Consider the following 70,371-nt stretch of genomic DNA (forward strand, 5'->3'; position numbering starts at 1 on the left):
TTCTAAACTAAAAATATATACTTAAACACTTTATATTTACTACAAACGCTAAATCTGAAATAAATGTAGAGGCAAAACTCAGCCAAACAAAATCTAAATTGCTGCATGATCTCATATCTTCGGTCCTTTCTGTCCCCGGCTTTTATTAACCGTGGACTAAGGCCGTGTTTATTTGAGCTTCTGTTTTTGAGCTTTTCTGAAAAGCTGTGCTTTTGGTTTTTCTGAAAAGCTACTTTTGGAAATAGGTTGTTGGTTTCTACAATAAATTTTTGGCTTCTCAGTACATAGCTTCTCAGAGAAGCACATCTCAGCGAGCTTCTCAGCTTTAGTTCATTTTCCTCAGAAACAGGCTTCTGGCTTCTCCAGAAACCACTTCTCCAGAACCTCGTTTGTTCTGACTTCTAGTTTCTGACTTCTGCCAGTAGCAGAAGCAATTTTAGAAGCAGCAAACAAACTAAAACTCTTCCGATCTCCCTGTCTCAATCTGCGCTCCATGGCAGCAAGAATGGGTCACCTGATTGCAGACTTCGAAATTCGAATGGCACTCCATCCAAGTTGATCGCGTTCCTAGTGGCTGGACAAGGACAACCAGTGGTGTGGGATCATGCACGAGTAATCAGAGATTTTCTGGCTGCAAGTGCACGCACGTACGCAGCTAGTTCGGGTGATTTTTTATTTATATATATGCGAGCGGATTAGCACGTCTCCTGGTTGCCTCTCCTGCATGCAAAAAACAACAGCAACAGATTTACTAACCAAGAACCTGCAGAAAATGTTCAGGACTGCTGACCTGACCAAGACTGAGCTCCGAAGAGATGTAAAAGTTCATTAAGGTGTGTTTGGTTCGTTCAACCTTTTTCATCCTGATCTAGTGGATGTGTAGAATATTTAAAACAATTTTTTTTTTACTATATCCACTAGGCAGGCTAGTCTAACATGTGTAAATATACAACTTTATTCTGACTCGAGATTTATTCTGCAGTCTAGCCCAGTAGATACAAGTTCTACATTCACTTATGTAGACGAGCTCATTATCAATGTTACAAAATTATTTTTATACGAATAACAAATCACAAACTCAACAATTATATTCGTTCATATGACTTCAAATTCAATCAACTAAATATAAACTCAGCATAACCTATCTAAGCAGATATAGCTCCGCTCAAACTGCTCATACAATACTACTTTTTTAGTTAACCTAAGGTTACCCACTGACTTTTTTAACCTAAGGTTACTCACCTAACTTTTTTAAGTTCAACCAATAACACTAGTTTTTTAAAAAAATGTTCAATTTAATAAAAATAGTGTTATTGATTGAACTAAAAAGTGAATTTCATCAATTTGCACCCCCTATATACATGCTTTCAGCTCGTTCAATTAAATGACAGCAGAATTTAACCAGACTGACGTTTGCCAACAACATATAGCTCAGGTTAGTGTCCTGGTCGGGTTGTTGCACCGTTTGAACTGAAGAACAGGGGACGGTGAGGTTGCAGCACCGTGAGAAGTCTGATGTCTGAACAGATGACCTAGATGATTGCCTGACTGCAACTGATGCTGCAGGGGCTTCATCTGGATGACTGGTTTTATCTTCATGCTGCAAAGCCTTCATCTAGTACAGGGGACGGCGAGTGCTGCAGCAACACAGAGCTCATGCTATTTTGGTGGTTGGGTGATTTAATTACAGAATTCAAACTGAAGGACATAGACAGAAGATGAGTCCTGCCTGTATTCAGATAAGTCTGAATAGATGGCCCAGCTGATCTGCAACTATTGATTCTGCAGGATCTTCACCTAATTGACTCGTTCGATCAGAGCCTTGGGTTGGAAAAATGTGCAATTTCAGATTTAATTTAATTTCTAAATATAATATAAACAGTAATAAATCCACTATTATCATCCTACTACGAGAGTATGTGCTCTACATATATCTATTTAATATATTCTAAGATGAAAGCAGTAGAAAAATAGATATAATGAACACGACGGATCACAATTAACATATCTGACGGCAGTGTAAGATGCAGAATTTCCCGTGATGGCAATGCAACAGACAACGATGAAGAGGACATAGAGGAAGCATGCCGCGATGATGTAGAGAAAGCAGATCGTGAGCAGTCATAACGAGAGCTTCCTAAAAACCTTATTTGCCCCCTCTCGATGCAGGATCCCAAGAGCGATGGATTCTGGAGACCTGCTCTCCCATTCGTTATTGCACGCCGGCGTAGCGGGATGGAGCAGACTATGTATGACAGTGCAGTAGAGAGAGAGAGGCAAAACCTTAATTGAGTATATACTTTGTGGCGGCGGTTGACAAATATAGAGAGAGAATTGTATAGTTGAGGCGTGCCATGATCAGACTCGATAACGTGTCACAATCGGATTCTTAACTGACATGATTTCTATACACACATAGGAAAACTATTATGTCTACAGTAGTACATATTCCCTACTATGGTACCATATAAATAAACTGGATATATTCTTTTATCACTATGAGTATATTTATATACTCATTCTAATATACTCCAATGTGAACTACATGAAAAAAAAATTGAAAAGAAGTTAATCAATTTTAATAAATTTTGATAATACCTTTATATTTATACATAAAATGTAATATACTTAAAAAAATATGTGCAAACCACTAAAAATATACATACTTCTTAGATAATCTTATACACTTATATGTCCCATGTACATATATACTCCTTTTAATGCGGAAGGAATCGTTGGCCTCCCTACGATTCGACGTCGACAAGAAATCGACGCTCGTCGGATCGCGATCGACTGTTAATCATCGAAGGAATTGGAGCCCTCCCACGACCGCACTGTCGCCAAGCACGAAATCGACAGCAGGGTTCCCACAAGCTCCATCGTTGTGCCCTCCACGCTTACTCTATCTCCTCGTAATTCGCATTGTTGTCATTGCGCCCTTTGCTCCCCGCAGATCTGACCGCTTGCTGGGGTGGGACTCACTGGAGCCACGGTTGGAGCAACCTCCCTCCTCGACCCCCATGTGTTCCCGGGCCCGGATCTAGCGGGCGCCACCATGGAGGAGGGGGCGAACGACGTGGGCGACGGTGCCGAGCGGCACGGCACCACGACTAATGTGATCTCCATGCTGCAGCACACTTCATGCCCAGAGTCCATCCACTTCCACTTCATCACCTCCTCCCTCATGGGGTCCACATTGAAGGCGGAGCTGATGGAACTATACGCGTGTCATTCCTGTCGCTGGCATTCCGGGTGTACCCGTTCGCCGATGAGGAGTGCATGACGGGGCTCATCACCACCTCCATCTGTGGCGCGCTCGACCAGCTGCTCAACTATGTGCAGTCCTACCTTGCCTCCACGCTGCCATCGTGCATGCGCCGCGTCATGTACCTCGACTCTGACGTTATCCTCATCGATGACATTGTGGCATTCACGGCGACCCTGCTCCCAGGGGACACGATCGTGGCGACGCCCGAGTACTGCAGTGCCAGCTTCACCGCCTACTTTACGTGGGGTTTTGAGCGTCTCCCGTGTTGTAGTCGACATTCGTGGGCTGACTCGTGTGCTACTTTACCACGGACGCGATGGTGCTCGACCTGGCGCAATGGGCCCGATGGGCACGACGTAGCGCGCTGTGAAACCCTGAACCCTAGATCTCCTATGCCTCTCGTATCAGTCCCTGGATTAAATAGTTGATATGCATAGTATAATAATCATGGCATCACAATCAAACTTTGTACATAAGTATTAAAGTTTAGAGTACAAAAGGTTTACAAACTATATTGTATATTATTACAGACTTGGCAGAACGGCCAACCAAAAAGCATAGCGGAAACGACGACCCAAAGCCACAAGCAGCAATGGTGCGAACACAACATCTAAGTCTATTCTTCATCCTCGTCTTCGCCTCCGGCGAAGTCAACATCAACTTTCTCATCTGAATGGTAGCAAAAGTGGGTACGAAAGGTACTTATCAAGCCCTATATTACTTCAAAGTATCGATAGATGCATATAGGATAGCTTCAAGGATAAGGCTTTACGTTTCAGTTTTAAGCACAAAGCAATTTGTGCGAGTATTCAATTGTATCCTCCACTGTTGACTTTAAAAAAATTTGAAAAACAATGCCAAGTACAAGGTATATCTAGCAGTTTTATGGTCTTAGGAGGGAATATACCTCGCTCCGTAGTCCCTTTCATCATCTTTGTTGTACCTTTAGTTCCATACAACTCCTGAAGAATTGACCCAACAACCTTATTACACAGACATCTAGTTCACACACTCACTCATCAGGACGCACACACCAAGAGTTTAATCGAGTGGGGTCTTGCTTTGCATGTCCATGACCACAATACGGCTCTTCGAATAGATTTATACTCTGTAGAGGTTATACACTGTACACACGCGATACGCTCAACCTCCAACCGTTGCAAGCGGAGGAACGAATCATACCGAGACCCTTTCAACACTTTTCCTGATTGGCTTTTCTGTGAGATTTACCCCCAAGTACCATAGACCTTGTACTGAATGCCAAACCTCTTTTTAAGCCATTGGTCGGTTCTAGAAACATTCCAACTGAGGGACAAATTGTCACTTGACTACTCGCTGCTCTCAACCTCCTATTATGATGTCCAACGTGGTCGGGAGAATAAAAAGTCAAGTCCCGTCTATTCAGGACACATGGTTGCACTGAGGTGGCTTAGCATGTCAAGGCAATTGATTTGATGCTTAAATGTTCAAGGCAGGTGTTTCGCGGATTTGAAACGTCTCGCGTTCGAATTGTATTTGAAACCGTGTATGTAATATTGTGGGCGTGCCAGTATACAGAGTATACAAGAGACAGGAGACAATGTAATGAAATTGTAAACTTTATTCATTCATATCGAATTCATAAAGTACATATTTCGATTACAAAGTTTTACTACACGACGCACACGCTATCTGACTATCTCATATGCTGCGATTGCTTTGTCTTGGTTTCCGGGGCTTCGTGAAGCTCTCTGGTTAATTATGCCCGTCTTCGGGCTACCTCCGATTAAGTGCGTTGGCAGTCGTCGTATTGAGATCGTCTCCGAGTCTGCAAGGCTGTAGTCACACGCAACAAAGACCAAGCAACGTAAGCGTTAGAAATCAAAAAGTGGTAGAGAGCGGGATAACAGTCTAGCATAAGTTTTTGGGACTGTTTATGTATCCCGGGTCATCATTGGCCACGTAGGCCTCAGAATCGTGTATGTTCTACGAAGAGTTGAGCTAGGAGCGTGACACGACGCGTAGCTTCTACCGGAGGTAGTAGCATGGCCACAACCAGGAGCTCCGTCGTCGTGCTTGACTCACTACCTCCCTCTTTGGGCCTCGGACTTGTCCTCATCGGCCATCCCCAAAGGCAACTGGCAACGAGCCACACAAGCAAAAGCCACAAAGGCGGGGTGATCACTTGTGGGCCACGCAGGCTCCAGCCACAAAGGCGCATATTCTGGTAAGCCACAAAGGCGATAACCACACAGGCAGGGTAACAATGTTAGCTGGCAACCGGAAGCCACAAAGGCAATGTAACAGTATTAATCTGACATAGAAAGGCAATGTAACAGTGTTGGCGAACACTAGAGCAGCACGGCCAACAAAAGGAACAGCCACCACTAATCAATTATCACCAACAGAGATGAAACAAGCATCACTGAATAGCTAAACATCCACATGAGTACATAACCATCAATAGGGCCATGTTAACTCCAAAGACAGTGAGTCGCAACTACCATGAACAACTCCTTTACCATAGGAACATATTGGAGACTATGGGGCCGCAAAGAGCAGCCCTCACTATTCTTTGATCAACCACAGCAGTAGGGGATTAACAACAGCAAGTAACGGGTCATAGCACCGAACATCTTATAAAAGGACTAAGTATCTGGCAATAGCATAACTCAGTATCGGGGCAACCAAAAGAAACCCATCCTCTGAATTTTCTGCAACACATGATCACCGACATGCAGCAGCCATATCACCGAACATCCTATAAAAGGATTAGGTCTCTGGCAATAGCATAAATCAGTACTTGGGCAACCAAAAGAAACCCATCCTCTGAATTTTCTGCAACACATGATCATCGACATGCAGCAGCCATATCACCGAACATCCTATAAAAGGATTAGGTCTCTGGCAATAGCATAACTCAGTATTGGGGCAACCAAAAAAATGCCCACGCTTTGAATTTTCTGCAACACACGATCACCGACATGTAGCAGCCATATGAACGCAAGCCTCACGGCACGACGGCCAGACATCAATGCATAGCATCACCATCAAAGAGAAGGGCGGCATCAGGCCACCACCACTCGGCTAAGAACATGAGGAGCAAAGGAGAGCCTCAGTTTTAGCATCATCGGCGGTCTCCGAGCATGACAGCACGAAGGCTGGGCTATCACAGAGCATCAGCATGAAGCATAGCGACCGGGCCTCAGTTTTCTTTTCATCACTGGCCACGGGCACGACATCATCACAGCAAGCACAAGGCGACACGATGGCACGCACACAGGATGGACGGAGTAACCGGGGCCTCAGTTTTGTAATCACCGGCCCGCGGCGAGCACGACGGCACGAAGGCCTAGCTATCACCGAGCGCAAGGGAGAATCACTGCCGGGCCTCATTTTCCATCACTGGCCAACGGCGAGGAAGTTAGCAGCACAACGGCAAGGCACCACAGACCGACGACAACATCATACCAGCGAAGAGCACCGCAGCACGAAGGCCAGGGACAAGCGCAGCACAACAACCACACGCGCGCACATCGCACTGGACTGCCACTCCCGATTTGCACGCAGGGATCGGACTCGGGCCAGCAGCGACGCGACGCACCCACGGCATGATGGTTGGGCTATCACAGAGTAGAGGAGAGGGGGAAAAGCACAACGGCGTGGCCGGAGCACCGGCTACAACGGCACGACCGTGCATGAGCACAAAGAGGGGAGGCAGGATCAATCATTTCGGCGCTCACCTCGTGGTACGAAGGCAGCAAGGAAGCTTCAGCCAGAGCTCGTCATCGAGAGTGACGGAGTGGTGGTCGGCAACAGTGACACCGGTGTGGTCCGGCGGCGGTGACTTCGTGCAGCAGAGGCTATGGCGCGGGCGGCGAAGAGTCACAATCGCAGCAGGGCTTCACCGAGGCCTCCTCCCAAAAATTTTTTGATCCCTCTCCACCGAGAGCCCCTCCATGCCTTTATAGAGGCGACCCGAGCTCTCGGGAAGAGATAAAGCCCAGAGAAGGTTAGGATTTGGGGGAAGAGGAGTCCTGATCGGATCTGGTTGGAAGCGAGAGATAGAGATGACGCCGGCTCAAGGACGGCGCAGAGGTGGCCTGGGCCCACACTGCAGAGAGAAGGGGGCGCAGCTCGGTGCGGTGCGGCGCGAAGCAGGGAGAGCAGGTGGCGGCGTGCTCAGGCACGTGGAAGAGGGCAAGAGGCAGTGGCGGAGAGAAGAAGAACAGCACTCGGGCCGAGCGCTAGGGCAGCGGGTGCACGTGATAAGGCAGGGGGCAGTGGGCCGGACCGACTGAGAGAGGAGGAGGGGAAGAGGCTGGCTCGAGCTGGCTAGGCCGCGCGGCAGGGAGAGGTGAAGGGAAGGAGGGTGGGTCGGCTCGAGCCGGCCTAAAGAAAAGGGCCCGCCTTTTTTCCTTTTTTTTCTTTTTTTATGTATATGAACACGTATACGGGTGCAAATATACGCCAAAATAGCATCGTACAGCAGGTATCTTCTGGCAATAAATACCACATAAGTAACTCAAGCCTACAGGAGTATCCTCATCCTGAGTATTGCTCCATATGCCCCCGCCAGAACAGTTTTGACCCATTTTAACACATCTCCCACCATATCCCACACGACTTCAAGGATTTCACAATCATCATGCAATTCATAACAATCGAAGATTCATGGCATATGAGTTAACATTGATAACAGTAAATTGTTATCTCCAAAGATATGTATTTTAAAAGCGGCATCTCTGAGGAGACGTATTCAATCATAAGCATGCTAGATATAAAGGCGTCGTCCAACTTTAATATAAATAACGACAGGTAAATCATATGATGATGTGTATTCTGGATGATGACATTTAAGGCATGGCAATTATTTGATATGACTTAACTATTGCAACTACTTTAGAAATAGCACAATACATAGTACATGTGATAATAAATCCAATTTCAAGTTGATCATGTAGATTATTTGAAAATATAGGTTCAATATGGTCAAGGATATAAAACTTTCCTTCTCCGATGTTTTCCTCTAAGCCTTGGTTGAAATCACAGGATCCTCCTCGCTCCTGATGCTTCCCACCCAGCACTCGTAAAACTCAGATGGTTCTGCAACGCGACTATGATTAATAATGAGCTATACTAGAGAAGAATTAATAGCACTAAATGAAAAACAAAATAAACCCTAATGGATATCACACTATAGGTAGGTAGATCTTGATTTTAGATGTATTTCGGCGGAAAATTTGCCAAAATCGGAGTCAGAACGAAGAAGTTATGACTCCATTAAGATTTAATCTAAAATTAAATAGAAAAAATATTAAATTGTACTATTCATAGGTGGGAACCACGGGTGGGCTCACTGAATAGTAGCCAGGCCCATTGAACAGTAATTGATAGGACCCACTGTACAGTACCTCGGGTTGGGGAAAATGAGCTTGGACTGGGTTGTGCCTAGGCCGCATAGTGCGGGGTTGCATAGTGGTCGGTCCACTCGGGTTGTGCCGACTGGTTTGTGGGCTATGGAACTGGGCTAGCCCACTGGGGCATGACCCGAGGTGGCTACTCGGCCACCTCGGTCAGGCCAGCCCACCTACGGTTGAGCCTTGGCCTACTCGGCCAGGCTACACGACGCTGTCGGGCCCGACCACGTGCGCGCGGATGCATGAGCGCGCGATGGAGTGGAATGGCGAAGGGGCTCAACGGCAAGCGATTGCGGTGGCACGACGTCAGAGAGCTCGCCAGAGCAGGGTTTCCACCGGAGTTCGACGACCATGAATACATGCTGGTGTAGTATCTAGGCCCCTAGATAAGTGGTAAGTGTTTCAGTGATTAATGATAATTATATTATTGTGACTAACAATTTATTTTGAAGGGAATAAAAAATTCAATTCACAATGATAATTGGGTATTTTTGGTCCCTAAGGCGATTATGTAGGCGATCAAAGGACTTGTGCACCAATATTAAGTATCACAAAGGAGATGAAGGATACTTAGACTAGTATAGGTTGTTTTTTTAGTCTTTTGATCGTACTATAAAGAGAAGCTGAGAGTAGTAGTTTGAACTAGTGAGTCTAGACTTGGTTTGATGCGCACTTGTGAAATTCTAGCAATAGGTAGCTCATAGAATTCGATGGTTGACATGTCGAAAAGCTAGAGCTTAAAAAAGTTTGAATTAGACGAGCTCAAAGAAAATTTACTTCACTGGATAATCCGGTCAATATGAATTGATCTCACCAGAGCATATTGTTATCTCAAGACAGAAAACACTCTATATGCAACTGATGCTCCAATGAACAAAGTGATGTAATCACCGTATGATTTTCTGGGTGACACGTGGGCAAAATTGTTAGAAGTGTTACACTGGATATTCTGGTGATGTGGTGAGAGCACCAATCTATTTTCAACAGAAGGGGGGTTGCTAGGAAAAATTGAAGTTCAACTCATCAGATTATCAGGTGATGCAATGATGACTGCACCAGACTATTTATTCTAAAGGTGATTCCAAGGCAAGGATTCTGAAGCTCGGTTCACTGAATGATCGGGTGAAGGTGGTGTTTACACCAGACCAATTCTTGCAGATAATAGTTTCTTGTACCTAAATAAACTTCATTCATCGAATGGTCCGGTGAAGACAATAATGGAAGAGGGTGGAGGAAGTGGTGGGGTCTTATGGCCACCGGGCTTGGGGAAGAAGGTGACGATAGTGGCGAAGTCTCATGGTCATCAAGCTTAAGGAAGAAAGGGGTGACGGTGGAGATATGAGAGTCGGGACAAGGAGGATCAGTGAACGGTGGCGGCTCGGAGGTCGGTGGCGATGCTGACGTTGAAGAAGAAGAGGATGTTGATGAGGGCGGAGGAGGAGGAAGTCGCCATAAACGAGTGGGGTTGCAGGTGAGGTCGCCAACGAGGTCGAGGGGGGTCACTGGCGTGGGAAGTCCAATGAGGCTGTCAAACTTGGGGAAGACAGGATGGCACCGACAAATCTTGACGTCGTCGCTAGACTTACATCGACAGACTTGGGGAAGAAGGCGACGGAGTCCGACGATGGTCAGCTGTGGAGTCCAATGGTGGTAGTCAATGACGGAGGAAGGCAATGGTCGTCGGTGGGTAGAGGGGGTGCCGTGAAAACACGTTTGTGGAGAAGAGGCATGGATAATTAAGAGGTTAAGAGTTATGATTTGGTGAAATACTTCTCTAGTTATATTGTAATTTCAGATGAATTATGTTTTAATTTCATTTCTAATTCTTGTAACCAAACAACTGAATTGATGGATCCCGATTCCAATTCTCCAATTCTAAGGCCATCTCCAACGGAGTCCCTAAATCTGCAAATTCTAATGCTACAGTACTTTGCGGTCTACTGTAGCACTAGAAATCCATCTCCAACAGATCCTCTATCTAGTGATACAGTACTGCTACAGTGTTAGGGATAAGAGATGCTGTAATAGTGATAGAGGATGCTATAATAGTATTTTGAGGATGAAAATTTAAGATAGCTGTTAAAGATGATCTATACCCAAATCTCAGAACCAAGCGAGCCTAAGAGATTTCTTACCCTGATCGGAGCAGTTGGAGACTGCCACTGCTGCTGATCCTACTGATCCACACTGTCACCTCAGCTGGTAGTCTGGTGTCGCCATGGAGGATGGGTTCGTAGCTGTTACTGTAGTTTTTTTTATAGTCGCAATGGAGGATTGGTCTGACTCTTCAGAAGCCGATGCGCTGCGGACTGGCTGTGGCGGGCAGTGAGATCGATGGCCTCCTCCCCCCTGACAGCTTTCGTCTCCCTCCTGCTCCCCTGCCTCCTCTCGTTGCTCCTCCTCCGCCTCGCCACCGTGCTGGACCCGGATCCCGACGCCGCCGTCCCCCGCGTCAAGGCGGCCCCGCCCCTCCCCCTCCGATTCCGCCATGACGGTGCCTTCAAAATCATCCAGGTGAGTAACTCGGTCACTCATCCGACCACTCGGGCCCGGCTGAGCCTTCTCTCCACTTCCGTCCTGGTTGCTGATCCCGCTCTGTGGGGTTGCTGCTAGGTGGCGGACATGCACTTCGGGAACGGCGCCGCCACGCGCTGCCGGGACGTGGGCCCGGACGGCGGCGGGGCACGCTGCTCCGACCTCAACACCACGCGGTTCCTGCGCCGTGTCATCGAGGCGGAGAGGCCCGATCTCATAGCCTTCACCGGTGCGGATTTCCCCCTCTCTCTCTCTGTCTCTGACCAGCTGCTATATGTGGTTTGCTCCAAAGATATCAACTTCAGCTCGCACGATATGTTTTCTTTTGCCCGACGCCCCTACCTCATGCGGCCATTGATGCCATCCCTTGCTAGTAATGTGCAGACCTCGTGCTAACTGTAGTAGTTTTGAGATAGATTGCAAGTGCGTAGCTAGTTAATTTAGCTGTAACGTACTGGTAATTTACATAACGCTCCTTGCAGTAGTTTGGTGCAATTTGTGAGTTGGATTAATGATTAGCTTCTAATTGCATTCAGAGGGGATGGCTAAAAGTAAGTTATGCAAAGCATTCCTATTTTAAGAGTGCATGGCAGATTTACCTGTAGTTCATCAATGTCGTCTGTTACGGAGTAATAAATCATGCAATCTGTTAGCTGATTCTGCATAACACAACCGAGATTTACTTAGCAAACAATTTAGAGCGGTGCTTTATTTTGTGTTCATGGGATTTGAGCATCATTCCCTCATTTTTATGATGGGAATCACAAGTCATTACATCAAATTTGCATTTATCGGAATATGTTCTTTGGGTAGTGTTCGCCACGACAATGATAGGTGCAAAGAGGCCAAACTCTGCGATCACCCAATAGTCAGTCAATTTTACGATTTGGAATTTCGGATCAGAGCAATATTCAACAAGAACTCGTCTAATACCATTTCCCTAGCTGTAATGTGGATCAGCCTATGTGAAGAACCAACAGCTATTGCTTTGTTCTAGCCTTTAGTGAAGTTTAGACTAAAATCACAGTCTACAGACTTTCCATACGTATACATACTAAAGAAAGTTGTGAGTATAACTCCATTAACCACGACTACTAGTTCCTGTCCCAATCTGGGCAGTCTGATCACATCTTATTTTGGTAATGCTACTAGTAAAGGCATACCTTTTTAAGTTTCTGCATTATGTATCTGTTTCTAGTTTCCTTCTTTATCAGCAAAAGGGAGGTCATTCTAGTTTACATTAATGCTTCCATTGTTTTAACTTGGATCAGGGGACAACATATTTGGGTCCAGTGCAACAGATGCCGCAGAATCGCTACTCAAAGCAATCAGTCCTGCTATGGAGTACAAGGTACCATGGGCTGCCATTTTAGGTAATCATGACCAAGAATCCACAATGACCCGAGAGGAGCTGATGACGTTCATGTCTCTCATGGATTACTCGGTATCTCAAGTAAACCCACCTGGTTTTTTGGTACATGGGTTTGGCAATTATCATATTGGCATCCATGGGCCATTTGGATCCGAGTTGGTCAATACTAGTCTTCTTAACCTTTACTTCCTGGATAGTGGGGATCGTGAAGTGGTGAATGGAGTTAAAACATATGGATGGATCAAAGAATCTCAACTCGACTGGCTTCATGCTACTTCACTGGAGCTTCAGGTACTTATGATCATGATTAATAACCTAATCACGGTATCCAAAATTATTTGTCATTGTTTGGCCACATTTACTGTATCTGCTTGGCTTCTTTGTTTATTGGCATTATAACAAACACTAATTCTTTTCAGAAACCATGCTAGTGGTACTGAGAATTTACTTTTTTTGACAGAAAAAAATACATGCTCCTGCATTAGCGTTCTTCCACATCCCAATTCCAGAAGTACGAGAATTGTGGTATTCAGGCTTCAAGGGTCAGTATCAGGAGGGAGTGGCTTGCTCATCTGTAAATTCAGGTGTTCTTGGCACCCTTGGCTCAATGGGAGATGTGAAAGCTGTCTTTCTAGGTCATGATCACCTTAATGATTTCTGTGGAAACCTTAACAGGATATGGTTCTGTTATGGTGGTGGCTTTGGTTATCATGCCTATGGAAGACCCCATTGGCCAAGGAGGGCTCGGGTAATTTATAGTGAACTCAAGAAAGGGCAGAGATCGTGGATGGAAGTCAAGTCGATCCAGACCTGGAAGCTGCTAGATGATGAAAAGCTTTCCAAGATTGATGAGCAGGTTCTCTGGCGACGCAGTACAGATGATTCCCACCACAACGTCTTCTTGTCAAGATCAGTTGTCTGAGAACACTTCCTGTATGTGTCATCTGTACTTAGATGCCATGTTGTATAATATTTGTAACCAATTACAGTCCTCCGATTTGTAGGCTAGTTGATTAATCCTTGGCAATATGGTCTGCCGCAGACCAAATTAAATATTGATTTTGCTAATTTTCTGTTGACAGATTTTTTATATGGAAAAACTGTCACATTTTGAGCCATCCGATCTGCTTTCATAATTGTGTGCTGGCACTGATGGATACTTTTCTATTATCAGGCTCAAACTTGTCCACAACTCTCTACCCGTGGAGGAATCTGAAGAGACGGGCACTGTTTTGAATTTCAATCCTCGTTTTGCTTTCTCTCTCCACTCTTTGTCACTGTTGGTCGTTAATTACCATGAGGCGCTTTGCTTGCAGTAGTTAATCAGTGGAAGGACAATCCATCTTAACTGCTAGCTCTTGCTGTTTGTAACGTCTAAAAATCATCCATCCGTCCAAATATACTAATTGAACACGTGCAAGCATTGCTGCTAGTATTCATCGGTTCATTCATTCTGTATGCTGATGCTCGCTTGAACAACTAGTCTTGTGTGTCCACCCCCCCCCCCCCCACCCTCATCCTCCTCTCTCTATATATATATACACACACACACTCTGTTTCTCACTCTTTGTGTGCCTCTCCATCTCTATATGTTTCTTTGTTGTTCTGTATATATCTATTTATTTTCTCTATATCTCTTTGTATTTCTCTTGCTAGATCTTTGTTTAATTATCTCTATCTCTATGTCTTTGTTTATCTCTCCATCTCTCCACCTGTATCTCTTTATGTCCTTCCTTTTCTCTCTTTCTATCTCTCGATTTTTCTAGCTCTTTCTTTCTCTTTATGTTCATCTCTCAGTCTATCTCTTTGTTCCTCTTTCTATAGATGTTTCTCTGTATCTCTCCCTTTCTATATCTCTGGTTTTCTCACTATATTATATCTCTGTTTATATCAAGTATATAGTTGAAGACAAAGTTTGATTTCTTCTATGTGTATATGCCTTTCCTTTTCCCTCTCTTTAATAGTTCTGGAACAATGTTAGTCACAATTTTCTCTATACATACAATTTTCTCTATGTCTTTGCCTCTCTCATGTGAATAAGATTGTCTAATACATACAATCTTTTTGTTATTGCAGGTGCTGTGTTTTAGATGTTTGTCATGTCATGGGTACCCGATCTCATAATTAACATCGGTTATAGCTAACTTCAATTAAGTTTAGTGTATGTTTATTTATGTAATTTTATGTACTATAGTACTGCCTATTTAACATTTGTTACAATTTTTAGTGCAACTTTTAGTGCCTATGTTCTTTTTTCATGTGAAATTCACTAATTAGGCTTGTTTGTGATGTATGTGTATGATTTTCTGCGATTTATTATGAATTTAGTTAATTATTTTGATGCAAGTTGATTGCTATTTTGGTTGCGGAAACGATTGCTATTGGATTTTATTTCGGTTTTGTAGTTCTGGGCTTATTGTTTGTGTGTTATAGGCTAACTGTTGTTTTAGGGCTTTGATTTGTGTTCGTTATTGGGTTTTAGGCTCACGATTTCTATTTATTGGGTCAATTATGAGTTATGGGCTTTCTTCGGACCCGTTATGTGCTTTTGACAGGCTAGTGATTGTTTCTGGTGGGCTTGTTGTTAAAGTTATATTTTTTACAACGTGGCAGGATGCTAGTGCTTTAAAATTTGACAATTTTGTGCCATAAAATCTGTCAACGGGCAGCTTGAGGGGTCCATTAGATATAACATTTGGTGACAATATCCATATGCTAATACACTGTTTCGGGTTGTTGAACCGGTTTTTTGGGTTGACAATTTATTCTCTTGTCTTGGCTAGGCCTGGGCATATGTTTTTTTTATATCAGTTTGATTTTTTTAGTGTATGAATATTTCGTTTTTTTTTAGATTGCAAACCGAAGTTCTTAAAAAAAAATTAGAAAATCGCCAATTTTCAGTTTCGGTTTTCACCGTTCGATTTTCGGTTTTAATAAAAAACGCAAGCGATGCGGTCCTTGCCGGTCACTCCGTGCCGCGCTCCAGCCTCTCCACATATTCCCTGCACACTTCCCCGCCCAAGCCTCGTGTCTCTCCTCACCACATCGCCATCGCCACTGCTTCCACTCTCTCCTTCCCCGTGTCCTCCTTCCCCGCAGCGAAACCCAGGCGCTCCCAGAGCAAGTGCGACAGTGGAGGAGGCTCAACAAGAAAGGGGAGACAAGGGGAGCCTAGGCAAATAGCTCATAGCTGAGTGAAGATCGAGGCGGGGGGGAGGGGGTAGTTGAGCTTTCGTCGTAATCTGACTGATTTTTCCCGTGCCTGAAATGGCTTTGTCCGCGTCGGCGTCGACAAGGCGGGGGTTACAGGCGAAGAAGGTGCAGGATCTTCGAGCACTTCGACGTCAATGAGGATAGGGCTGGACCGTGACGAGATGGTCGCACTCACCATTGTCGTGATCTGTTGGTCAAGTTTAGTAAGGACCAGATCTCCACCATCCTTGATGAGGTGTTCCGCACCTACACTGAGTTCATACTCCTAGGACTACTCTGTACCTACGACAATGGTGCCAGGGGCATCGACTACGACTTTCTTGCGCTCTCTCTGCTCATCGTCAACTCCGACACGTCCTCACCGGAGATCGCCTAGGGGATGCCCCAACGCTCCGCTCCGCCCTCTCCTCCCTTCCATCCTATTCATGACCGGTCCCACCTGGCTTTCCTAAACTCCCCCATCAAATCCCCCGTCCGCGTCATGCCTATGTTGTGTGATCGCCCCTCGAGCCCCATTGCCTATGGCAGGGGGGAGGGTAGCTGAGCGGGGCTGGGGCCGAGTTAGCTGAGCGGTCTTCGATGTATCGGTTTTTGACACCAAACTATCGAACCTAACACCGACCATCGAATAGCACAAAAATAAGAACCCAACACCAAAAAACCTGATAGGTGGTTCAGTTTCGGTTTTGTTTGGTTTATGGGTTCCAATGTTTTTTTCCTAGGCCTAGTCTTGGTAACCATATTATGTTAAGGCCTTTTCTGTTTGCAAGACTCCGATCCTTTCTTGTGGTATTTATTGTGAAACAAGATACTTTAAAGTGTGCCTTACTTTCTCATTTCTTGTGTTTATTGTTTAACAAGTTGTTTCATAAGAATTGCATCACATGGATGTAAATGCGAAAATTTGTAGGAGATTCAATGGGAGGAGAAAATGATGGATTTTATGACTTATTTGAGACATATGAACTTCAAAGAAATTTTACAATAATTTCACTGAAACAGTTTGATTTTTTTGTATGAATCGAAACAAAATCTCGTGCTCTTTGTTAGTTCCTTTCCTATGGGTCTGTGGTGGTGGATGCGATCGAGCTAGTCAACGGGCAGTTTCCGCTATGGGCATGGTTACAAAAGGGACGTTGGCATGTGTCGGTGGATGAACACCGCAAGCGGGAATCCTAAGGGACTCCCTTTGAGATTCGGTCGGGGGGCTGATTTTGGATCTATCTCGTACGTGGATTTAATGGGAATGTATGAGGTCTAGGTGGGACGGATGATCGTTGGCTAGTAGGAGTAAATGCACAAGGGATTTTAGACAGGTTCGGACCACACAAAGCGTAATATCCTACTCCTGTGTATATGGCATGCTATTAATGCTTTGGAATGCCTTTCTCTGGATCTCTGGATTACAAGGTTTTTTGTCTAAGTCTTGAGCTTCGGTCTTACTTTGAGTCGCCCTGTCCAAAGCTTGACTTCTATCAGTGGTCTTGCTCGAGCTTCTACTTGGCTTGGACTTCTCCCAAACTAGCACCCGTCTCCCTCTTCAAAGTGCTCCCCCCTTTTATCCTACTGGGGGAAAGCTTGGCGTGCTCAGAACTGGGGCACGGGTCCCTACAAGCCATAAATGGAAAGCAACCATTATGGGGCTACAGTTTGATGTTACAGGGGTTGAAAATGCGCATTCGGCTTGTCCCATCGCCCATTACGCCCAACTTTAGCAGGTGCAGGGGGCCCCACCGTGCAGCCGCCGAACTGCCCCGCATTCCCGCTCGGTCAGAGCAGATCTGACATAGCAGTGGGGCAGGTGATACGCCTCGAGCCCAGCGACGATATCTCCAAGCCGTTTCCTTTATGGGCCCCACAGGGTGACGTGCGATGGGACTCGTCGCATTAAATGTCCCCACGCCTTCCTGCCAGGCGGTGGCAGGGACTGACGTACTCAGTACAACAGGCATGGGGGGAGTGGTTGGATGTGACCGGCCATGCTCCCTCTTAAATGCAGCATCGGGCCTCCCACCGATTGACACCTCGCCGTGGAGCCTTTGTGGGGTCCACCGGCAATGGGCTTCTTGGGTCCTCGGGGAACTACGGGTGCTCGGGGGCCAATTGTTCATAGCCCCGAGCACCCCTCCCGGAACTGGCTTTTCTCGGGTCCTCGGGGAACTCTGGGTACTCGGGCACCGCTGTTTATGGTCCCGAGCACACCTCCCGAAACTGCCTCTTCTCGGGTCCTTGAGGAACTCTGGGTGCTCAGGGACCACTGTTCGTGGCCCCGAGCACCCCTCCCGGAACTGGCTCTTCTCGGCCCTCGGGAAGATAGTCCCCAAGGGAAAGCGTCACGTGACATTCTGCTGTCCTGACCTCGGGACTCGGAGACACCTGGTTCCCATATCATCGACAGCATGGGAGAGCAAGAGCAGCGCCGATAGGAAGGGTAGACATGGTAAGCCCCGCAAGATGCGGTAGCGTGTGCTATAGACTAACAATTCCTTAAATAATATTGTTTTTCTTTCTTCTCCTTCTCTCTTCCACCTATAAAAAATTTGCTATGATAGTTCTTATAGCTAGCTGAGTTGTACAATTGGAGATGGAGATTATTTACGAAAATAAATTTTCTACAACAGTGCACCACCACCTGGATGACCACCACATGTCCTTAGTGTGGATCTCAAAACGTTGCATCTTATCCAAATAAAAAATTATCATACATATTTATTACTTGACATATATGATTAATATTAAATGGGTCTCACCATCACTTTAAAATCCGTGCTGAGGACAAATAATAGCTATTTAGTGGTACTTACACGAGGATACATTGAAAAACACTATTTATTTACTGCTGGTACCACGGTACGGCATCACCATAGATCGGACGGCCGCGATCCGTCCACAAAAAACCCGCACGGCTTCCCCCACCTCGTCTCCCTTCCAAGCCCGTTTCCACCCTCCAAACCGAAACCAGATCGAAATCCTAGGGGCTAGGGTTACCTCCCGTCCCCATCGTCCGATCCGATCCGCCATTCCGATCCACCACCGCCCATCCATGTCCCACCACGACGGCAGCAAGCCCTACCAGCCTCGCAGGGGGCCCGAGCGCCCCCCGCAGCCGGTGGCGGACGACCCAGCCGCCTTGCCGCCTCCCCTCGCCGTTGTTGCCCCGGCGGTGGACCACCTCGCGGCCGTGGCGGCCGAGGCGGAGGCGATGAACCGCTACGCCGAGGAGCAGCAGCAGGTGCACGAGCAGGAGGTGGGGGAAGAAGAGGAGGAGGAGGACGAGGAGATGGAGGAGGAGGACGAGGACGAGGCGGAGGGGCAGGAAGGCGGGGTCGGCAGAGAGGCCGTCCCCATGGACGCGGATGCTGCCGCTGCTGCTGCCGCGGCTGCGGCTGCGGCTGGCTTGCAGATGGATCCGCACGGGGCGATGGTGGCCGCGACTGTGCCGCCCATCTCGTCCAACCAGCTCACCCTCTCGTTCCAGGGCGAGGTCTACGTGTTCGACTCTGTCTCCCCTGATAAGGTCCCTCTCCTGTCCTGCCGTCTACATATGTGAACTTGCCTTCTCTGCTTGTAATCGATATGATTTGCTAGACCGGTGGGTTTTCCAATTGCTTCCGCAGGTCCAAGCCGTGCTTTTGCTGCTCGGAGGAAGGGAGCTGAACCCGGGCTTGGGTTCAGCGGCGTCATCTTCTTCGCCTTACAGTAAGGTTGGGACAAGTGATGGTTAATCTTATGCAGTGTCCATCAATTATCTTCGGAAGAGTACTAGCTGGAAGGGATGGCTCACATGCTTGTATTTGCTTTCATTCAGAGGCTAAATTTCCCACATCGGGTGGCATCACTGATGAGGTTTAGGGAGAAGCGGAAAGAACGGAATTTTGATAAGAAGATCCGGTACACTGTTAGGAAGGAAGTTGCGCTTAGGTTGGTGCCGGCTGTTTATCTTTGGCTGGGTATTCCATTTGTAATATCTGAAATGCTGTTAAGTTTGTTTTGTTGTTACTCACCAATTTTACACTGTACATTTGGAAACAAAGGTTTTTCTACCCTCTTATCATGTATGTTGTACAAAAAAGTTGTGTAGCTGATTAGCCAGTTCTCATTTTTTAAAGCTGTGTGTTCAAGTAGTTTCTGTTGTCTGGTTGCTTTATAAATCTATGCTGCTTCGAAAGCTGTGATACTAGTGTGGATTTCTTGACTATATAAGATTATGAGGTATTCTTATGTTTTTCAGTTGGTGCACAATCTTGAATACTTCTGCTTAGGGTTATACATATGCACTCTTGAGATTTACATAACTTCCTTTATTTATAGGATGCAGCGCAATAGAGGTCAGTTTACATCTTCAAAACCAAAGCCTGATGAAGCAACCTCAGAGTTGACAACTGCAGATGGCTCCCCAAATTGGGGGGCTCTGGAAGGCCGACCTCCGTCTGCTGCTGAGTAAGTTTGCAAAAAGTTACGGGTTGCTCTTGTTTTACATGTGTTTGGCATTTCCAGCAATATTTTAAGATGCATAAAAGATGTTTTGTGCAAACAAAGTGACTTAGATTCTTAGAATGATAACTATGGCTGCTGTTAAGTGTTCTATTTTATTTCATTATAGATTTGTAGATGGCATGAATTTTGGACCCATGTTTATTCTCTTAATTAGTACCAGAAAGAAGCACAATTTAAGCATCCATATCATAAATTCATATGCTATGGTTTGATAACTGTGCAGCTTGCTGGTTCACATCACAGTACCTCTATATATCTTTTCTAGCTTGCCTCACCCAGGATGTGAATTTGTAACTTTCATGATTTGCTTCTGCCATCATATCATGATATCAAGCAAATGCTGTGGTGCTGTTAGTTTGCAAAGGCTTTTTACCCCCTTCCTACACTCAAATGCTGATGAGTCATGACTCTCCCACTGGTTGGTTGTGGTGCCTTGCCACCTTGGTGGTCTTGTACTTTAGGAACTGAGCCTAGCTCAGTTGGTTAAGGGTGTGGATGTACGCCTAGACCACTCAGTTTCGAGTCTTCTTTGACGCAAATTTGGGTGCTTATTTCTTCTTCTTATTTATAATGCTACTTAGTTCCTCCTAGGTTGGTCGAGTTTTTTTGGGGTACTGTACGGAGCAGGTAATTTAAGATCAGCCTCCTGCTGACAGGCAGGATTTGGTTACTCAAACTTGATTACTTTGTTTTCTGACTGTTGTACAAGCAATTGTGATACAGACCAGACATTTTTTTGTTACCTGGTGTGCATTCACACATGCTTCTCTCTATTTTTTTGGATCTGAATTGCCTTTTTTTGCAATTGGAGTTTTTTTTTTTAAAAAAAATTATGAATTTATGAAACATTGTTTCCGAATTGTTGTGATGGCTGTCTTTGAAATTCTTTCAGATGCCATCACTGTGGTACTAGTGCAACAGCTACACCTATGATGCGTCGTGGACCTGATGGACCAAGAACATTGTGCAATGCTTGCGGCCTCATGTGGGCAAATAAGGTACTTGCGAATGCTTAGTAGTACAATTGCAATTCTAGATTTTAGTGAGCATTGAAACTTCGATTTTAACTTTTTTTAGATTGAACTCTGTAATGGACCCGGCATAAGTTGTTAGAACTGCTTTAATGTTAAGAATTAAGATTTTTGTTCTTAGTTCTTTCTCAGGTCCTTTCACCTTAAGAAGGCTACTGTACCTTTACGATTTTGTACCGAAGTTTTTATAACTCTATACTTGGTAAAGCAGTACATATTTATCTTTATTTGTATGTGTGCACTATAGTCTTTACCCAAGCACTCTTTTTGTCTGCTTTATATTGAAGAAATAAAATGCAGAGTTAAAGCAGTCTTTTTCACTTGCTATCGAGCTTGTTCTTTCTTTTCTGTATTTTAATGTGCTAACTTTAGTACAACGAATTCTAGATCAAAGCATCGAATTACATACATAGTGTGTGTACTTTCGGTTGTATGTAGTCTGTGTTCTGTGAACAAGCTTGGCATTTATTTCCATTATATTACTGTTGACTATCTGATGGATTACTGGTGGTTCATAAATAATCCATTATACGAAGTATCATGTTAACATAAGTAAATCTATTGATTGTCCGTCCATATCGTTGTAGGGCTTTTTGAGGGACCTAGCAAAGCCTCCTGTACCCCTTCAAGCTGTGCAATCAGCTCCGCTTCTAGATGGTGGTGTAAGTTTTTCTTCTCTATTCTCTGCACTAGTTTTCGACCTAATATCGGTGGGGAGTCTGTTTGGTTCAAACATACCCTATAAGCTGGAAGTGGAAATCCTTTTGACTCAGATTAGTTGATTCCTTATCTAATTTTCTGACAAAGCAATGCACCTTGCATGATCTCTGTCCTAGAGATGGTAGCCACTACTAACCAGCAGCTTTGAGCCAAATTTGGTTAATCCATGCCACTTTGATCTTTTTACCATTGTCAAGCACATAATAACATACAATAAATCAAATTATGCTCCACAACTTGAGCTCAAACCCCTGTTTCCATTTGTTTCATTCTAAATTGGAATCTAAGTTACACTGGTGCTGATTTCTGCTATATTCGCAACTGGTAACTAGTTTCGACTACTTTCGGTTGGATGTGCCAGAAATTTTAGCTACTAGAAAATTTATTGGTGGGTGCATGCCTTCACCATTTATCTTTTTTCCTCCTTAAGACTTAAATTAATCTTGGGTTTCGTTTACTGCTGATGAATTGTTAACTGTCCCCCTTTGTACTGAAGGTAGCCTAAAGTGATAGTGTTCTTAATAGTGTTTTAAGGACAGTATGACATCTATTATCGTTATCATCCTCTTCTGAACTCTCTTTCACAGCTTCCATAACTTTATCAGTATGCCTTGTTTATTTTGGTAAACTGGATGGTTTCATGCTCTGAATAAATCACTAGTTGAAACTTAGATCACTGTTTACTCTTTCCCAGCAGAATGGAAGTGCTGTAGCAGCGCCTGGCGCCGAGCTAGAGAATCCTGCAATAACCATGGCCAATGGCCACGAGTCATCGACGTGAGCAGAGTGGTGTTTGTCTCAGTGCTGGGTGACAAGCATCATCCTGGAGTGATCTCTATTGTAGGCGGTCAACTGTTGTACTATAACTTGAGTGGGAACCTGCTAGATATCGAGTACTTGGCGTCGTGTAGGTTTTAAGAGCTGCGACAGTGTTTTATCTCACGGAATCATATGCTTGCAGCCGTTATGGCTATAGCGAATTTGTTTCTTGTTTTGAGTCATGGCAGTTGAGTAACGATGAAGTTCATTACTTCAGTGCGAACACGTATGTGCTGTAGTTATTTGTAGATCTCAAAGCAGATGTTTTAGCCCGTGCATCAGCTTGTTTCACTATCCCAGTACTTCCTTGCAGTCAGTTGTGCTCCATGGCTGGTACGTATGACCTCTGTGCTGGGTGCGAGTCCTCTGCGCGATCGAAATCTTGTTAGCGCGGTTGAGGTTTCTTGTGCATTTTAGGCGTGCGAATATATATTTTTTGGTATGAATTCTCAGGAATCCGTTCAATTCCTTCAGAAATAATGCGTCCCAAACAAGTTATTCTTATAAATATTTTTTAATCGGAACACAGAGTCCATTACTAAGGATGCAGGGCTAAATCTAGCCACCACACCTGTTACATATATATATTTTTTAAAAAAATCCCAGTACAACACCAGGTGCACTCTCATCACATGCACATCACGATAGGCAAAAAGAGACGGTGTGAAACAAATTATCCGTGGAGTGAACTTTTGATCTCTCTAAGCGTTGCACCTGTCGAAGCTAAATAAATTATTCTTATAAATCTTGTTGAACAGTAATACAGTACGTATCATCATATACATATAGTGTCTGCTCGTGGCCTTATGGTGAAGGCCTAAGTGGCAAAGATTAGATCAAATTCAGGAAGGATGGGTGAAATTAAATAGATTCTAACTAGCTATAAGGAGATTAAATCTCTAAAATATTAGAGACTTGATACAAAATATACTATAAAATATAAAAATTTATTGAGCCAGAAAGCTATGATCCACCTTAGCCACGACACTGCTCCGCCGCCGTTAAACCTCCTCCGTTCCTAACACCCGATTTCTAGACGCTTCCGTTTCGTGCGCGGCATCTGACCTTCGTTCCTATCTCGCGGGTCGACCTCCCCTGCGCTTCCTTGTACAACTGCTCGACTCAACTGGATCCCTACGGCTCCAAACCCTAGCCCCACCCCGCTAATGGCCGACGTCCTCGACCCCACCTCCGAGGCGCCGCGCGCGCGCCACCCGCCGCCGCCACCCGACAGCCCTGAGGATCGCTCGCCGCCGCTACCACCGCCTCCCCCCGGCGGCCCTCCGCCGAGCCGCAAGCGGAGCCGCTCGCCGCCGCCGGCCTCCCTCCCGCCGCCGCCACCGCCGCCGCCGGTTGGATCGTCGCGGCCCCAGAGGTACCGGGACCATCACCACCGCGGCGGACGGAGCGGGAGCAGCCCGAGCCCGCCGCCGTACCGGGGCGGCCGCCGGCACTCGCCGCCTAGGAGGTCCTCGTCGCCGCCTTTCAAGCGGTCGCGGAGGGACGACGGGTACGACCGCCGCGGGGGCCGCTGGAGCCCGCCGCGGTACGGGTACGACGACAGGAGGTGAGGATTTTGGGCTCAGTCGTCCGTCGGGTTTTGCTCGGCAAGTGTTTTGTTCCTTGTGTTTACGGATCGGATGGTTATGCAGGCGTGGCTACGACTACGAGCGAGGTGGTGGCAGAGGTGGGTATGATGATGACCGGCACCATGGCCGATATCCGAATCGTGCTCCGGGTGAGGTTTCTCCCCTCAGGCGAAGTTCGATTGTATCAGTCTTCAAAAGAGACGATTTTGAGCAGCTGCCGTGCTTGTTAAGTGAGCATGGTTATTAATTTAACAACTGAAGATCTTGGTGTCAGTGTTATTATCGTGCACATTCTTGGTGTGCCTTAGTCAAAGTAGAATGTTGAGCACCTGAACATCTCTACTCCACATAGAACAGATAGGGAAAAGTGTATAAAGGGCAGCTCTTTTATTATCATGATTTGTCAAACGTTACTTCTTGTTATTGTCTCAATGATTATCTATTGACACGAGATTGTGATACCCAGATTGGCCTGATTCAGGATACGGGGCTTCCAGTGATGGTCCAGGGAACACTCAAAGGTATTGATGTAACTACTTAGCGATATACATTTATTTGCTTGCTTTTTGACTTGTTTTTTTACAGGCCACTTTGAATTTCTTGTCTTGGCAATGAACACTATCACTCTGTAGGAATCATCGAAACTTACCACCACTCTTGGGAAATTCAAATTAAGCTTTCTACTGTTAGATGCTCTAAAGCATCGTTAACGGATACAGAATCTTCTCAGAAAATTCTCCATATTTGATGTTTGAATCCAAATTGATCATTTGAGCAAAGTGAGTATGGAGTTGAAAGGGAGATATGGATAGTTTTATCAATCATGAGCATGATGTTTCTTTCCTACTAGAAGTGCAATTTGTACTTTAGATCCTAATTACTCTTATTAGCCACCAGCAACAAGCATTGTGCTCTCTTTACAGTTTGCACTACTCCCACAAAGAGCTTCCTCCCAGTATAGCACCAGTGTGAATGGAGGGGTACTTAACTAAGGCCATATTGTCTTGAGATGTCGCTGTATCCTCAAAAGAAGAAGCAGTATGTGTTTTGGAGGAAGTCAAATGGAGAATCTGATGAGAACATTCTTTATCTGTTAACAAAACCAACATGGAAGAGGCTCTGTTTGAATTTCATGAGTGGTGGTTTATTTCACAAAGTAATAAGAGATGATTCACTATCTTGTGCAACATATCACATTCTGGTTTCCTGCATATTTGCAAGTTGTTCAGTTGTTCACACTTGTTTTTGGCTTGATACCTTATTTTTGAGTGTTATTGTTGACTCCCTTCTTTTTTGGAGTGTTTGATCATTTTCTACTTGATAGAAATGTCCTAGTCTACCATGGATATTACAAGTGTTATTTCTCTATAAAAATTGGCTTGCTATATATATATCGTTAAACCAATTACACTTTCTTCGTTCTTTCTTATTTAATGTGTCGACTTGAGGGCAGTTGTTAAGGAAAAACATAAGATGACTACACGCCCTTATGATATTTGTCTTTCTTGCTACCTCGCTAGCACTGTTTTGCTATTTTTAATAGTTTTACTTTATTGTTTGGTTCGTGTACCTCTTGTTGGATTTCATCTATAGCCTACCCCAACATGATTGGGACTAAATGTTTTGTTGCTGTTGTCTTGATACCTTATTAATTTCGATTTTTTTCCTGAGCCATCCATTTGTAATTTCGGTTACCTATGAACATACAATAAATGAGATGTGGGCACCTTTAGGCTGATGTGGTCATGCCTCCCCTTGAAATTTTATAAAATCAAATAAAAAGAACTGCTTTACTCTAAAAATCAACATAAAAAGACAAGTACCATTTTGTGCTTGCATCTCCTTTCACAAACCTGAGGGTCATCTGCTGGAATTGAGAACCTACATAATAGGATCAACAAGTTAGTGATTGTGTTCGTTATCTTTGCTCCATCAGGTGAAGTTTTTTGTCTATAGGTTTTATTCAATGCTAATATAATAGTAGTAATCCATACAGCTGATTGATAAGTATAATTTGTTATTATGCCCCCATGGCACCTCACATGGTGCATCATTTCCCAAGAATCATTGGCCCTTCGCTGCTGATAATGTTTAAATAGGAACCCCATGAAAGCATGCAAATGTATATTGGATTTCATCATGTGCAATTTACTATTTTTAATTGTTTATTCAAAGTGTCTCCTTGCCTTTTAGGCTGCTAAAGCTTTATGGCAAGCAAGACATTCTCGTTCAATTTTTTTTTGGGTGGGGTGTTGGGGGGGGGGGGGGGTTGATGGGCATTGTAGTCTCATGAAGATATCGGCCAAATTGTACAAACATGTGCAGCAGTTCATTCTGAGCATCCTCATTCATCTGAGGTGAAGACCTCAAATGTACTCCATAAGTGAATGCATGCCAATAGACAAAATAGAAAATAGACTAAACACTCTCTTGTTGTTTCGTAGCATTTTTTTTGCGAAGCATATTACATACCTCTCAAAGTGCCAAAGAGGTATTCAGTCGATGAGATGTTTGAGCATTCTTGCAAGTCAATGGTGTACTGCAGCATAATCTTGCTAATAGATATACCAGATTATAATCCCCCCCCCCCCTCTCTCTCTCTCTCTCTCTCTCTCTCTCTCTCTCTCTCTCTTATACTTACATTTTTCTAGTTATTCTTTTTCCCTTAAGTTTCTGGAGCTATCCATTCTGGAAACACGAGATTGGAACATAGCTTTATGGGTTCTGGCAACATATTTCTGTGGTCTTATATGGTTATGAATCTTTCCAGGGAAGGCTTGATGACGTACAAACAGTTCATTCAAGTCCTTGAGGATGATATTTCACCAACTGAAGCTGAGCGCAGGTAATCAGTAATGAAAGCGCATAAGCGATTCAATCTTTGTGCTCTGTTTTATTTCTTACGGGCCTTTTTTTTGCCTCATTTACAAGGTACCAAGAATACAGAACAGAGTATATCACCACTCAGAAACGTGCCTATTTCGATATCCACAAGAATGAAGACTGGTATGTTTAAAATGGTTTAATTTCAGGTGCTAACTGTATACTGTAGAATACACGCAGTCCAATTACGTAACTGCCTTTTTTTTGCTTGTACTTGCAGGTTGAAAGACAAGTACCACCCAACCAACTTATTATCTGTTATTCAAAGGTGGAGTTGCATTCTGTGTGAACGTTTTCTGTTGGACTTTGGCTCTGCATATCCAGAAAACAAAACACATTGTAGTAGAATTGTTTGGGTTAATTATTTCTATACTTTTGGCAATTGACTTTTTGTACAGCTCATCTGAGTAAGTTTTTTTTTGGGTTATGCAGGAGGAATGAACGTTGTAAGGTCATAGCGAAGGACTTCTTTCTTGATTTGCAAAATGGAACTCTGGATCTGTGAGTTTGCGACCGTGTAGTTTGTGTTATGATGTTTTTTGGACTACTAATTTATTTATTGATATCCTGCTGAACAGTGGCCCTGGAATAATTGCGGGTGCCATGAATAAATCAGGAAGTGGCAGTGATGGAAATTCTGAGGATGATACAGATAGTGACAAGAGAAGAAAGCATGGCAAAGATTCCTCAAAAGGAACTGATCCTCTTTCTGGTGCCCCCAAGGCTCATCCAGTTAGTTCTGAATCATGGCGAATTCAAGCTGATATAGAACAAACTCTAGGACTTGTCCGTAAGCTTGATGCTGAGAAGGGTATTGAGGGCAACATACTGTCAAGTGGTGATCATGACAAGTCAGATGTTGAAAAATCACATATTGGATCCATGGGACCTATAATTATAATCCGAGGCCTGACGACTGTCAAAGGCCTTGAAGGTGTTGAGCTCCTAGACACTATCCTTACCTTTTTATGGCGTATTCACGGTGTTGATTACTATGGCACATCAGAATCACATGAGGCAAAAGGACTTCGTCATGTGAGAGCAGATAATAAGACTTCTAGCACATCTGATATCAGTGCAGCTGATTGGGAGAAGAAGCTGGATATTTTTTGGCAGGAAAGACTGAATGGTCAGGATCCCCTGGTCATACTAACTGCCAAGGACAAAATTGATGCAGCAGCTGTCGAAGTTCTAGAACCTTGTGTCAGGAAAATCAGGGATGAAAAGTATGGATGGAAATATGGCTGCGGCGCGAAGGCTTGTACGAAACTTTTTCATGCTCCTGAGTTTGTCCACAAGCATTTGAGGCTCAAGCATCCAGAACTTGTGTTAGAGTTGACTTCAAAAGTTCGAGAGGATCTTTATTTCGAAAATTACATGAAGTATGTATACATCATACTCTATTTGCAGCTAGAGACGAGTGCTACTGAAATTTTAGGAGGTGATGCTTATATAATCCTTTGTCTGTGAACAGTGATCCTAATGCACCAGGTGGAACGCCAGTTATGCAACAGTCTGTACCAGTAAGGACAACACACCCCATTTACTAGCTTTAATAAATAGTATGATCTACAAAGCATGGTGCTATTCTGACTCTGACACATCACACGTCAGCATGTATTTCTACTTAATTTTTAAATGAAAATAGGCATTACTTCTTTTCCGGAGGCATTCTGTACTTCTGGTTGTTTTCTGTTTAGTACTAATGATTTTGCAGGTATGATTCTTTCGTGCATTTTAATCTACATAGAAGTCCTTTCACCATTGAAGGTGCACATTGTATGGATGTGCCTTTTTGTTACTGGCCCATTGACCCATTCCTTTGGACCAGAACTCCAGTGCCACAACACTGCCATCTTGTGAGGGTGAAACATACTGTCATTGGGGAATTAGCAGAGATGTCCACATGTTGGGGGGTTTTGAATGGATTTTTAACTCTCTGCCTGCCTGGCTTTGAAAGTAAAGGGGAATGATTCAGCGTTTAACTGCCTCACCGGAACTAGGGGAGAGCCCCAACATAAAAATTATCCAACTAATGAGATCACTCAATAGTCTATAGCTTCTGGATTTGTTGTTCTTTAAAATTGAAAGTTTCAAAAGCCAAGGCCAGACAATTTCTTAGGTATAGCGTAGATGCTGCTAACGAAAATTATGTTGAATAGAGAAGGAAACCAGCAAAATTGATGTTTATTAAATGTTCAATTGCATTTCAGCATCCTTGATCCATGATCCAACTTCTGATTTTCAGGACAGAACAAGAGGGAGACCTGGTATGGACAATCGTCTGAGATTTGATGATTCTCGTAGAGAATATGATAGGGCAGAGAGAGATGGAGGCAGATATGGTAGAGGTGATCGCTCTCCTAGCCGTGATGGACCTGATGATCAGATGTTTGATGCTTTTCGTGGAAGGGGCTCCAATGCTCCTTTTGTCGCTGAATTTCCACCCCCTCCAATATTGATGCCTGTGCCTGGTGCTGGGTAGGTGTGAAGTGCATTTTGATTATAAGTCTGTTGGACTTCTAACTGTTGTGGTGCTTTTGTTTTCAGTCCATTGGGACCTTTTGTTCCTGCACCTCCGGAGATAGCGATGCATATGCTGAGAGAGCAAGGGCCGCCGCCTCCATTCGAACCTAACGGCGCACCACATGGGAACATGGGAGTGCTCGGTCCAATGCTGGGTGGTCCAGCGCCGATTATAGCTATACCTCCAAATTATCGTCAGGATCCTCGTCGTTTACGAAGGTTGGTAGTTATTTACTATGACACCAAATTTCAGAAGAAAAAAAATTTGACCATCCGAGGAAGAACTAGATAGCATTATAAATAAGAAGAAATAAGCATTTAAATTTGTGTCAAAGAGTACTCGAACCTAGGCGGTCTAGACGTACATCCACGTCCTTAACCAACTGAGCTGGACTCGGTTCATGATCCCTTATTTATTGATGAGTAAATTGCATAAAACTACAAGTATTGTGCCATTTCTATTATAAAATTATAAGTATTGTGAATAGTAACACGAAACTATAAATATTGTGTGTTAATTTCACACAAAATTCGATTTATTTAAAAAATAGTCTTATGTTTATCTAAAAATTCTATTTTTTTTTTTACATATTTTGTAATCCACGTGGAACCTATTTTAATTGAACTCATCCAAAAAGCTTGTGTAGAATTTAAATTAAAATTCTTTAAAAATCTACTTTTATAACTCCTAATAATTGTTAGGGCTTCAAATAAAATTTTACAAGCATAGGAAAATTCACTAATATTTCCTTATATGATGAAATAATTTTTAAAATTATTTTCATCTCTAGGTTATATAGTGAAAAAGTGAATTCTTTTGTAAATATATTAAATGGAGCACATAAATAGAGCATTATAAAGGAATTTACTTTTTTATCATATAACCTAGGGCTGAAAATAATTTTAAAAATTAATTCATCATATAAGAAGAATATTAATGATTATTTCCCCATATTTTTAGGATTTTATTTGAGGCCCTAATAATTATTAAGAGATTTAAAAGTAGTCTTTTGGAGAATTTTAGTTTAAATTCTACATAGGTTTTTTTTGGTGAATCCAATTAAAATAGGTTGCACGTGGATTATAGAACACATAAAAAAGCTATGATTTTTGGAGAAACATAAGACTTTTTTGGTGAATCTAATTAAAATCGAATTTTGTGTGAAATCAGTGCATAATACTTGTAGTTTTGTGTTAGTAGGCATAATATTTGTAGTTTTTTTTGTTACAAATGGCACAATAAATACTTGTAGTTTTGTGCAATTCACTCTTTATTGATTTTGCTCACACTTGTGTTAATCTTGCTGTTTTGTAATTGTGAAGGCAAATTGTTCTCTCGGCTTGAATCTAGCTTGCTACTGCATTTTTTTCTTACCACCTTGCAACTCATCCCTGAGACCCTGAACTTGGTTGCAGTTATAACGACCTTGATGCTCCTGAGGAGGAAGTTACTGTCCTTGACTACAGAAGTTTGTAGGCTCCCTACCATACCAGCAATTTTGCCAGCAGCTCTAGCATCTCCAGATGCCCCAAGGTTTTGCGGTACCCTATTAGAAAATTTGGGTTGTATTCTTTGTACGGAGGCAGAGGTGTATGGTCACGAACAAGTAGATCAATTTTTTTAGGTGACATGTAATCTATTTGATTTTGTTGTAACTTAAATCGGGGAAGTCTCAGATTTGCTTGGGTTTGTTGACCTGTGCGACGTGCCCACTCTGCAGGTACAACAAACATTGGATAATTGCTAGTAAGATGCTCGTGCGTTGCTAAGATGCCTAATTTCATCCTAACACTAAAATTTTATTCAACGTGATTATTCTCCAAAAGAAAAAGAAAGAAAAAAAATACTGAGATTCTGATGTAAATGTGCATATTAGAAGATCAGAATCATGTTTAGATTAAAATGTAGACATAGTGAACTGGGCACTCGACAAAAATGTTTGCATGTTGCAACGAAAGCTAAATTTTTTCGTAAGGTATTGATTAAGTGCCATGAGACATAAAACAAGCTGATGTTTGCGCATGTGTCTTGATAATTAATAATTGATTTTTTAAATTAGTTATGATAAATAATCATTGAGTCTAGTAGAGATAGGGTTTGGCATGTACCTCAGAACTACTGCAGTTATCAATTGCCAAATGTCTTGTTGGCAGTTCCTTCTACGGCAATGGAATTTTGTAGCAATATCAAACTTCTCTATCGTCTCTGGCAATCTGGGAGGAGTGGTAATGGTCTCTGTAAAAGATGACAAATAACGATCAGAAAGATTGCAAGGCATCTCATGTAGTGTGATTTAGCATATCTGAAATCAAGTTACGACACCTCTGAAAAAATCAAAGAGATCTCAAAGAAATGCACCACTAAACAGCCGAACCACAAGCTTGTCTCTAAAATCCCAGGACGCAGCATTTGAAAAATGCAAATGAAAACAATTGACGAGTGCACCGTGCACCAACCGATGATTCTGATTACAACCAAAAAGCTGGGTCCTTGCCGCCCTGAAATGCCTCCAGATTTCCATTGGAAAGGTGGAAATTAGGGTTCCAAACTGTCAAAAAAATCTATCGAAAAACCAGCTCAAGAGTTGGAGATCGAATCTCATGTGTCGCCCGAAATTTTAAACTGGGCTGGAAGTCGGTTAAACAGCATAGATAAAGCCCATATAACATATGACCATTTTGTCGGCCCCAAACACAATTCAAAGGATCGATTTCGTATCACTTGTAAGAGACGGCCCGTGTAACATGAACAATGAAACGGTATGATTTCGGCCTGTGTGTGGCTTGTGCACAATGAAATATATTTCGACCCAAATTTCAAAAAAGAAATGTTTCGATCCAACAGCCTACCGACAAGTCTTCCCTCCAGCCACATCCTCAGAAGTTGGACAAACATGACATTCACCACACATATGGTCAGGATTCTGCATCTTGGCTTCCACAAAACTAAGCTCAGTATGATAGTATTACTAAGCAAAATAACACAATACAACTAATGCAATTGTAAAATTGTCAAAATTCGATCTGAAGGTACAAACATATGGTATTGGACTCTAGAGGAGCAGACTTCTCACCTTATTCGGAACCACCGCCCGCAGCATGCGTCTTGTTAGCGCAGTAGCGCTCCCTTCTCTGGCCTCTCTTCTGTGTATGTTGCAGAAGCTAGCTATCACACCTGAGCTCTCTCTATATGGAACCCCTTTGAACGGCGCTGGCCATTTATTTATAAGCAAGAGTAGAGGGCAGTTCCATTTGAGACATGTTACGGCAACTCCCTCACTGATCTCCTTTGCACTATTTGTTTATAGTTACATGCTCGTACGTTGTAACAGGAGAAAAAAATTCATGAGATAAAATAATTGATGGGTCAAATACATGCATTGCAATATAATAATAGTCAATTTGACAACACAGAGTTAATTGATATATAAGTTCTAGCAATATAGAAAAGTAATCAAGATCGCACATACAGATTGAACTTCGCCCTTTATTCGGTGCAAAAATCATCATGTTTCACAATTTGATCAAGTTGAGGATGCCAATGGAGAAGTCCACTTTTTTCTTCAACCTCTTGATTGAATGAAACCATGACAATACAATTCCTCTTCTATACAAAATTTTCTTTTTCAGATTACACAACTAGGCCTTTATTGGGCCGTGGATGGGTCAAATTTCAGCCGGACTGTTACTGTTTGTAAATTAAGAGCTCTTTTCAAGGTGAATAGACTGCAGGCCCATTTGGCCAAAGCCTCCCTAGAGCTAGGTTTTTTTGGCTGCTCCGGGTTTCCTAGCGGCATCAACGGGTGCGATGAGCATGTGGCGAGCCTCCCCCATGAAATTCGCTGCACCATCTGCATGAAAAGTGATGCACAAAGTAAGAGCCACCCCTCTGCAACGAAAGTAATATATAAAGTAAATGGAAGAGCTTGGATCCCAGCTTGGATGGTAGTTGGCCTTGTAGTCTCACCATCTAGCTTCCTCTGTCCCTACGTGACGCTGCCCTGGAGGCCGAACACTGTCATCACCGATCTGGCACCCGAAGCCGATGGAAGGAAATTATGTAAGACTCTTTTTTGAAAGATTCAAAAAAGACCCTCTCCTATATCGTTCATTTCCAATCCAACAACCTAGCGCAACACATATGAGATTAGAGAAGAATATATGTTATATATAAGAGGAGGTCTATATGTGAGACAAGATCTCGTAGAATTTCTTTCCTAAGACAGCGTACACCAAGCTAGAGAAGACATGTCATCAGTCATCCATCACGCAGACCATGAGAAGCGAAAAAGGTGGAAAACTAAGAAACAGAAACAACCGCATGGATGGAAAAACAAAAACTAAAGATCAATGCACATGCATCCATCGGCAAGAAACCAAGAAAACGACACAAAACTATGAGATCGGTCAGGGCATTGGCCACCTCATACCTGCGAGATTCGCTGCAACTGCCACGATATGAAGCTGCTGGTGCCATATAAAATCATTTGATGTATTCTGCATGTACCCTTGCTGAAATTCTGATGATAGGTGACCAGTCATTAAATTACACAAAAATCATCAAATTTATTCAAATATCACATGTACACTTCATGAACGAGTATGTACATGAGAAAATTCCACTAAAATCGATCAAAATACGTGCACTTTTTTGAATCAATCTCATGAATTTGATCTCAGCCAAAAATCTATACATAAATGGTTACTAATGAACAAACAAAATATGTACACAGAGATTCTAATATGTAGACATGAATAAAGGAGAACATGAACTGTAGTGCCCGAATCACAAAAAAAATTCTATTCTGTTCTGCATATGATTGTGTCCTCATCACCTGGATCGCATAAATCTCATCATGTATAATATCTTTACGAGGAGGATTAAAGCTGCCGAAACAGTCAACAATCAAATATTCAGGGGTAAGCGAACTATTCAACGGGAGCTGAAAATTTACACAAGACAATATAGTTGACCGGTGAAACACATGTATTGCTACGGAAAAAGAATCAATTTGACAAAAAAAAAACTGATTGATATATAAGATTTATAAATTCTAGAATATAATTAGACTACAGACATCATCAACACAAAATAAGGAAAGCATCCAGCAGCCAGGTAACACGAGTCATGCTATTCACACTCCTTCGGACAACAATTTTGCTTGAAGTCCATCCAACAGACAATCAACGGCAAACCGTTATTGCCCATAATCTCTATAGAAATATATGTGACAAAATTCACAAACAGTAGTTGAACGAACTAAGTTTGTGCCTGCAAAAATTAAATTTTCTATCAGAAATATGACATCACATATAAGCATGGTATAATTAGTAGAGATTAATTGATAAATAAGCAATCAATACCATCAGAAATATGACATCACATATAAGCATGGTATAATTAGTAGATATTAATTTCGTTAGTCTTGCAGATGAACTGGGTTAACACAAATTCATCATATACATTCAGAGTTTTAGCATTCATAATTAAGTACTGCAAATTCACATATACAAAATTAGAACCACTATGTATAACGTCCACTGAAAGCTAAAAGCATCTGCAAGACTAACGAAATAAAACCGTGCAGTTGCACGACTCCGATCAGAAGTGAATCCTCCCAAGCTGAAACTGACACACCACATCCTATACTTCAAAGTTTGCAATCCACTTAGTAGTCAGAACAATACATTATCAGTGGCAGGCAATCGAAATGTTCGACTCAATGTTCTCTTACGAGGTAAATATGCACTAAATACAATATTGTTGAAATTGGATCATCATATAAGAATGAGGAGCAGAAGGAGGATATGAAGGCACAAAGAACAAACCTGAGACCTTGTCCTCCCACCAGTAGATGAACCTAAGGTTGGCGTCATGCTTGTCCATCTTGTAGAGCTGGTGCTTTGCCACCTCCGATCCCAGCACGGCGCCAGTGAGCGCCCCGAATCCAGTAGCTAGCTAGCACAACACCTGCAGGCAATATCACAATCATCCATCAATCACATCTCGATGAGCAACACCAACAGAGGTCAAGATCGAACAGGAAACCCCAAAAACAAAATAGCCGCAAAAGCATCAATCCATCGTACCGTGTGGCGCCTTGGAGTACCTAAACACGACGCCGAGGTAGGCACGCTTTCTTTTCTTGTTCATCCTCCCTACCTGCGACCTCTTCTTCCGATGCTACCAACCATGAAGGCATATACATTATTTCTTTGTTGCGCTTGCTGTTAGCCCTACTGGACTATCAATTCGGTTGTCGGTCTCAACAATTAAACTATTAAACATCGTTCTTCGTCTTATACACTGAAATCTCCGCTTGCTAGCAGAGCTGCGTGTGAGGGCAAACATGGCAGATGCGCTGTTTGTTGTTCTCAGAAAAGTTGCTCTTTCTCTGGGAGGAGGAGCACTGGAGAAGACTGGCACAGAGGTGGTTGAAGCAGCACCGATTTTGACAGATTTTGAGCATAGCATGAAACAAATCGGACCCCGCCGATAAGGACGGTTTCCGGGAAATCTTTGACTGAAATCATTCGAGCGAATTTTAAAATTTGGATGAAATTCGGTGAAAACTCTAAATCTAAGCAAAATTTGTCCAAACATATTGGATAACGAGTGTTGCCTTCGCCGATAAGTAGCCCACTACCACACTCCACGCCTAGGCTCCCTCCCACCCACTGATGGGGGTCAAATCCACATCTCATGTGCTTTCAAGCTTATTTTCAAAAGTGGGTAAATACCGTAGCCTTCCGATCGATATGTAGTTAGCAATGATAAGTGCTTATAGCTAGATGTTTAAGGAAAAAAATATTAAGTATCTATGTAAAAATTATACACCTTCTGATTATAAATCTAGATCATTTTAGCCTACTCAACTATTCTCTAAATATAAGTCATTTTTGAACTTCTATATATTTTTTTCTCCTTTTCTCCCTTCTTAACCTTATTTAATAGATACTAACATTTCTCACAAATGAATGAGTTATTTTTTTCCACGTAGAATAAATAAAGTGCAACAAGTTCATTTGATATACTTTCTTAATCCTTGTGCATAAGTCAAAAAAAAATTACATTTACAATCAGAGAGAATAATCTTTAATATAAACAAAGACTATATGTACTTAAACATAATTAACTATTTTGTTAGTACTAATATAAGCAGCGGTGCTCCTACCTAGTGCAGTTAAGAAAAAAAAACTATTTTTTCTATAAGCATCTCCTCTAAACACCTCATTGTACACTCTCTTATATAGGTTTGTTTTGTACATATCCAGTAAAAAAGCTAAACCATTGAGGTTAACATGCAAGGCAGGAGACAGGGGGGGCATCTCCATTCTCCACGGCATGTGGCGCGTATCTGCCAACGGCATAAGCCGGTGACTCCAGCGCCAGGCTACGCGCAACTCCCTCAGAAGTTACCAATTGCAATGCCGTCTTTCATCTGCAAGGCAAACATATGATTTTCGGTCAAGCAAGAAACATTGAAAATGTCTACATCTGGCGAAGATTAATGCAAAACGTGGCTCTGTAACACGCAGAGGAAGAAGTTTCTTGTGATGCCAGCATGGTGGACATTTTGACAAGGCTACCTACTTATGATCATATTATTTCACAAGTCGGAGCCAATTGTTCGTGTTATTGTTATTTGCCTTGCTCACTGTCATCTAGGCTTCTCTCGATAACAACTCAACTTTTGATTTTTAATTTCTTTTTTAGCATATTGTTGACGGCAACAAAAATACGGCTTGTCTATACTAGACTCGAGTGTTTTGGAGCCCAAACACTCGATTTTTGGCTCGTCAAATCCCCCTTCTTGATCCGTAGCCACCGCGACGAGAAGCAATCTAGATGAACATTTTGGTCTCTTTTACATCGTCCCTCCCTCCCTACTGGGGCTCATCTGGCACTTGACAGTTCGGTGGGAGCTGTCAGCAAGAAATATGTGGCTCCTCCGTAGGCCAATTATCCGAAGAGTGAACAATATGTAGTTCATCTAAGTGCCAAAACACCAGATGAACTAATTGTTTCAATGTTATATCTTAACAGGAAACAATTAGCTCATCTATTGTTTCATGTTATACAAGCACTCGAGGAGCTGAGCCTACTTCTTAATGTAAAGCCATCTAGTTCCTCCTAGGTTTGTCTAGTTTTTTTAATACCTTGTATAAGGATTTTGATGGAAGCTACAGAAATGACATGCCACTGTCAATAAAGATTCAAGTATTTGCTTTTTAGTTGAAGATTGTGTATTTGCTGAAAAGATGTCCATCAGAAGAGTCATCGGCCATTAGAGCATTTCAGTGGTCACATATCTCAGTTCACATACATGAGCAGGCAGTACCTGAGAGTGCCAGAGTGGTAAATCATAATTTCATTTTATTACTACCAAACACGTCATTTGTTCTAAGTTGTATAATGTGAATTGTTATACTTGCTACTAATTACCATGGCCTGGACTCAGATCCAGCGTCCTCCCTTGTTTCCGATCAGGACTGGCTGCCCTGGAAGGACCCGACCCTCACTCCTGCCAGAGCTGGGTCATCATCATCGAGGAGAGTGCTAGTTCCTGGCCAGAATGCATATTTTGCTGATGACCTCTCGTACATGCTGCCATTGGGTTGTCGCTGTAACATCCAACAAGCTCTAGTAATGAACAGTATAGACTGAAAAACAGTGAGATCTCAAAGAGCCAGCAAACATATGAATGTGTGATTGGGGAAGAGCGGTCAGTTCACATCTCAAGATTACATTCAAAACAAGTGTAAATGCTGCATTCTGCAGATAGGACCGTTCCGTTCCGTTCTGTACAGACCCGGCAAGATGCGCAAACGAGATGAGAGAACTAACCACTAAGGTTAGCATGTAGGAGGCAGTGGAAGTGGTGCATCGCCATCTCCACGGAAGGTGCGTATCTACCAACGCCATAAGCCGGCGATTCCAGGCCCCGCTGAACTCCCTCACAGAGTGCAATGTCTTCCATCTGCAGGTGAAACATACTATTGTCAAGCAACAACATTGAAATGTCTACACTCTACTGCTGGTGCATATTATTGCAAACGCTGCTATGTTACACACATGGACTGCTTGCTAATGGTGCTGCAGGTCTACAAGAAACTAGTTCACGATTGCTCACTGCCGTGATATAGCAATGAATCGATGCATGGTGGATACTTAAATAAAAGGTCTGCGGCACAATCGTATTGATGATATGTTGCACATGCCAGCATAGTGGCAAAATGTAGCAAAATCCAGATAGAGACAGAACATAATGCTATTGCCTACCGCTACCTCACCCAGAGCGACTTTCATAAGAGCAGGAAATACATATGGCAACTACTCAATCAAGGTATTGCCATTAACCATGCAATATACACTGCTATAGGTATAGGTTCGAGTATACAACGAGACATATAAACTCTCGTCTGTTCATTGGATAATATTAACACAAAAGTCACAAGCATTAGTGTTTTGGTTATGTACCTGTATTTGCTCACTGTCTTTTAGGCTTCCCTCGATAAAATTCTGGTCATCCTGCACATTCAATATGGGCAAGTCAACTGCAGAAGTTTTCAGATGGAACCTTTAGTAGTCCATGAGGATAACATTGGCAAAGTTAGCAAGTTCATATAGACAACTAATTGACCAAAAGTGGCAGATCAGCTAACACTATGTTTTACTACTTCACAAGTTGAAATCAGCCAATTATATTACGGAGTCAAAAGATGTTGCTACCCAAAGGAATGGAGCTCTTTAAAACAATCTCATTTTATCAAGCAAGAGCAAGAAACAACCCCTGTGTGTAACAAAAAGAATCTCATGTTAGCAATCCAAACTACTATCATATTGACGAGCCACCTGAGATTCGTCAAAGACCCCATATGGCTGCATTAGTATGTGGTATGTATTGCAAGAACATAGATTGATACATGAGCTCAAGAAAATGGAATATACCAGCATAGACTCGTCGAGAAAATAATCAAATACCACCTTACACCTGGTTGAATCCAATGGGACAGCTAGATTAGTGTCCATCCATGGACCATACCTGAAAATTGAGAAGTTATTCACCTCTCATATGCAATAATATAATGTGAGAAAGTAGAAGATGACATGTCCTCAAAGATGATTACCTGTTGATCATGAAGTTTGGATAAACAAAGGCATAGAGAGCTTTTGTCCCTAAGCGATCAAAGTCGTCTGGTTCTGCTGGTGCACTTTCACATCTTTGAACACTGACTCTTTCATATGCCTGCGAGAAATGAATAGGTGGTAATTAGCTATCCATCTTAAATGAGAACAGAAATTGAAGTTCTAAGCAAATATAAACCATTACTTCACTTTAGTAGCATTGGTATCAGATGTGAAAATAGATGAAATGAACAAAGACAAAATGAAATTGGTACCTTCAACAAAATACAGCCTGAGTAAAAGAATAGTACTCAAACAAATTATGCAAACATTGGCCTACTCAGGCCCCTCAATTTGCACCAAGTCACTAATACCTAAACAAAATTTTATCAAGGAAACATCTGCAGAAGGAAAGGAGGTTTACGGACAGTACAAGTGTTTCATAGGATTGAAGCTGCAGACCAGATGCAAGAGCCCCATGTGCATATGGAACATGATATCCACCATCTAGATAATTATCACAAAAGACCTGTGGTAAGAAATATACAATACTTAAAGGCATATGTTCAAGAGAAAATCATTGCATTTCAGAGTTATATGATCAAAATGTAAGCCATGACAGTTTATCAACAATGGACCTTCCAGTTACAGTTGATAATATATTCTCGCCTGCAAATGTGAGGCAGTGAAGTGTCAATGCCATTTGTAATCAACAGATCAGAAGCACTACCCAGCCATTCATCTCCAACTACATCATCAACATTATCTTCAGTGGACTCATCATCAAATCTGGCTAACACAAAAGGTCCCCAGGTAGCCACTTTAATTGGTATGAGACCAAAATCCTGTTCTCAAACATAAGCATGAGCTGCAGTTGTTGGGTTGACAAGCATATAGGCTAAAGAAAGAAATTGGGTTATACATATTCTTATTAATTTCGTTCAAAAGAAATATATACATTCTTATTGAAGTTCTTGATTCCTGATATTCTTGTAGCCTTCAGGAGGGTACCATCCAATCCATATGTCCAACCCTGTGAGAATGGCATTGATACAGTCTCACACAAAATGATCGAAATAGATAAAACTAGGCAGAGATTAATATGATTTCTACAGCTTAGCATCTACCTGCTGCTTTACCGCACCCAGTTCAGACAATCATTCAAATAAACATAATTATGAACTAAATGATGCTTTGTTGTTTGGTTATTTCTGGATTGTGTCCACACAACTACCAAAAAGATGGGAGTCCAATTATGAGTTGTCACAGAAACCAAGGTTAGAAACCCCATTAAAGACCTGTGGAATTTTCTTCTCTTATATTAGCATTTTAAAGAACCTAGTATCATGTGTATTCATCCCATGATATTTCAAAGTTATCTGGCTACAGTTCCTGTCTCAAAAATCGATGACTGAAGCATCCATACCATATGGCTATCTTAGGACACTGAAAAAAGAATTATGATATAAGCACAGAACCCTTAGAATGTACCATCTCTAGAGGGCTTTTGTTAAGGAACTCACATGATAAGGGCACTGGAAGCAAGTCTTCTGACCACTTCCGCATGCAAGGAGAGAGGCATGATGGCGACACACATTGTGAAAAGCATGAAGTTTGCCATTTGCATCTCGACATATGACAAATTCTACATTTCCCAGTCTGTTGCAGTGTTGCTTCAGCTTGTTAGACTATTGAAGGTTAACAGTCTCCAACACAAATAAATTATCATGTTTACAAGAATTTGAAATGACAAGGCTGAAATTCACAAATTTTAAGTGTTTTCAATGTAGACTAAAAAAGTCCTCATAAAAGAAGTATAAGTCCTGTGCACCAGCCACTATAACAATAGCTGTGACTGTAACTGTACATCAACAGCAAGGTACTGACCTATGGAAAGTACTAGCAGAACTTGTTCTACCTTAAGGGAAAGAAAATAATGGATAGCTTGTATACTGCCAGTCTACAACTACCCTGTAACAGAAGCTGGTATCAATTCATTCACAAAGAACCTCCTGAAATCTATTCACATAAAATTTCAGTTTATGAACAAAGAACAAGGCACTTTATGTTCAATAGGACATCATGGTCTTTCCTCATAGTATTTCTGAGATTATGTCCAACTAAAAAATAATGAAAAAAGTGCACTTTGCCATTATTTATTTCTAGTTTGAAACTCTGTACCTAAATCTCCATGCCTTCAAATAAATCGAGTACTAGCACAGAATTAAGGGTAATTGGAATGTAATACTTGTGAAATAAACAGAATAAAAATAAGGAGAAGCCAAGTCATACTGATTCAGGCTACAGAAGCATGAAAACAATATGAAAGCACCTTCCAGTGAAGAAGTCATTTGGGTTCTTCAGTTGCCCTATGTGACCTGGAAAAGAGCATTAAAATGCAGCACCACATAAGCATCCAGGAAGGAACTATGGACACTAATAAAGGAGACATGTGAGCATGTAGCTGTAATGAACAATCTACTGAAGAAACAGTAACAAAGTGATGCGAGAAAAGCTAAGACGAAAAGATAAACCCATCCTTGCCAGTCATTGATGTACTAAGCCTGTATTCCACTGTAAAATGACGCAGACATTGCTACTCACGGCCAACCAGAGCACAAGGATCAAGTGCAAGACCAATCCAAATACCCCCTTTGTATCAACAACACCAATTTCTCAACTGTAAACGATTTGACCGGACATGCCCTGCACTGAAATGGGTCTAACGGACGGCCTTTCCCATACCCTGATTGAACAGTGAGTCCCACTCTCTCAGTCGCATCCATTGGTGGAATGGATCAAGGAAGGCAGCTGAAATCAAATATACCAATGGCGAGTTCTAGAAACGATCGACATAAGCTACACTGCAACACGCAGCTAGCAACAAATCCTAAAACCTAGAAGGAAATTCCAAAGGGAGGTCGATCGGGCCGTGGTGGGTGAAAAAACCCAAGCCTGCGTACCAACGGCCTGCCACCCGCGGAGGAAGACGCGGTCGAGCTCGAGCCGGAGGAAGTCCGGGTCGGTGTACCACCCGCTCGGCGGCGTCACCGCGGAGGCCAGCGGGACCGCCGGGTCGAACTCCATCACGAGCCGCCGCGCGGTCTCGGCCGCGGCGGCGACGCGGGAAGGCGCGGCGGCGCTGCAGTGCCCGGGGCGAGCGGATTTGGCGGAAGCGGAGGAGAAGGCAGCCAGGGATCGCGCAGCTGTCGCCATCGCCGTCGCCGGCCTGCGTCGGAACTTGGGAGTGGGTGAGCAACCGTGTGTGCTCCGCTCGCGTTGCTCTTGTCGCTCGCCGCTGGCGTTAGAGGCAAAAATCCAAAATTAGATAGCATACGTGACCGTATTTATCGAAATAGATAATATATCAGCGTATTTACAATTTTAACATCTATATTTGATATAACATGTACTGAATATAGTACTGTAGCTTATATTCGAAAATACTTACTCTGAAATGAAAGTACCGCGCATAAACAGTAACAGCCGTGCGTTTGAATTTCATTTTCCCTCTTTTTCACAACGACGGTCTTCTGTTACTCCAAAAATGTTAAAACTTTTTTTACATATTCCATAATACATGTGCAACCCATTTTAATTAGATTCACCGAAAAATACTATATATATTTAAAATTAAAATTCTTCAAAAAAGACTACTTTTATAAATTGTAATAATTGTTAGTGTCTCAAATAAATTCCAACAAATCAAGGAAAATTTACTAATATTCTTATTATGTGATGGACTAATTTCTAAAATTATTTTCAGACCTATTTTATATGATGAAAAAGTGAGTTACTTTGTAATGCTTTATTTACATGAAATGATAAAAATGCATATAAGTGAAGCATTACAAAGGAACTCACTTTTCAATCATATAAACTAGGGTTGAAAATAATTTTAGAAATTAGTCCATAACATAATAAGAATATTAGTAAATTTTTTTAAATTTTTTGGAATTTATTTGAGACACTAACAATTATTACAAGTTATAAAAGTAGTCTTTTTTTTTGGAGAATTTTAGTTTTAAATATACAAAGGATTTTTCGGTGAATCCAATTAAAATAGGTTGCACATGGATTATGGAATATGTAAAAAACGTTTTAACATTTTTGGAGTAACAGAAGACCACCATTTTGAAAAAGAGGGAAAACGAAATTCAAATGCACTGCAGGTACTGTTCATGCACGTTCATTTCGGAGTATGGTGTGCCGAAAATGGCACTGTAGCACTGTATTTGGTATACGGTGTGCCGAATACGGTGCTACAGTGTCATTTTCGGTATATCGTGTGCCGAATATGGTGCTACAGTGCCATATTCGACCCACCGTGTACCAAATATGGGCTATAGTACCATATTCGGTACACGGTGTGCCGAATATGAATGCTAAAATTGTAAATACGCTGATATATTATCTATTTCGGTAAATACGGTCACGTATGTTATCTAATTTTGAATTTTTGCTGGCGTTAGAGCATCCCACCCCTATTCCATTTATTTCGTTCGCCTCGTAATTCCTCTCTTCATTTTCATTTCTTTTATTCTCTTATCTTCAATAGTATCCCTTCAAATATATTTATAAAGATAAAAAAGAGAATCTCGTACTGAAGAAAATAACATTAGGAATATATTCGTGACGAGAAACGTAAAAAGAAACCGTTATAGCGCTAAAAAGAACGAAAATCACTTAGGGGTTGTTTGGTAGAGCTCTGATTCTGTGGTGAGAGTGATTCTGTGGTGGAAGTAGGGTGAAAGTGATTCTGTGGTGGAAGTGATTCTATTTGTAAAATCGTTTAGTATGCTAGTGGTGGAAGTGATTCCTGAGAGAATATTATGTTGAAATCGAGGAGAATCAGCTGGGAATTAGGTGTAAGCTAGATTTTTCAGCTCCCACTTCACAATACAAATCGTGAAGTGATTCCCGTGTGAAATCCGCTCCCAGACAGAACGTTTGGCAGCGCGGGAGCTGATTCCCGCGCGGAATCACTCCACAGAGCGCTACCAAACAAGACCTTAATAAAATGATTCTCATCCGTAAAGAGAATCCCTTAGATGCTCTTAGCGAGATCCGCGTTGCCCCCAAGTCTAATCGAACCTTGTGCTCACAGCTGTATTATCATGGCATGAGCTCAACAGTTTTGGGTCGGCTGGTAATAAGGAGATGATTTTGAAATGTACCCTTCGAAGATGCCGTAGCGTCACACGTCATCGCCATGATACTCCGGTTGGGCCACGACCACGCGCGAGGTGTCATGTAGCGGAGAGGTCGCCACACAGCACACGCACACCAATACATCCTAAACCTACGACCCTACGCGGACACATCACAATCAAGATTTATTTTTGGGAGTAGGTAAGTGTTTTTGCGTTACAATAAAAATATAAATATTAGACGTGATAACATTAAGTATAAACTTCAAGTATGTAGATGTAGATACGTTATGAGAATGTCACTGAATGAATACGTCATGAGTAATACCGTAGTTTGATTTAAGATAGGATTCGAAAAGGGTGGAGTAGATTATCCACAAATTTTCTTCATGATTTATTTATTTATTTTATTAGTAAAACATGCCTCATATCTGTAGTCGGTAATGAGGTGGGGAGGCTGGAGTACAATAATGTATTAAAAAATAAATAAATTATTCAAATTTTAGAGATTTTATTAGATGAAAAAAGAGTAAGAAAAAAAGATGATGTTGAAACCAACACATGTTTTATATAATAAAGATATATTCCCTCCGTTCTAACTTATTAACTGATTAAACCATACTTAAATTAACATAAAGGTAAACAAGCTTAAGACAACTAATCTCTTCTTAATCTCCTCTTTACTGGAGCTGAAACCAATCTCTTCTTAATCTCCTCAAATGCTCCAGTCTGTTCAGGTTCCCAAGAGAAGGCATTCTTCTTCAGCATATCATGAAGTGGTCTACAAATTATCCTAAAATGGTCAACAAATCATCTATAGTATCCAGCTAGACCCAAATATCCTCTAAGTTGGTTTATATTCTTGGGAATTGGCCAATTTTATACTACCTCAACCTGAATTTAATCAGTTAATAATATAGTTCCATCAATGACATGTCCTAGATACTCTATTTGCCTAACTATAAATACACATTTACTCATTTTGGCTAATAGCTTGTTGTCTAACAGTACTTGCAGGACCACCCTCAAGTGCTTTAGATGCTCTTTTAGAGATTGACTATATATTAGTATATCATCAAAGAAAATGAGCACAAAAATATGTAAATACTGAGTTCATCGTAACTTGAAAAGTGGCAGAGGCATTAGGTAGCCTAAATGGCATGAATAGAAATTCATAATGACCTAAATGAGCACTAAAAGTAGTTTTTTTCAATATCTTTATCATCCATAAGGATTTGATAGAAGCTTGCCCTCAAGTTCATTTTAGAGAAGTATCTGGCACCATAAAGCTCATCAAAGAGATCATCCACCACTTGTGTTGGATATTTGTTATTAATTGTTTGTTCATTTAGCTATCTGTAATCAATGCAAAACCTCCATAGACTAACCTTTTTCTAGCTAAGATAGAAGGTGATGAATATGGACTTCCGCTTGGTCTTATGAATCATTGTTGCAACATTTGTTTTACCAACCTTTCTACCTCATCCTTTTGAAAGTATGGCATTCTACATGGCCTGATGTTAGGTGAAGTGCTGCCATGTTTTAGGTGGATGGAATGAGCATAATTTCTCCTTGGGGGCAGACTGCTGGGTTCAAGGAATATATCTGAATATTCATCCAATAATTCTTTGATTTTAGCCACAATTTCCTAGTCAAGAGGGTTTTCAGATGCCACCATCTTCATCTGCAGGATGTAACCTGTGACTCCCTTGGAGAAAAGTTTTTCCAACTTTGGGCTGTCAACGGACTCAGACCACTCTCGGTATGATGGTCATAAAAACTGTATGCTTCTTGCCTTCATAGTTTATAATCTATCTCCTTGTCCTCAAGTCCATCTCTACGAGACTGTGCTGATATATCTACTCACACCCTAAGATGATATCATAGTTGTTTAGGCCCAATAATTGAAAAGTGTCACTGAAGTGTTCCTTGTCTATCTGATATGAGCAAAGACTAGTGTGTCCACTAGTTTGCAACTGACCTCCTCCAGCTATTTTTACATATTGCAGCTGGGTGAGCTGGAATGTGCATTTGGCCTTGCCAGCAAAGGTAACATCAATAAAATTGTGGGTGCTACCATTGTCGATTAAGGTTGTGGCTCTTTTTCCACCAAGTATGATTACCAGACAAAATATGGCTATAATCCTTAACTCATCCACTGCTTGTTGTGAAATTTGCATTAGTTGGAAAGCCTGCTATGTTGGTCCATCAGTATTAGGAGGTTGTTGTTCATCCAATTCACCTTTATAACACTGCCCTTCTTCGTGATCTATTGCCATGGCATGACTAAAAGCTTGGTAGAATTTACACTTAAGTTTATGCTTAGAAGTCCATGGTGCTGAGCATTTCCAGCAAGTTCCCAACTCTCTAGGCCTAACATTGATATTTGGTAACTTCTCAAATTTCTAGTTTTCATCAACTTTCCCTACTGAATTGTTAAAGCTAGCTACCTTCTGTGGAGCAGTAGTATTTACAGTAGCCTTGTTAGCAGAATAGCTTAAGGCGGTTACTTGTTCCTACTGAAGGTAGCCCTCTCCAGGTCCTTTGCAATAACATAGGCTTCATCCAAAGTTTATGGTCCATGTGGTTTAAGGTAGTGCTTGATTTGATCCTTCAATCCTTTAACAAACATTTGATGTAATAGTCTTCCAATAGGCTAGGATGCTATCTCTGTATATTACCCATTAGCTCTTCAAACCAATCAATATAATTTGAAACACTGGTTTCTTGGGTTAGTGAGTGAAAGTTCTTCACAATATCATACATCCCACACTCAGCAAAACGGTTACAAACCATTATGCAAAATTAATTCCATTTAACTTGCTTAGAAGATAGTCTCAATCCATTCCACCTGTGCTCAGCATGGCCAAAACAATTAATTGTGACTATAGATACCCACATCCTACTGGGATTGTAGCAAGCTCAAAATATTTCACACTACTTGGTTCATCCAATTGGGCTGTCGCCACTGAATGTTGGAAAATCAAGCTTAGGCCTAGCAATGGATAAGCTGGAGCTATTCTCTCGTCCTCTCATTCCCCACTTGTCCTGATTGAAACCAATTCTAGCAGTGTTATGTGTTCTAGAATAGGGTGGTACATATGTGGGTTGGGAGTAATATCTACCTTGTGTGGGTTGGTACAAATGTGAGATCCTATCAACAACATACTCATTTTCTAGTGTATGAGAATTGTTCTTCTTAGGCAATTCAATGTAAACCACACCAAAAGAGGTATTGTGAAGAGAAGTTGTTTGACCGACAAAATTTGAGTTACCTTTAGGATGAGGCTTGTCAATCTTCTCTTCCATGATTGCCTTGCTCAACTCCTTTTCTACCTCCTCACTCAGTGATATGACCACCTCCTGTTCAGAACCTTTGGCCATAGCTTGAGTTCCACGAGCGATCTCCATCAACGTGGCCTGAATTGCACCGAGCTGATCCTGCATATGGGTCAAATGCACCTCGACATTGCTCACGCGGGATTACAAATCCAGAACCTCCTCCTGAACTACCTCCGCCAACCTAATGCTTGACCCGTCAAGATCCTCCAGGGTATTGTGAGGAACCGTCTAAATAGTATTCTAACTAATCATCAGGAGGATCATTATTCATGATCACAACCTCGACGATTAACCAGAATACCATTCCGGTAGTCCCGGCACGTGTTTTGTGCCCAGGATCGGAACACATGCCTTCCAACTCAAATATCACAACACAGTTTAATAGAGAGCAAATAATTAAACTGGATTACAATTATTAAGCATGCAACTGCTTCCACAATTTACAACAAAAGAGGAACAACAACAACTACGCAGCGGAAGATAAACCTATACAACAAAAGAGTATGGAGCCGTATGCCCTTAGGCTCCATACCAAAAGCGCCGGAGTTCGGAGCAGAAGGTGCTACTCCTGCCCGCCACCCTGATCGGCAGGCACAAAGTAGCCGAACACCGCCTCTTCCTCGCCAACCTGAGAACCTGAAAACAACTTAAGGGCAGCACCCCTTAGTACGAAGGTACTAGCAAGTCTTACACAGTATGAGTATATATATTCTCGACTCCAAGGATCATGCATTTAAAGCTGTAGCAAGGATTAAGACATGTTTAAGTTCATTAAGCGGTAAGCAACCTAGACTCTAGGTGTAAGCAACTGACTTAACCAACCACCGACTCAAACTCTGCCAACCAACTGACCACATCAGATATGTAAACAACAAGTGTATAAAAGTAAGCCCTTACCACCAAATCACCGACCACATACCGACCAAACCACCCAAATCCAACCATGCCACAACCCACATCGAAACTCTACGACCAAACATGGTCGCTCGGTGGAGATAAGCGATAGCGATGCTCATGACCGAGAGCGCGGCAGTTCGAACTGATTATACACCCTGCAGGGGGATACTCCTGGACCCACACGACACAGGGACCATACGGCTTGTGCCACCCGCTAAGATGCACACAAGGGGGTACCCGTGACAACCTTTCCCAACCAGGCCCAACCATGTGGATCAACCATAGCTCGGCACGGCGGTATTAGAACTACTCCCCGAGCAAACTAATACCGCTAAAAGCCCGGACTCAAACCGGACTCATACCGTCTATGACGAGGCCCACATGACCACGTCTGCGAAGGTAATCGGCTCGCCTACCATTATATCAGCATGTGGTGAGTAAGGTAAGTGCTAAAGCCGACTACACCGATGATCGGTGCTTAACCGGTGCAAGCGGTCTACGGTGTCCGGGTTCCCTCCCCGAACTGCCTGAGGACTCCTCGTGAGCAGATGACACCCCTAACACCGCCCACACCTCGTCTCAACTCACCACTCACCAAACCGACTCATCCTCAACACAACCACAAGTGTGAACAAGTAATAAGCCCTAGGCTCGCGACAACGGTGGACGCCGTCGTCGACTTCTACCGGAAAGCCTAAGTACCACTAAGCATAGCGAACTATCATTAGACCTCGACGACACCACTAGGCTCCTAGGAACAACACATGACACGTGACCAAAATGGGATAATGCATCGGCATAGGTTCTACCCAACTCGGTACCCGACACATGCAATGTATACATAAGCGTAGATAACATATTAAATTTTTAAGTAGACACGGTGCAATATGAACGATGCTTGCCTTGCTGCCCTAGCTGCTGCTCACAGCTACCCGAGTCACAATCACCACTGCGGGAACCTCCGGGGACAGCCTCGTTCGCCTCGTTCGCCGGGTCGAAGTTCCCTAAAAGAATCACGCATGCAATGTAATGAATATGAATGACATGTAATGAAAGATGCTTCACTGTAAGACAACAGTGGAGATGCAATGCACTTATGCCATGAGTTAAAAGCCTTAAGGATTTCCTTATCTGAACTACTGTTTAGCATTTAACAACTTCCTAGATGGATTAAGCTAAACTCTAAGCTTAAGTCTAAAAGAAAACTAACTATACTTAACACGAGGGTAACTCTTCTAAGTGAATAGGGAACCCACTAATAGAATTTACACAACTCGATTTATGGACCAACCAAATATGAAAGGCTTAAAAATTAAAACCATTTTGACAACTCATTAATCCTCAGTAAGCATTTCATAAACCCTAGCACTTTTAAAGAACATGGCATAATTTAACAAGATTGACAAAATTGGATTTACCAATTTTGGACTTCTCAAAAATTGTTTAAGAATTATTGAAGATTAAACACATTTCATTAATTGAACAAATTTAATTATACATTTCACAACACCTAGTATTTTTCATGTGCAGAGTATGACAATACAAGGCCAACAAAATTAGATTCATCAATTTTGGAAATACCAAACTTTAACTATGAATTATCAAAGCCTAGACATATTTCATTAACTCAATAATTCACAGCACACATTTCATGGCTACTGGTATTTTTAATGGATATATCATGTTACAACAAAACCAACAAAATTGGTTTCATGAATTTTGGAGCTCTACAAAATTTCCTATGCATTTTTCAAGTTTTCAGCCGATTTATCAACTCAACAGATATTCATTTCGCAATTTCCGATTTTCTCTAATATTCAAATGGGCCCACACCTTTTTCTACCGGCACCGTTCCAGCCCCAGTTACTGACCGGTGGGGCCGGCTCCCTTGACCGAAGTCAAAATCGGCCATGGCAGCTGCGCGCGCGCAAATGGAGGACGGCCGGTGGCCCTTGCGGTGGCTGCCGGCGGCGAGCGGCAGCCTGCACGGCTCGGCCGAGGGCGAAAACGGCACTAGCGCGAGCACGCGGTCACGGTGGGGGCACACGTCGACGCCGGCGACGGCCGGAGCACGGCGAGCGGCGGCGAGGGGCAAAACTAGCACGGCGGCGGCACAGCTTTGACACGCCGACGGCGAACGGCGACGCAATAAGCCCGGCCGAGCACACCAATACGTTCTACGCGAGCGCGTAGAGCTAACGGCGCGCTTCCCGACCGACGAGCTCGATGGCGGCCCGACCGGCGGCGTGCGTGGGGAGGCGGCGGCGACTCAACCACCGCGGAACACCGCGCCGGCGACGGGACAGAAAGAAGACGGCGCGCGCATAAGGCGTACAGGAGTATGGGGAAGCTCACCGTGCAGCGGTTTAGGCTGGCGAGGCTGTAGAATAGCGGGGCGACGGAGGACGGCGGAGCTCGGCTGCCGCCGTTGGGGAAGAAGGTGCGGGCTGCTCCAACCCGTGCGGGAAACGACCGGGGAAGGAGGGGAAACGGCGGAGGAGGGCCTTGGCGACCTCCCTCTGTGCTCTACCTTGCTCGGGCTCGGCGGAAAACGCCGGCGGCGCGGTGATTTGGCCGGCGGCCAGTGCGTGTAAGCGTGCTCTGCGCTTTGCTTTCCGGCCGCGCGAGAGAAGGAGCAGAGAGAGAGAGAGAGAAGAGGGCGGGGAGGGGAAGATAAGGACACGGCGCCGTGTCTGGGCTTCCGGCAACGTGGCCTGGCCACCGAAGTCAACAAAGGCGGCCGCCGCTTGCTCTGTGAGAGCGGGAGAAGGGGGAGCAGAGCCGTGTGCGTGCGAAGGGGATGACAGGCGGGGCCGATGAACAGTAACCGGCCGGCAAAAAAATATCTTCACCACTTTGGTTATCAAGGTGGAGGTCTTACTGTGGTCTAAAATTTGTGGAACAAATTTTGTTGGCTTCTATAAATCATGAACAATCCATTTTACCTTGTTTGACTCAAAAAGCTTGCACCAAATTCAAATGAAAATTCTCCAAAGAGACAAGCTTTTCTAACTTGTGTTGATTTTTATGCCTATAAAATAATCCCCAAAAATTTGGAAAAATTCATTTATATTCTCCTCCAGGCATCTACTAATTTCTAAAATTGTCACCGGCCCTATGTTCCATAGAATTTTTAGGAGATGCTTCACAACGCATCAGTTAAACCCAGTTCAATTAAATTCGGTTTAATCCACACTGCAAGTCTATGTGGCTCAAAATGAAAACAAATGATGCTCATTAGTACTTAATTACGTGTTTAGAAACTCTGGGCCGTGACAGGTATTCACACCAGAGGCTAAAGTCGCTACTAGTGCAGCAGCTGCTGCTGCAATCTTGGTGTTGCGGATCATTGCCTCCAATTCGAGTGAATTGGTTTGGAATCAAATTTCGCCCCACAAGTCCACATGAAAGGTCTACCGTCACCTGGATTGAGAATCGCTCGAGGGATTTTACGTCTCTACGAGACGAACAACCCAAGTCTGAACTCAATCCGCCTCCCACTTCATTGCAAACTCTAGATCGATTCAGGCTCCCTGAATTTTATGCTCGAATAGAGCAACCCTCACTGGCGATCGATCTCGTCGCTAATCACGCCGAGAATCTAAAGCTATGATACCGATTTATCACGATCGAACAGAATTTCGAGCGTAACAAGCAAATGCATAGAGAAGTCACAGAAGAATTCTGGGGAGAAAAGATGAACCGAAGCTGTTCACCCGTTGTTCATCTTAGTTTTTCTAGAAGATTCTTTTACAAAACGTGATACCCTTTCCTACCAACCTAACTGGTACTTATCCGGTCCGGTTACAACTCTGATTAACCGATTAAACCACACTTGAATTAACAGAAAGGTAAACAAGCTTAAGACAGCTAAAACTGAATTAATGTTCCTAGTCTGACAATTACTATGGTGCGCGCGGGAACGAGCTAAGATAGCTCAGTGACCGTCGATCTCCGCTCCAAGAGGTATCTCGCGATCCTAGCCGTCCAGATTGTCAGCATCAGCTGAGGTTGTGACATTCCCGCACCGAAGGGGCAAGTTCAAAGAAGCAAATTCTATAAGAAAGACCATCGTAAGACTTTATCCATATTATTTATTTTATGATTCAATAACTGAGTTAAAAAGAAGAGAGTGAATAAATAGTAGATACATATCATCACATATGAGTACAGATCTTATAAAATTTACTTCCCACTTTCACCAGCGCCGCCACGGTATACCTCTCCACTTGTGCGTACGTGCACGCCGTGCTGCAGGCGACCACTGACCGCGCGCGGATATGGCTCTCTACGCGACCGTCGGTCTGGTACGGAGAATTCTCTCGATCCGTCTCGGCTGCTACCTCTCTCCACGACACATCCACGCGCAGGGAGCCAGAGAGGAGGCTATCTCAGCTCCGGTGTCTCCGCCGCCGACGACCACACGAGCGCGTGTTCTGGTGAAGGATCGCGTCGGAGGGGAGACAAACGGCGAGGCCGTCTCACGCGAAAGATGTGCGTTGGATAGGGGAACGAGAAGCGAAAGCGAAACGCGGCGACGACGTTGAATTCGCAGCGCCATCGCATCCGTCGTACGAGCAGAAAAATATTAATCTTCCCAAGAGAAAAAATGAAAAATATTAATTAACCAATCGATTAGTATTTAATTATTGTTATTATAAGTGGCAACGAGTGAGCCCGGCAACGGATAAGTTCGGCCAGCACGACACATAAGGTGCATGCAGTGGTCGTTTCTCCACGACGTGACACCTTTTCTTTCGCACGGTTCTCATGCATCATCCTCTGCCTATCTCTTCCCGAAAGCTTATCCTCCCAAACCACTTTTGACGAACCTCGTCTCCCTCTCTCTCTCACATCCCTTTCTCTCTCCCTCTCCCTCCCTCCCTCCCGTCAGTCGCTCTCTACGCGTCACACTTCTGCGCAGGATCATCTCTAAGCATCCATCGATAAGTAAATGTCAAGAGACTGTTCATCCCTGACAATACATCTATAATATCCAGTGATTTGTTGAAACTGATCCCAACCTTTGAGTATGAGCTGGCCTGCATCTCAACTTTCGGGAAAGGCACGGTACAGACACAGTCTATCCGTCTCTCTTTCGAGTAATCCTTATTCATCTATTAATTCTGTCTACATAATTTATTTATATGTCTATCTCTCATATTATATTTATACATCTGTTAATTCTATTCTATATCTATAATTTTTTTAACTATAACTCTATACCTCTAGTATGGATACCAACATAAATAAATAAGATATATCTATAATTTTTAAGAAATAACTCTAAAAAATACGGATGTAAATAAATAATCCTAATAAGTAAGAAGGCACCAACATACATGGGTTGGTCTTGCTCTTTAGCAAAAGGCATCGAGCTAATGCACACGATGACACGAGGTGGTTACAAGTGTAAGTAGTACTAAGAATAGTATAAGCACTGGATCAAGAGCAGATTAGGATTGAAGGAGACGTGTTTAGATGATCTGCACGCCTTTGTGGTGTTCAAAAAAGTTAGCTTGATTAGCTCTCTCCAATGAGATCATTACAGCGGGCACTAGCTGTGGTATAATAATAATACTCCACTCCATGTTTGGTGCTCTCTCTTGGAGGTCAACGCAATGCAAAGCTGCTGACAGTGTTTGATTGCAGGTAGCTAAAAGAAGAAAGAAAGAAAGAAACGCCTAGCTCTAGGTTATCGATCATGGTTGATGAGTTGAGATCCCAAACTATTACAAAGGATCAATTCATCTTGTGATTCCTCGATCATTTCTAGTATCAATCGTCGTCCATTCTTCAGCCACTGCCGGCGCCCTCGTTGATGCCGTTCCCGGCGGGCGGCGAGAAGGACGGCAGCGCCGTGAGCGAGGTGGAGTTGACCCTCCGGATGGAGCAGCACCGGAGGACCCGCCGGCGCTTGTTGAAGGGGTTCTCCGGCTTGGCGAGGTCCCTGGCGCTGGTAACCGCGGCCACCGCGTCCTGCAGGTTCGCGAACGACCGCGACCTGCCGGAGAAGAAGTTGGACAGCCCCCTCCTGCGTCCGCGCGAGCGCCGGCCACATCAGCATCGAGCAGGACGGGTGTGCGTGCGATTGATCGATGGATGCATGCATGGATACTCACTTGGTAGGGAGCGCGTCGTCCAGGGCGTCCATGCACGCGAGCGCGCCGGCCGAGTCCTTCCTCCTCTTCGCCGTCCCCCCGCTGTCCACCTCCTCCCCCTCCTCGTCCTCCTCATCGGACACCACGCCGATGGATGACCTCTCCTCGTCATCGTCCTCCTTCACCGTCTCCAGCACGAACAGCCCATGTGGCTGCCACCCGTCGCCCCGCCCCTCCTCCGCCTCCTGGTCCTGGACCACGTCCTTCCTCTTCCTCGCCCTGCCGCCGCACAGCTTACCACCGTACGCCGGCGCGGCGCCGGGCCCCACGGCCGCCACAACGGACATCGCGTCCGGCCACCGCCGTCGTCAGGGGTGCTCTCATCAATGGCGCCCGCGTGCCCCAGTGCCTCAGAGACCCATGGCCACGCGCGTCGTCCTGATAGACAGACACACCGGACGCCCAGAGAGGAAGAGAGGAGAAGAGGAGGCGCAGGTGTGGGGGTGTATATAGATAGCTAGGTGAGACTAGGCAGCCAGAGGAGAGGAGGCAGCTGAGGTAGGAGGAGGAGGAGGAGGAGACGTGGCCGACGCAGCGAGGGCGACGGGCGCACCGGACAGAGGAGGGGCATGCACACCACGCACCCGCAACACGTTTTCTACCCTAGACCTCGGAGGAAAGGTAACTCTGTAAGGGTGGATACAGAAGTTATCTGATTTATTCATCACTTTTATCTTATATATATTTATCTTTTATAATTTTCATCTATTTTGATATAAATATTAATATAATAAACGATCTTAATAGCGTATGATCGCAAAAGCTAATGAAATTTTCCCTTGCTAGACCTTCCCTTATTAGTTTTAGGACGGTCCCTTGCGCCCATACCTCTCTTGCCTAATCACACTCTTATCTGCAATCACACGCTACATGTAAATCGGATGAGGATTGTTGCACACGGAGAGATAGAGAGAGAAAGCGCGGTAAATTTTGTATTTGGAGAGCAATAGAAACGGTTGAGTGCTTGCCAACACAATCACGTCATCATTATGTTGGGAGCATTTTAGTACTGTTTTTGTTTCGGAAATATAATGACTTAAAAATTAATGGTGCTAGATGGCTAGTACATTTGGTTGTTTCCATGATTTTTCGAACAAGAAATTGCAAACAAACTTCCAGTTGTTGGAATTGATCTCTCATGCGTGAAACAAGCTGGATCAAATGGGGCGTACAGACTATACAAGTTTACAGTAGCCTCGAATGATTTGCTAATTATACAGAGCTACTCTTGTTCACCATTATTAATAGCTTCGCAGATATGTGCCTTTTTTTTCTTTCCCGGTACTTGATCAATCTAGGGCATGTTTGGTTCACGGTTTAAGAATGTCTAAGCTCGTCAAATATTTTTACCTAAGCTGTCATATTTATGGCAAATAAAATCAGCACCATATTTTAGGCTGTCTAATAGACTCTTGTCATATTTTTCTAAATCGCTGACACATATAGCCACAACAACAAAAAAATAATCTTGTTGTAGCTATGATTGCAAACCAAATGGTTACCTAAGCTGATCAAACATGTCTAACCTTAAATATAGCGAAGTGTGGCGATATCTGTCTATAAACCAAATAGGCTATGTAAGCCACAATACCCACTAATTCTGTGAGATGTCATGTATCTCTAAACAAAGGGAGTAATTCATAGAAAGTTCACTTGTACATGTAAAGGGATGGAGCTTATGCTTTTCCCTATTTGTGGGATGTGCCTTTGGATCGACGGTTTGACTGGCGGTAACATCTTTATTTCTAGAAGCTGGTTTTGTTGGTTTAATGGACGGTGTGGTGGCTGCCGATAATCTTTCAATGTATTAGATGCATTCCGATGGGACTCGGGATGTTGGATGTTGCGGCAAAAAAAGGGTTGGATCTCTTGTTGGAGACGGCTGTTTGGACTAGACTCTGACTTCGGTGGTCAGTGGGTTTCTGTTTCACGGTGCTATCACAAGTGTCGGAGGCCGAATGTCAAGAAGATGACGAAGATTATCTTGATATACTTCATTGTATTTTCTATCTATTTTAAGGTCCTTGTTGCAAATAAGGATGTACTGTACTAAAATTTTAATATAATCTAGCCCTTTTGGAAAAAAGTATATATATCCGAAAGATGAGTGTCCTCTTCTTGACAACCTCTTGTACTTATCCAATCCGATTTTACCGACACCTGAATATCCAAGAAAATAATAAGCAAGTCCATCTTGCCTCATGGTAATTATTTATGTCACTTTCGTAATCTTCTTGGAGAGGCGACCCTTACATATTTAGATTTTCCTGGCACAGCGCCTACGTGTCGCCAGATAGGATAGATTGTCCCTTGTCGAAAGTTAATGAGAACCTCTGAAGCACAAATTTGTTGTCGTTGAGACTCAAGACTACATACAGTCGAATCCTCTGTGGCGACTAATCCAGTGATTCAGAAAGGCATCAACAGTAGCTTAATCACCAGGAAAGATTATAGCATAAACGTGTCATATCTGTCCACGTACGTTGTGCCCGACCTCTGCTCCAAACTACAGTACAGGCCCACTATTCAGTCGGCAAGATCTTATACCCAAGCCCAGTGTACCCAAAAACATCCAGTTATAAAAAACTTAGTGTTGCTATTTATCCGATGTTTAAATTTAGTTTTTTTAGACGATGATATAAGCCCCACGATCTTTATCCAACGGTATTTGAAACACATTTTTTTCTTCTTTTCCGTCGCCTCCCGCCTCTTCTTCTCCAACGTGCCGGCGATAAGCTACCCTGCCTCCCACCCGTCTTCGGAGACGTCTCACTATTGGATCTGCCACGGATGTGCACCGGCACGCTAACTCAGCTTCACAAGCCATCTCCACTCGTCCCACCTCGGCACTACCCATCAATTGTCTTCCACCGTCTGCAACCGGTAGCACCCCATGCTTATCTCCTTTGTTGAGCCAACCCTCCTCCCTGGACCTCCTCTAAACCCACTGACAAAGGAAGTCTCCTAATCAATCCTGCCGGAAAGATGTCATCCCATGCCTTTTCGCAGCCCAACTGGGTTTTAGGCTACCGCGAAATGTAAGCATGTCACCTAAATTTTAGGCATATGAAATTTAGAGACGTTAAAAATTATATGTATGTGCGTCTTGAAACATTATCGTCAACATGTCTGACTCTTGATGTGAACTTTGTGCGAAAAGACTATCAGGGCTATGCAAACAAGCTAAGAGTATGTTTGGATAGGATGCGATTTTAAAATTTCTAGTTAGCTGAGAAAATAGATGTAGCTCTTAAATTTTGGCTGTTAGTTTTTATAATAAATTTTTAAATTTTGGCTGTTAGTTTTTATAATAAATTTTTAGTTTCTCACTTACTCGGAAGATAAAAAAAACTTGTTAAAATCTATCTGTCACCTTTTAGTTTATTTCAACCACAGTTATTTTCTTAGCCAACCAAAAATAAAAAAACCAAGATTAGAAATCAGTTATTTTGATAGCTTCTGGTTTTTTTTTAAAAAAAAAAGCTAGAAAAAACCTATCGAACCGGGCTGAAAAATTTTGCAGCTTGTTCTCTTTTCTTAGCATCGCGTATCTTCCGTGAGATCCTCGCAATGCGTCCTTATCTTATCCTGACGTGTAGTGTACTGAGTGTTGAGCACATAGATTAGCTGGAGTTTACTTCTCTAAAAGAATCACCGAGCGAAGACTTGATGGATTGAATTATTGACCAATAGGTCCAGTCCTAAGCTGCATGCCGTGCAAGGTGTTAGAAACTTGGAATCCAGAGTGCAGATCACAGTTGCCCTGTTGTTGTCTTTGCAGTTACCAGAACCTGCAGCACTGATCTTATCGCTTTGTTTAACTCAACCGTACAATCAAAGATTATATATTCCAATGTGCCATGATCCTTATCTGACATGTTCCAAGATCTTTATCTGACATACATACATACCGATCCAAAAGAAGGATATCAAATCGACACATCATCCCTCTAGCCAAGCTAGTCACTCTTCACCATCTTCTCATCTTATCTTCTGCAGTCACCCCACCTTGTACTAATAAAGATCGACGGCAAGCTACAGTCTGCTGTATGGTTCGAATCTCCATGATCGGAAAAAAGCTACACAGTTTGCTGCTTATCCACATTCCAAAGCAACTGATGAAAATGACACTATGAGTCGCCCTCGACTTCTCCGGCCATACTTTCGAGTTTTGGCTGTAGGACAAGTTTAAATGGGCTATAATAATTTATAGGTCTATATTTTTTATAGTCTAATACTTATGGAAAAAAATATTACCACACCTTAACTTATCTAACAGAATCTTATCATATTTTTTTAAGTCTTTAACATGTGGAGCTATAAGAACAGGAAAAGAATCTTATCATAACGGTAGATGCAAATCATATGCTTCCTAAACTAGTCAAACATGCCTATGCTTAGGCGTGACAAAGTATGACAACTCGTGGCTATAAAATAAACATGCCAATATTTTGTAGATGTGGCGATTCAATTTGTTTGTTTTGTAGCATGAAAATGATTATCAAATTTCTTATTTGGTTGGACGAATAGAACTCGGATGTGATTAGTCAAATTTTTGCGGGACACATTTATCATATAATTAGTTTTTCATCCAAATATAATCCAACGAGATTCTATTTTGTTAATTTAATAGCAATGAATACAAGAGTTTTGTACAACTAGATCGTGAATCAGATAAGTTGTTTATGAAATTATATCATTTAAAGTATGCTAAAAAATATATTTACTTTGACTAACTAAAATATACTATATCAACAGAGATAAAACTCATACAGAATATAGATAGCGCAGTTTTTGACGGATATATTCATCTAGCATAGAAGAATATTCACTCTAAATAATCATCTCATTCAGTTTGCTCTCCAACTAACATCTTAATAAAATAGATGACCATCTCTTTAACATCCTGAGTTTAACATGTTAATTAGTTGTAAATTCCGCTCTACATTAAAAAAATTGTGATTAATTAGTCTAACTAAAATCAAGGAGGCATGTATGTGAATGTATATATACACCGGTATATATACATTCATATATTAAATGTATTAAATTGATCAGGTACTCCAAAATGTACTAAAATTGTATCCAAAATAATCCATGTATTAAATTGGTTCATGTGAATTGGTTTATGGTTTTTATGGTTCTTTGTGTGAAGAATTAAAATTGAATGTATCTTAATTTCAAATCTGTTCGTAGATTATATTCAGCTCAATTCCAATTTGAATTCAAATCTTTTGATTCAAATCGTGTTCAAGATCTCAAAATCCAAATCCAAATTACGATTCAAATGTCCTCATTAAATTTATGTCAAGACCAAAATCAAATCTAAATTTAAAAACTCTCTTTTGAATTTAGTCCAAAACCCTACCTCTTTTTCCTTTTCCTTTTCCCTTTTTTCTTTTCAACCATTTCCCCCCCAGCTCAATCTCTCCCTCCCTTCTCTTTTTCTCAGCCTGGTTGGCCTGGCCTTCCTCCCCCTCTTTTCTCCCTCGTGGCCCACGCCCAGCTGGCCGACCTCCTTTCCCCTCCCTCGCTCGTGCAAGCCGCCGCAGCCCCACGCGGCCCAACTCCCGTATCGTCGGCACGCTTCCTCGCACACGTTCCTAGCCTATCGCTCGCCGTGCTCGCGCGAGTGTGGCCATCCACGCGTCGCCCATCCAAGTACCCACGCCATCGTCTTCTCCTTTCTCCTCCAGCGCGACGACCAGCGAGGGCCACTTGCCTCTCTCACCCATCCCTTTGGCTTGTCGTCCCCTCGCACGTTCTCTCTCTCCGCTTTCCGCTCTCTCAAGCGCCACCCATACCGTATGGCACCGTGACTTTCTTGCCCACGCACAAGCGGAACCAACGCAGCGTGCACATGCTGCGGGAAAAATGGTGAGCGTCGTCCCACCACCTCACCGCCGCACTGCTACCATCGACCGCGTGGTGCAAGCGATTGCACCGCCTCCCTGTAGCTCTCTTCCCCTCTATAAATAGCACAATCCTGACCCATCTCCTTCCCATTTTCCCATTTCACCATCGTCGCCGCCATTACACGCCACCACGACTCGCTATCGTCGATCAGCCGCCCACGTGCTGCCTAGGAGCTCGAGGACGATGTCGTTGTCCCTGTGTCGTCATTTGTTCACCAAAATCCCGACAGGAGACCACCCGCGTCGGTAGCCGAGCCACCTCCGCCACCATCGCTCTGTCGCATCACCGGTCGCCATCCAACTTCTCGTAATTTCCGAGCTCGGTGAGCTTCCTGCCCCCTCGCGCAACCCCCTAGCTAGCATGTCGTCTCCCCCATGCTTCCTTCTGGTGTGTAGCCGTGTGCCACCGAGCTTTTGCTCCATCATCATGCTTTAGCTCGCCACTAGTGTGCTTGTGCCTCCGCTTGTAGTCCGGCCACGTGTCGTGTAGTCTAGGAAGCCTTATGCTCCTTTTCTTGCAAGGAGATCACACGTAGTTGAGGGGAGATGCTACCCAATTTTGCGTCATCGCTTAGACCTGCTCTGATCGTTGTCTGGCATCGCTCCAGCCACAACACGTCACCGATAAGCCCCCAACCGAGTCCACCGTGTCATGTAGAAGCTCGACATCCATTCATCATCGAGAACCGCGAAAACCCCATTCTGGCGAGCTCGCCGCCGCGGCTTCATCGTGATTCCTCATCGTCGATCGATCCCCTTCACCGCTCAGCTACGTCGCTCGACCTGGCCAAGTAGGCCGTGGCCCAGGCCGAGTAGTGGCTGGCCTGCCAGGTCGACCTAGCCACTAAAGGTCGCACCCTAGTGGGCCGGCCCAACTCTGCAGCTCGCTAAGCCAGCTAGCCTAAACCAGAGTGGGCCAGCACTGTGCAGCCTAACACTGTGCAAATCAAGCCTGACCTAGCCCATCCAGGCCTGGATCCAACCCAATCCTGAGCCCATTTTGGCTAGCTGGTATTATTCATGTGTGCCCAGGCCACTGTTCATCGTAATTTCCTGATTTAATTTTAGATTAAATATTTTGAGAGTCATAACTTCTTTGTTCTGGCTCTGATTCCGACGATTCTTTCATCAAAATTTATCTAAATTCGAGAACTATCTATCTATCACAGTGTGATATCCATTTGGGTTCATTTGGCTTTCCATTTAGTGTTATTTGATTCTTCCATAGTATAGCCTGTTAATGATAGTTGTCACAATTGCAGAACTGCCAGAATTCTGCGATTGCTGCATGTGAAGCGTCAGGAGCGAGAAAGATCCTGACTACAACCAAGATCTTGAAGAAAAACTCAGAAAAGACAATTCCTATCTCCTTGATCATATTGAACCTATGTATTGAACTAATCTACGTGATCAACTAAAATTGGACGTATATCATATGTGCTATGTAATGCGCTTTTACAAACTGCTTGTAGTAGTTAATTCTATTAAACACTTGTTGTGTCATAAATGTTATCATCCAAAATACATATCACCCTAGGATTACCTGTTATTATCTATATTAATGATAGACGATGTCTTGATATATAGCATGTTTAGGATTGAATACGTCTCCTTGAAGACGTCGCTTTTAAAACACCTCTCCTTGGAGATAAGGTTTACTGTTATCAATGATAACTCATATACCATGAATCCTTCATGGTTGTGAATTCCGTGATGGTTGTAAAATCCTTAATGTCATGTGAGATATGATGGATGATGTGTAAAAATATGTGAAAACTGTTTGGTGGGGGTAGATGGAGTAATAGTCTGGATGATGATGCTCCTAGGGCTTGAGTCACCTATGTGGTGTTTATTACCAGAAGATACCTATCTCGGTCGCTTAAGGACTGATTCATTATGCTGTCTGGCATAGCCACCCCGTGCAACCATACGTCTTGAATGGGTAGGATTTGACTTCTTCTTTATCGGACTGAGTTGGGCATCATACTAGGATGCTGAGAGCAGCGAGCAATCAACTGTCCCTCTATTTAAAGGTTACTAGTACCAGCCTAGGCTTAAAAAGAGGACTGACCTTCAATATATGGACCCTTGCGCTTGGGGGTAAATCTCATAGAAAATCCCGACAGGAAAGGTGATTGGAGTGTCTTGATATGATTTGCTCATCCGCTTGCAACGGCTGGAAGCTGAACATATCGTGTGGGTATAGTTTACAACCTCTGCAGAGTGTAAACCTATTCGAATAGTCGTGTCCACAGTCATGAATATGCGAAAGCAGCAATCGTGTTGACTAAACTCTGGGTGCGTGTGTCTTGATGAGTGAGTGTGTGGACTAGATATCCATGTGATAAGGTTGCTCGTTAAATTCACCAAGATCTGTGTGGTACTAGAGGTACATCAGATGTGATGAAAAGAACTACAAAGTGATGTGTAGCCCCTCTCAGGATCGAAAAACACTCAGATATAACTTGTTACCTTGTTTTAAACTGCTTAAACTGTTTTGAAATCAATCCTAAATGATACAATTGGATACCTGCATAAACCGTTTTACAGTTGAAACTAAACTGTAAAGCTTTATCCTTGAATTACCCCCTTTATACATCTATCAACACCTTTAAATAGTATAGGACGTGCTGAATATCTTCCGTACTCACTCCTATTATCATTCAGATGAGGAAACTAATGCCGATTTCGTTAGAGGTGAAGGAGAGGATAAAGAATAGTCTTAGAAGGCTGGTACACCGTTCGCATCTTAACTGTTTGTGGCTTTGGGTTTTTACTTTTCGTTGTGTTTTGTTGTCCTTTCAGATAAGTTTGTAATATACAGTATGAGTTATAATATTTTGTACTCTGAACCTTAGTAATTATATACGAAATTTGACTATAATACTATAACTATTATACTATACGTATTAGCTACTTAATCTAAAAACTGCACTATTATACTATACGTATTAACTACTTAATCTAAAAACTGATACAAGAGGTTATTGAAAATCTCAAGATTAGGATCTTACAATCTCCCTCTAAAAATACCAATCTAACCAAATACGCACGCCGGAGCTGCAACCCCTTTCGGAAGAGCAATCCTGCATCGCGCGTGTAAATGATCTATCTGCAGAAACTTGTATAGTGTATACGTAACCCTCTTTTGTAGTATGTACAATAGTACGATACTAGTATGTAAACGACAGAGACGGATGGAGCAGGACAGATAAAGATTTCCTGTTATCCGCTCTGAACTCGTAACCCTGCTGCAGATCTCAGCACACGGGCACGGCATCTTCTTCCTCTCTTTTTCTTTCAGGTCTACATATGCACGACATGCACCTTTCGTCCTGTGGCATCACAATAATGGCTAGATGGATATATAAATGTCTAATGGCAGATTCTAAGGCACACAATCTTTTATGAGAGCCCTTGTTTCCCTTGATTTAATGACTAGGATGATATATTACTTTGTAGGAGTAAGAGGTTACTTTAAACTTTTAAAGGTTAGAGCAGTAATTACACCTATTGCTCCATGTTAATGGGACATGATCATAGGGAAACAATCGGTATATAAATGGAATGTTCTCATTATAGCTTTTTTTGAGGAATTGTCGTTATTATTAAATATTGCCCTTTAAGAAACTCCCTTTCCAGTCAAATTATGCATGAATGACATTAATAAATTGTGAGACGGGATGTGCTACGCTTTATTCAAACAAAAATAAAAAAAAGTACATAATTTCGTTCGAAATTAACTTAATATGCACACCAAATCATTATTATGCTGAAAAGTTTAAGATATTTCTAAAAATAAATTTGATAGCCCATGTGATCTAAAAGTATATCACTTCCCGCTACTTATTTTGTAATTTGAATATATGACTTTGCTCCAACCTATTCCAAAATTTTAATTTAGATATACAGATACTAATTTCAGAATATGTATAATTTCGAATTCCAAATTAGGATGGAAACAAAACCCAAACTTAAAAAAGTATCTGTTACACACATTTCTTTTGAGAATATTTGAACTGATTTGTGCATGATCTACATTCAAACATCAATTTCAACATTTTTTTATCGTTGTTACTATGAAAGATTCACGCCATTACTACTTCACATGAACTGATTAGTGCTCCTGCGACGGTGGCGCACGACGACGGGGACAAGGTGGCGCGCTCACCATTGCTGTTGGTCACGTGGATGCATCCATGCACGTGAGACATCAAGCGAGGGGAAAGCAAATTTTATAGAATGCTATTTATAAAGACTCACGTGAGATCTCATTCACGTTATCCATCACGTGATCTAATGACTATATTAAAGAGGAGAAAGAGAGAGTGAACATATGTCATCATAAGTGATAGAGTTTTTCATAATATAAGTTCTTATAGAATTGCTTCCAAGCGAGGATGGTGAAACAGAGTTAAGAAAAAAAAAGATGGCATCCACCATCATGTCATCGTTCCTGGTTCAGCGAAGGTGTTTTGTTTGTCGCGTGGCCGTGTCCGCCGATCTTCATCTTTTTGTCCAGCGACGGTTGACCTTTTGCGAACCGCTCTACCGTAGGTTTTGTGCTGCGGTTGCAAACATGGTTGAGGCTATTGCCCACCGGCATCGAGAACAAAGAAATGTAACATACTAACATCGGACTCAAATATTTTTTATTCTATAAATGATTTTCTTTTTTAAAAATAATTTGGCCTTATAATTACTTGGTCTCTTCCTCAAAATTTCTCAATCTAGATATACAACTACACCTTCTGATTCGTGCTCAATTGGATCTATCAGGTTCACCAGGTCGAATCCTAGATTTTATAAGAGTAGGGACGATGGTAAATATGTTGATGGCGAAGTGGTTTGGTGGTGGTAACGCCATTTACGGGAAGAAGGTCAAGCTTGCTGGTGACAATAGTGATTGAGGATTGGCGTGGATAGAGGGCCAAGATAATGTTGTACATGTTACAATTCACGAGAGGTCACCGATGGTAAAGACAAAGGGTGAGGATAGCATAGTAGTGTCTAAAGCTACATGTGTAAGAAGAGGATTGTAATCAAGATGCAGTGAGGTTCACAAACAACACATCAACTACTAGGGTGAGAACATGAATGGGAGTGTGGTAAAGGGAGTGGGTTTCATTGGTGGCATGGTGCAATCATGGCTAGGGCAACTATATATGGCAAAAAGGTTGTGAAGTGTGTTGGTAGATTGTGGTTAGATATGATATATGGTAGATTTTTTAAATTAGGGGCTGGTGGAGGAGATGAAGTGTTATGGCAAGGTTTGCATAGTATAGATCGAACTAATAGGTACTCTTAGTCTAACTACTATGACACATCTTCTAGCTGCCCCCCCTCCACCCCAGTAACTATACGTTATGTAGGTTCATCATCAATTTTTCCAGGATTTGATCTTCCAACTCCTTGTTTGCTGAACTTGGCATATGTCTATGGTCATCTAATAGCTATGCAAATAAGTTATATAAAATATTTAAAGAAAAGAATCATTAATTTGGGTCTCAGCTTCAACACGATGAGCCCGCACACTCAAGGTGGAATGGTGGGCTTAAGTGTGCAAATAATGCACTCCTCTTTATGTAACTACTTGGAAAATATGTTTCCTTTCGAGAACTTACAATCCAAAACTGTTACGACAACTCAACTCAATCCCGACCGTTCGTACATGCATAGGATGTTTGAATCCGTCCATTCAAATTTAGGACTCCACTTATATACATCTGCCCCACTCTTCTCCGCTTATTTTGAGAGCCCTCCCCAATGCGCAGCCGCATCCACCCCACCTAGGGTTCCGCCATGTCCACCCTAACCTAGGCTTCTGTCACACCCGGCTCCAAGGTTTGTGATCCCGCTAAAGATCTAATTTTTTTTTTCTTATTGATTCATCTAGAAATTACCCTATCCCCAGGGGCAAATCCATCTTGGGGAAGGGGGCCGGGCTCACCAGGGAGCCCCCCTCCCACCCCAAGTCCTTTTAATTTTTGGGTATAGAAAAGAAAGAAAAGGAAGAGGAAGAAGCAGATCTTGGATCCGCTGCTGCCCCCTCCCCTTTTTTATTGTTTAGTATTTTTTGGCATTGTCTCGGGCTTTTAGGTTGTATGCATCTAATGAGTGTACTTGCTTTGAGAGGTCTTATTTAGGAGTTGCCCTTCTAGTATTTCAAGATCTTGATATCAATGAGATCCTTGACACAATGGCACCTATTTACATCATTGGCTTCCATAGTCATGGTTTAAGATTCTCTAGCTGTATCACACCAAGGTTTCCTTACGCCCATCCGTGAAATTTGCATCTTGAATAGTAAGTATCTCACTATAAGTGAGATAATGGATGCCCTAGTTTCACTCTAGCCTCCATGGTTCTGCATCTGGTCCATCATGTTCTCGCCTCCAAAGTTGCCTCAAACTCATATGTGGGAATCACATTTTGGGTAGTCGGGATATCTCTGAAAGCGAGTTCACCCAAAATTCTATTTTCATCCATGATGTGAGGCTCCAGTTTAGTTCTCGATTCATCTATTAATTACTTGGGCCCTTCTTATGTGTGTTTGTCCTTCTATTGTTTTGTGCGATCTATTGATGGGTTTTGAGGTTGCGCTTATCTGGTCTATTCAATGGACTTGGGTTGAGATATTCTATATTAGGATCTTTCTCTTTCTTAGTAGAATGGAGATGCCCTTGTAACATCTCAAGATCTTGCAATCGATGAGCTCCCTACTTCCGCCCTCGCCGCCTCCACCTCCATGGCTTGTGATCCACCTAAGCTCCAATATTTTCCTTGACTCGTCTAGTAAATTACTCCATCCCTTTCTGTGCGTTCATCTTGCTGGTGGTTTTGTGCAATTTTTGGTGTTCACTATTAATGCTTTGGAGGGTAACTAAAAGTCATTTTTGGGCTTTTCAGCCTTTGTGCCAGGCTCGGCTTTTCCTGGCCCCGGCTAGCGTTTGAACAGGCCTACTGAACCTAGACATTGCCCCCAAACCCAAACAAACTCGGCGTCAACTCCAAATTCGATGTGAGGCGTCGGCCCAACTGCCTCTTCTGCTCGTGGTGCCAGATTTACACTTCACAGCAACAGCTGGGCTGCTCCTCCGAGCCAACCAAGACCCAAGTCATACTCGATTCAACCTCAAGGAGTGCGTGTTTGACACTGAATGCGAGGCGCTGACTTCCTCAGATCGCTTAACTTGAGCTGGGGAACAATGGTATGCAATGACAATAGAACATCACCAGCACAAAAGGTAAGAACTGCATTGATCTCTTTCGTCAGTAGACATAGTAGCAATCTCGATGTTTCATGGCAAAGTGTTGTGCTTAGTCAGTAACACATGAGCCGTAGCATAGGGGATCAGTAGAACATATACATGGATGGCACCCAACTGACAAAGATTAATCACCAAGCAGAAGTGCACTAAGAGAAACACATCTCCAGGTAGTAAGCCTAATAGGACACACATACTTCTGTACATCAGAACATCAAAGGTTATATAAGAGATCAAAATGTAAACCGTTTTATATAGAGAAAGAAAGATGTAACAATGTATAGAAATTTGGAAGGAATAAATAATTTATCGTCTCATATAGTTGGTGATCAATTAGTCACTGTCATTTTTGCCACCACATATAATTTACTCCATATAATTCACTGCATGGTCATAAACCCTAAAACTTATACCATATGAAACAACCGAATAACCACCTATAATACAACCAATCTTTTACATGTACCAGATAACTGGTTACGCATCCTCTGCTCCCCACATAGGTTCCTAAAATGAACTGAGTATACTGCTACAGATAAGAATGCAAAATAAGGTGAAATGATAGTCGAGGGTAAGGCGACCTCATAGATATGCTCTGAGGAAACACTTCAGTCATCTTCTCCCCCACCATGTCAGTTCTGGAGAAGTTTATGTTCTTATGCTCCAGCTGTTCTAATCATCTGGTCATTATTTTGCCTCCCGCACAAGTGGGGATCCAGAGTGACTGGCCCCAAGCAATTCATCCTTCCCTATCAAATTATTGCACAAATTGTACATCCAATCTTTTCAAACTTCCACTGATGCTATTTCAGTGTGGAAGCACTCCGATGCAATCCTGTCATTGCACTGGTAATCTTTTCATTTGAATGTGTGATTTGGAAGCTTCCAGCTCTCCTTGGCTTGCCTGGCTTGGGCAGGAAGAGTGTGTTGAGCATTTTATCCAGATCTTCGGCACTGTACTTCACATACTTGCTCGCACTGATGTCCTGCTCAACAAGCGGCCCATAGTTTTGCATGAAGCTCCGGTAAACAGGCACTATAGCCTGCACCACAAGGTGGCACGTATTCTGCTGCAAATCCCTATCTGATATTACCCATGTAGACTGCTTTTGATACATCTCATCGAAGTTAGCATTGAACGATTTAAGCCTTTGCTTCACTAAATCTCTTGCTGTAGCCCGGCCCTTGGAGAACAAGATCAGACCCTCCCTGCTCAACAGGGGTGCAAGTGTTCCCCAGCTCTCCCTCAGAAAAACTGCTGAGTAGTAATCCTTGTACTGCTCATGCTCCCGGAGCCAAGCATCGCCTAAGAGCCCACCCAGCTTAGTACCCTTCAGGTGCTTGAAGAAGTGCCAGTGTATGTTCATCATGAAGAGATACGACAGTGTCACATCCTCATAAGCCTTTGACCATGTATCGAAGTTAGCCTCAAGGGTCTTAACAATATTAAGCACTGCATCAACAAGCATCTTGTCATTGAAGACTTCTTTGCGCCAGCTGCGGTGAATGGTGATCACCTGTGTCAGCACAGACCAATACTGCTCCCCAAGGAGCTGGTTGCAGTATTTGGCAACAAAGCTAACTAGACGTGGCACTCCACCATCAACTGGCGGCGGCATATTGCGCTGCAGCTCGACCTGCACAAGCAACTCCTCAA

General features: G+C 42.9%; 6 protein-coding genes across 10 annotated transcripts in view; 3 read left to right on the forward strand and 3 right to left on the reverse strand.

The window, feature by feature from the left end:
* The first annotated feature begins 10,901 nt into the window (after window positions 1-10,901).
* LOC133883498 (probable inactive purple acid phosphatase 28) lies at window positions 10,902-14,070 on the forward strand. 3 transcript variants are annotated; one of them, XM_062322844.1, is made up of 5 exons: window positions 10,902-11,181; window positions 11,281-11,431; window positions 12,474-12,865; window positions 13,035-13,158; window positions 13,250-13,471. In XM_062322844.1, exons 1-5 carry the CDS (start codon window positions 11,002-11,004, stop codon window positions 13,324-13,326), a joined length of 924 nt encoding a protein of 307 aa, XP_062178828.1. In that variant the 5' UTR covers window positions 10,902-11,001; the 3' UTR covers window positions 13,327-13,471. The 3 variants fall into 3 exon arrangements, with proteins under 3 accessions (XP_062178828.1, XP_062178827.1, XP_062178826.1); XM_062322843.1 differs by adding an exon at window positions 13,749-14,070 and having other exon boundaries at window positions 10,910-11,181; window positions 13,035-13,507; XM_062322842.1 differs by having other exon boundaries at window positions 10,911-11,181; window positions 13,035-13,692.
* A 4,629-nt stretch (window positions 14,071-18,699) lies between these two features.
* Window positions 18,700-23,132, forward strand: LOC133931389 (GATA transcription factor 20-like). Of its 2 annotated transcripts, none has more exons than XM_062378260.1 (7): window positions 18,700-19,304; window positions 19,405-19,491; window positions 19,596-19,708; window positions 20,099-20,227; window positions 21,177-21,282; window positions 21,903-21,977; window positions 22,730-23,132. In XM_062378260.1, the coding sequence occupies exons 1-7, from the start codon at window positions 18,831-18,833 to the stop codon at window positions 22,814-22,816; spliced, it is 1,071 nt and encodes a 356-aa protein (XP_062234244.1). In that variant the 5' UTR covers window positions 18,700-18,830; the 3' UTR covers window positions 22,817-23,132. The 2 variants fall into 2 exon arrangements, with proteins under 2 accessions (XP_062234244.1, XP_062234245.1); XM_062378261.1 differs by having other exon boundaries at window positions 22,733-23,132.
* Window positions 23,133-23,571: 439 nt separating this feature from the next.
* On the forward strand, window positions 23,572-31,550 carry LOC133931388 (serrate RNA effector molecule-like). The gene is made up of 12 exons (XM_062378259.1): window positions 23,572-24,421; window positions 24,507-24,592; window positions 24,910-24,964; window positions 27,214-27,288; window positions 27,375-27,449; window positions 27,547-27,594; window positions 27,759-27,827; window positions 27,905-28,708; window positions 28,801-28,849; window positions 29,575-29,807; window positions 29,877-30,071; window positions 31,269-31,550. Exons 1-12 carry the CDS (start codon window positions 24,021-24,023, stop codon window positions 31,327-31,329), a joined length of 2,151 nt encoding a protein of 716 aa, XP_062234243.1. The 5' UTR covers window positions 23,572-24,020; the 3' UTR covers window positions 31,330-31,550.
* A 6,989-nt stretch (window positions 31,551-38,539) lies between these two features.
* LOC133931392 (choline monooxygenase, chloroplastic) lies at window positions 38,540-43,292 on the reverse strand. Of its 2 annotated transcripts, none has more exons than XM_062378265.1 (10): window positions 42,945-43,292; window positions 42,314-42,359; window positions 41,505-41,640; window positions 40,940-41,014; window positions 40,620-40,826; window positions 40,415-40,510; window positions 39,984-40,102; window positions 39,805-39,898; window positions 39,334-39,384; window positions 38,540-38,833 (listed from the first exon to the last, which is right to left on the reverse strand). In XM_062378265.1, the coding sequence occupies exons 1-10, from the start codon at window positions 43,195-43,197 to the stop codon at window positions 38,696-38,698; spliced, it is 1,215 nt and encodes a 404-aa protein (XP_062234249.1). In that variant the 5' UTR covers window positions 43,198-43,292; the 3' UTR covers window positions 38,540-38,695. The 2 variants fall into 2 exon arrangements, with proteins under 2 accessions (XP_062234249.1, XP_062234250.1); XM_062378266.1 differs by having other exon boundaries at window positions 42,274-42,359; window positions 42,945-43,084.
* Window positions 43,293-54,872: 11,580 nt separating this feature from the next.
* On the reverse strand, window positions 54,873-55,997 carry LOC133883486 (protein OXIDATIVE STRESS 3 LIKE 4-like). The gene is made up of 2 exons (XM_062322827.1): window positions 55,493-55,997; window positions 54,873-55,404 (listed from the first exon to the last, which is right to left on the reverse strand). Exons 1-2 carry the CDS (start codon window positions 55,816-55,818, stop codon window positions 55,167-55,169), a joined length of 564 nt encoding a protein of 187 aa, XP_062178811.1. The 5' UTR covers window positions 55,819-55,997; the 3' UTR covers window positions 54,873-55,166.
* A 12,988-nt stretch (window positions 55,998-68,985) lies between these two features.
* Window positions 68,986-70,371, reverse strand: part of LOC133931393 (exocyst complex component EXO70A1-like) — a 3,032-nt gene continuing 1,646 nt past the window's right edge. The window contains exon 1 of the mRNA XM_062378267.1: window positions 68,986-70,371. This exon is cut by the window's right edge and continues 1,646 nt beyond it. Within this exon, the coding sequence (XP_062234251.1) occupies window positions 69,518-70,371 (854 nt within the window). The 3' untranslated portion in view covers window positions 68,986-69,517.

The sequence above is a fragment of the Phragmites australis genome, chromosome 10 (assembly GCF_958298935.1).
Source record: "Phragmites australis chromosome 10, lpPhrAust1.1, whole genome shotgun sequence".
NCBI lineage: Eukaryota > Viridiplantae > Streptophyta > Magnoliopsida > Poales > Poaceae > Phragmites > Phragmites australis.

Excerpts from the sequence above, each read along its gene's own strand:
- LOC133931388 (XM_062378259.1), top strand. The coding sequence starts at position 24,021 with ATGGCCGACGTCCTCGACCCCACCTCCGAGGCGCCGCGCGCGCGCCAC. Across the intron at positions 24,422-24,506 it reads TACGGGTACGACGACAGGAG|GCGTGGCTACGACTACGAGC; the intron begins GTGAGGATTTTG and ends ATGGTTATGCAG. Across the intron at positions 24,593-24,909 it reads ATATCCGAATCGTGCTCCGG|ATTGGCCTGATTCAGGATAC; the intron begins GTGAGGTTTCTC and ends TGTGATACCCAG.
- LOC133883486 (XM_062322827.1), bottom strand. The coding sequence starts at position 55,818 with ATGTCCGTTGTGGCGGCCGTGGGGCCCGGCGCCGCGCCGGCGTACGGT. Across the intron at positions 55,405-55,492 it reads GACGACGCGCTCCCTACCAA|GAGGGGGCTGTCCAACTTCT; the intron begins GTGAGTATCCAT and ends GCGCGGACGCAG.
- LOC133883498 (XM_062322843.1), top strand. The coding sequence starts at position 11,002 with ATGGCCTCCTCCCCCCTGACAGCTTTCGTCTCCCTCCTGCTCCCCTGC. Across the intron at positions 11,432-12,473 it reads CGATCTCATAGCCTTCACCG|GGGACAACATATTTGGGTCC; the intron begins GTGCGGATTTCC and ends AACTTGGATCAG. Across the intron at positions 12,866-13,034 it reads CTACTTCACTGGAGCTTCAG|AAAAAAATACATGCTCCTGC; the intron begins GTACTTATGATC and ends TTTTTTTGACAG.
- LOC133931392 (XM_062378265.1), bottom strand. The coding sequence starts at position 43,197 with ATGGCGACAGCTGCGCGATCCCTGGCTGCCTTCTCCTCCGCTTCCGCC. Across the intron at positions 41,641-42,313 it reads AATGACTTCTTCACTGGAAG|ACTGGGAAATGTAGAATTTG; the intron begins GTGCTTTCATAT and ends ACACTGCAACAG. Across the intron at positions 39,385-39,804 it reads TTCTCGACGAGTCTATGCTG|GATGACCAGAATTTTATCGA; the intron begins GTATATTCCATT and ends TTGAATGTGCAG.
- LOC133931389 (XM_062378260.1), top strand. The coding sequence starts at position 18,831 with ATGTCCCACCACGACGGCAGCAAGCCCTACCAGCCTCGCAGGGGGCCC. Across the intron at positions 20,228-21,176 it reads CGACCTCCGTCTGCTGCTGA|ATGCCATCACTGTGGTACTA; the intron begins GTAAGTTTGCAA and ends AAATTCTTTCAG. Across the intron at positions 21,978-22,729 it reads CTCCGCTTCTAGATGGTGGT|CAGAATGGAAGTGCTGTAGC; the intron begins GTAAGTTTTTCT and ends ACTCTTTCCCAG.